Below are 72,089 nucleotides of genomic sequence, written 5' to 3' on the forward strand. Positions count from 1 at the left end.
TTGTGTCTTACCTTAGACCCAGAGCAATGGAGCCTGCTGTCCATGAAGTAAGACCTCTGAATCTGTGAGTATCAAAAAAGAAACTTTCCCTCCTCTAAAATTGTTCTTGTCAGGTCTTTTGGTCACAGCAGCAAAATAACTAAACTAAAACAGGATCTAAACAAGCATGAAAGATCATCATGTTTTACATGAATTAGAGTAGAAAGGTAAGGGTATATATGTTCTCTGTAGGAAAACTATCAATAGGAATTGAAAATAGGAATAACTAAAAGAAATAAGAAAACTGAAATGGGGTTCTAAACATTATAAATAATTTCATGCTAAGTGGAATAAAGTAGGAAACTAAAAATCAACCATGCATATAATATATTATTATATTTAATATAGGAAAATAAACAGAGATTATCAGAATGATCTTTAAAAATTGCTGTCAACAAAAAGTGTATTTTAAAATTAAAGGCATAGAAATGTCAAAAATAAATGAATTAAAATAGATACCAGGTAATTAGTAAGCTTCAGAAAGAATTCCATATGTTGAGTAAATAAATATCTTTATAAACACTGTTTATACACAATATATTTTCAAATCCCAAAATAATTTAAATAGTAATAAACATAGCAAAAACATGAGATCCCAATCTATTTGAAAATAAAACTCTTCTTTATAATCCATGAATCAAAGAGTAAATCAAAATGGTAAATTATTACTAAATGATAATAAAAGTAATCATGAAAATTTGCAGAATGTGGTTACAATACTATGTATAGAAAACATATCATGCCAATGTAAAAAAGAAGACACTTAGAATTAATAATGTTATTGTTCCCTTTTAAGATTAAGGAGAGCACAATAAACCTAGTAAATACAGAAATGCAACTAACAGGTAAATACTAATCAGTGGACTAAAGGAAGAAAATCAGTAAAGTCAAAGATGATTTACTAAAAATAGAAATTTTCTGAAAATATCAATCATGTGTTTCTCATTTCTTTTTTATTCAGTGAAGTCAAAGACGATTTAGTGGAAATATCAATTTTTTGGTAAGAAAGAATGAAAAAGAAATGAGAAAAAGAAGAATAAAATTAGAAAATATTATCAATAGCAATCATGAAAGAGAAGAATCTCTCTCAAGCTTTAAAAGGTCTTTAGAAGAGTATTGATTGGAATGTGATAAACAACATTAAGTCAATAAGTTCAATTATTTTGTGAAATATACAAATTCATTGAAATTCCAAAATTGGCTAAAGAAGTAACAGAAAATTTAAATAGTTCTATAACAAGTTAAAAATAAACTTACAACTAAAAATTTTCCCATATAAGAATTCCAGGCCCAGGTGCTTTTGCTGACAAATTCTGTCAAAATCTTAGGAGAGTAGTAGTGACAATTTCACACAAATACTTTCAGAAAACACAAGAGTCTTAAATTCTTTCAAACTGACTTTATTAGCTTAATATTTATCCTCATATCTAAAATCATGTATAATGACCAAGTGTACTGCTTTCCCTTCCCTGAAAGATAAAGTTTGGTTAATATCCAAAATCCAATATATGTACTTTATCATGAAACACTAAAAAAGGAAACAATGTTATCATATCAATAGATAGCAAAAAGTATTTGATTAAATACACACCTAGAGATGATAAACAGTACCAGGAAAATAGGACTACAGGGGCTCTTTTGTAGTTTGGTTGGTTTGTAAAGTGTTGGATATAAATTTACCATAGACCTAGGAATATCACTACTGAGGAACTTCCCAAAGGAAATGAAAGCCTGAGTCTACATATGTAGCTCTACATGTATGTTCTTAGCAGCATGATTAATTAAAATCAATAATAAAATAACCAACTAAATGACCATCAACAAGGTGAATAAAAGAAAATGTTATTTATCTATAGAATGAAATATTACTCAGCAATAAAAATAGGAGTAAAACTACAACATAGATGAACTTAACCGTGTATATATACACAAAAAGTGAAAGAATCTAGACATAAACTTTCACATAATATGTAATTTTATTTTATTAATCATCCAGAAGAGACAAATCTAAAGAGATAGAAAGTTCATTAATTATTAACGAGTTTAAGGATATACACCCTAATTAAATGGAAATGAGCAAAAGTAATCATTCTGGAGTAAAGGAAATATTCTAAAATTTAAATGTGTAGATGGTTTTATACTGCTGAACATTTATTAAAAAAAACTACATTGAATTATAGACTTAAAGGAGGTAAATTTACTGCATTTAAATTATAGTTATTTAAAAATGAAATAAATGAATGAATCAATCAAGGCTAATAGTGATCAAAATAAAAGTAAAAAATATATATTTCATTAAATTAAAAATACTGCTAAGCATAGCGAAACATATTTTGTCAGGCTGAGGCAAGGGAATCACTAGTTCAAAGCCAGCCTAAGCAACTTAGTGAGCTCCTAAGTGACTTCAGGATACCCTGTCTCAAAATAAAAAAGAAAGAAAGAAAAAGAGCTGGAGATGTGGTTCAGTGGTTAAGTGCCCTTAAGTTTAATCTCTAGTACAAAAAAAATCAAAAATACTATTCAAAATATGGTATTAAGAAAAGTATAAAGCACCCACAAACTGGAGAAAACATATAGAACATGATTATCTGATAAAGAGCATATATAGAGACTATGTGAGGAACACTTACTACACAATAAGAGAGAACACTCCAAATAAAAATTGGCTAAATGATTTGAACACACACTTCATAGAACAAATTACATAAATTTCCAATAAACACAGAAAGCTTGTTTTATTCCAGCATTTAAGGAAATATAAATAAAATAAAAATGAAAAGATGCAACACATTTATTAATGTCTAATGTTAAAAAGATCAACAATACCAGTGCTGGTGAGAATGTGGAGGAACTAGAACTCACACATTGTTGTTAGAAATGGAAATGCTTTGTAAAAATGCTATAAAATATTATCATGTGATCCAGGAATGTATCTTCCTAGATATTTAGTAAGAGGAATTAAAACCTATTTCTGCATAAATATTTGTACACTTAGTTCTATATCAGCAGAACTTACACACCAACATAAAAATGAACCCAAATATCCATCAACTGGTGATTTATTAAAAACAAAAAAGCAGTAGCATATTCACCCCATCAAATAGTACTGAGAAATATTCATAAATACAACAGAATAAATGAATTTCAAATAAAGAATTTATCATAAATGAAAGTAGTGAAATAGGAAACTCTATAGCATATGATTGCATTTATATAAAATTTTAGAAGATGGACAATTCAGGTGACATAATCATTCATTACCTTGGACTTGGTCAAGAGAATTCACTGCAAAGGATCAGATGGACAGTTTTCAAGCAAGGTATCTATTCAATATCTTCCTTGGCATGGTGATTTGACTATGCACAATTACTAAACGTGAACACCCTCAGATGGAAAATTGGTGACTTTCTTTGTACATAAATATAAAATATTATTTTTAAAAAATAAGTCACTGCTCATCTGATAGGAAAAGACATACACAGACTGAAGGTGAAAGGTTGGGAAAAATCATATCACTCATACGGACCCCGGAAGCAAGCAGGGGTGTCCATAATTGTATCAAATAAAATAGACTTCAAACCAAAGTTAATCAAAAGGGATAAACAAGGTCACTACATACTGCTCAAGGGAACCATACACCAACAAGACTTGACGATCATTAATATATATGCCCTAAACAATGGTGCAGCTACGTTCATCAAACAAACTCTTCTCAAGTTCAAGAGTCAAACAGACCACAACACAATAATCATGGGAGATTTTAACACACCTCTCTCACCACTGGACAGATCCTCCAAACAAAAGTTGAATAAAGAAACCACAGAGCTCAATAATACAATTAATAATTTAGACTTAATTGATATATACAGAATATATCACCCAACATCAAGCGGATACACTTTCTTCTCAGCAGCACATGGATCCTTTTCAAAAATAGACCATATATTATGTCACAGGGCAAATCTTAGCAATTACAAAGGAGTAGAGATACTACCATGCATTTTATCTGATCATAATGGAATGAAATTGGAAATCAATAACAAAATGAGAAAGGAAAAACCCTACATCACATGGAGATTAAACAATATGCTACTGAATGAACAAAGGGTTACAGAAGACATCAAAGAGGAAATTAAAAAATTCTTAGAGGTAAATGAAGACTCAGACACAACATATCAAAATCTCTGGGACACTATGAAAGCAGTACTAAGAGGAAAATTCATTTCATGGAGTTCATTCCTTAAAAGAAGGAAAAGCCAACAAATAAATGACCTCACATTACACCTCGAAGCCTTAGAAAAAGAAGATCAAATCAGCAGCAATACAGTAGAAGGCAAGAAATACTTAAAATTAGAACTGAAATCAATGAAATCGAAACAAAAGAAACAATCGAAAAAATTGACACAACTAAAAGTTGGTTCTTTGAAAAAATAAATAAGATTGATAGACCATTAGCCACGCTAACAAAGAGAAGAAGAGAGAGAACCCAAATTACTAGCTAACGGGATGAAAAAGGCAACATCACAACAGACAATTCAGAAATACAGAAGATAATTAGAAATTATTTTGAAACCCTATACTCTAATAAAATAGAAGATAGTGAAGGCATCGATAAATTCCTTAAGACATATGAACTACCCAGATTGAGTCAGGATGAGATAAACAACCTAAACAGACCAATATCAAGTGAGGAAATAGAAGAAGCCATCAAAAGACTACCAACCAAGAAAAGCCCAGGACCAGATGGATATACAGCATAGTTTTACAAGAACTTTAAAGAAGAACTAATGCCAATACTCTACAATCTATTTCAGGAGATAAAAAAAAAAGAGGGAGAACTTCCAAATTCAATCTATGAGGCCAATATCACCCTGATTCCCAAATCAGATAAAGATACATCAAAGAAAGATCAATATCCCTAATGAATTTAGATGCAAAAATCCTCAACAAAATTCTGGCAAATCAGATACAAAAACATATCAAAAAGATCGTGCACCATGATCAAGTAGGATTCATCCCTGGGATGCAAGGCTGGTTCAATATACCGAAATCAATAAACGTTATTCACCACATCAATAGACTTAAAGATAAGAGCCATATGATCATCTCCATAGACACAGAAAAAGCATTCGACAAAGTATAGCATCCCTTTATGTTCAAAACACTAGAAAACTAGGGATAACAGGAACTTACCTCAACATTATAAAAGCTATATGCTAAGCCTCAGGCTAGCATCATTCTAAATGGAGAAAAACTGAAGGCATTCCCTCTGAAATCTGGAACAAGACAGGGATGCCCTCTCTCATCACTTCTATTCAATATAGTTCTCGAAATACTAGCCAGAGCAATTAGACAGACAAAAGAAATTAAAGGCATTAAGATAGGAAAAGAAGAATTAAATTATCACTATTTGCGGAAGATATGATCCTATACCTAGAAGACCCAAAAGGGTCTACAAAGAAACTACTAGAGCTAATAAATTGATTCAGCAAAGTAGCAGGATATAAAATCAACACGCATAAATCAAAGGCATTCCTGTATATCACCGACAAATCTTCTGAAATGGAAATGAGGACAACCACCCCATTCACAATATCCTCAAAAAAAAATGAAATACTTGGGAATCAACCTAACAAAAGAGGTGAAAGATTTATACAATGAAAACTACAGAACCCTAAAGAGAGAAATAGAAGAAGATCTTAGAAGATGGAAAAATATACCCTGTTCATGGATAGGTAGAACTAACATCATCAAAATGGCGATATTACCAAAAGTTCTCTATAGGTTCAATGCAATGCCAATCAAAATCCCAACGGCATTTCTTGTAGAAATAGATAAAGCAATCATGAAATTCATATGGAAAAATAAAAGACCCAGAATAGCAAAAGCAATTCTAAGCAGGAAGTGTGAATCAGGAGGTATAGCGATACCAGATTTCAAACTGTACTATAGAGCAATAGTACCAAAAACAGCATGGTACTGGTACCAAAACAGGCGGGTGGACCAATGGTACAGAGTAGAGGACACAGAAACCAATCCACAAAATTACAACTATCTTATATTTGATAAAGGGGCTAAAAGCATGCAATGGAGGAAGGATATCATCTTCAACAAATGGTGCTTGGAAAACTGGAAATCCATATGCAACAAAATGAAACTAAATCCCTTTCTCTCACCATGCACAAAAGTTAACTAAAAATGGATCAAGGAGCTTGATATCAAATCAGAGACTCTGCATCTGATAGAAGAAAAGGTTGGCTCCGATCTACATATTGTGGGATCGGGCTCCAAATTCCTTAATAGGACACCCATAGCACAAGAGTTAAAATCAAGAATCAACAAATGGGACTTTCTCAAACTAAAAAGTTTTTTTCTCAGCAAAAGAAACAATAAGAGAGGTAAATAGGGAGCCTACATCCTGGGAACAAATCTTTACTCCTCACACTTCAGATAGAGCCCTAATTTCCAGAGTATACAAAGAACTCAAAAAATTAAGCAATAAGAAAACAAATAACCCAATCAACAAATGGGCCAAGGACCTGAACAGACACTTCTCAGAGGAGGATATACAATCAATCAACAAGTACATGAAAAAATGCTGACCATCTCTAGCAGTCAGAGAAATGCAAATCAAAACCACCCTAAGATACCATCTCACTCCAGTAAGATTGGCAGCCATTATGAAGTCAAACAACAATAAGTGCTGGCGAGGATGTGGGGAAAAGGGTACACTTGTACATTGCTGGTGGGACTGCAAATCGGTGTGGCCAATTTGGAAAGCAGTATGGAGATTCCTGGGAAAGCTGGGAATGGAACCACCATTTGAACCAACTATTGCCCTTCTTGGACTATTCCCTGAAGACCTTAAAAGAGCGTACTATAGGGATACTGCTACATTGATGTTCATAGCAGCACAATTCACAATAGCTAGACTGTGGAACCAACTTAGATGCCCTTCAATAGATGAATGGATTAAAAAATGTGACATTTATACACAATGGAGTATTATTCAGCACTAAAAAATGACAAAATCATGGAATTTTCAGGGAAATGGATGGCATTAGAGCAGATTATGCTAAGTGAAGCTAGCCAATCCCTAAAAAACAAATGCCAAATGTCTTCTTTGATATAAGGAAAGCAACTAAAAATAGAGCAGGGAGGAAGAGCATGAGAAAAAGATTAACATTAAACAGGGACGAGAGGTGGGAGGGAAAGGGGGAGAGAAGGGAAATTGCATGGAAATGGAAGGAGACCCTCATGGTTATACAAAATTACATATAAGAGGATGTGAGGGGAAAGGGAAAAAAATCAAGGGAGAGAAATGAATTACAGTAGATGGAGTAGAGAGAGAAGATGGGAGGGGAGGGGAGGGGGGATAGTAGAGGATAGGAAAGGCAGCAGAATACAATAGTCACTAGTATGGCAATATGTAAAAACGTGGATGTGTAACCGATGTGATTCTGCAAACTGTATACGGAGTAAAAATGGGTGTTCATAACCCACTTGAATCGAATGTATGAAATATGATATGTCAAGAGCTTTGTAATGTTTTGAACAACCAATAAAATAAAAATAAATAAATAAATTGGTTCATCTTAAAAAAATAAAAAATAAGTCACTGTTTATAATTGTCTGAAACATGACATCATCTGATACATCACTACCTACTGAACTTAGCTTGTTTAACTTCTTCACTGTGCACCTGCCACTTGCCTTCTCAGCCCGTGGAATACCCAAGACCTTCACATCCATGGGCCTTCTATCTCCTTTGGCTGTATCCTTAGTTTGTCTCTCTGGTCTTCATGAGCTCATTCTGCACTTTAGGAAGCTGACATTTATTAACAACACATGACTCCTGGGCTTTGGTTTGTAATTTTGCTTTGCCAGTGAAAGGCACTAAAAGGAAATATGAGGAATGGCAGAGTAAGTAATCCTTGGCTTCTCCCTTTTCTTTTCTTTACCAGTAGTCACAAGTTCTAGTGGATGATCCTAGTATCCTGAAAGTGTATGTTTAACCATCATATCTTTCTGGTTGAAAACAAAAATGGTTATTGTGAGCAGTTTCTGAATGCCACAGGGCAAATACTTATATTATGGCTGATATCAAGCTATGTCAGTTTGAATACCAACAAAATGTCATGATCGGTGACAGCCTGTGTAGTTGGAAAGACATGGGACAAGTTTGTTCTCATGAGGTATTATAAACCTACTCCAGTCAGCGTATTCACTTGGTGGCACTCTTTCACAACTACACCTACTTGGGTACAGTAACCTCTCATTTCTTGCTCCTTCCTGTTCTTGGAGTAGAAATCATTCTCTGCTGGTGTTTGTCCTACCCTGCTCCACAGTCCATTGTTGGTTTCAGCTCATTCTGATCACACCCTTGTTTAAAGTCTCCTTACTAACTCTTTTCATTTACTTTAACCAGATGAATGATGTATTCCCTGTAGGACTATGCTTGTTCCAGAAATTAATACTAGAAATTACATCAAAAAACAAACTCTCAAAATAGATTCTGGATGAATTTTTCCACATATCCAAAACATAAATAGAACATTTTACTTTTCCTGGGAAACAAGAAATTTGTCATTTTTGACATGCAGGAGCATTGCAGCATATCATGCGATAGTTTGAAGGCATAAAATATCAGGTAGATGAAAAGCTGGGTCTTGAGAAATCTGGTGGTTATGACAATTTAATAGAAATCTGTGAATCACTAATTCAGTAGTTATTATAAAAATATCCTGGCTCCCAAAACACAGGTCCATGAAAAAAAAATTCAGTGAAGATTGTAAATGTCCAAACTCAAAATACAATTAGAAATTTACATTGTTCCCAACTTAGCAATATATTTGAGAAACTTTATCATAACAGCTCTGTTGACAGTAATTTAACTGAAGATACCATGAAGGAACTTAGGTCTCTGTTATTGATGGGGATGATGTGGCTTTGAAATTGCAACAGTCTAGTGGCAACATCTAACCAACAGGTAAGTTGGATGCCATTATATGAGGCATCTGAAGATGGGAGGAAAAACAGGAGTAACATCACACAGGTATTTAGCACACAATAGTTTTTTTTAGGAATACAATACCAAAGCAGCTAATCAGGATGTTCTAGCCATGTTTAGTTGATTTACCCAACCTGAAAGATCAAAAGTTGGCAAGCAAAGGAAGATTATAATATCTTCCTTTCCATATATAAGCCTGTTTACAGCCAGCAGTTCAAAGATAAGAAGGATGAGGTTACTTAGAAGAAGAATCTCGCCATGCAAATGCAAGTATATTTGACATTCTATTAAGTCCCTATACAGATTAAAAGTACACTGGAGAAAGTTGAATACCCATACCTTTCAAAGTTTGTTCAATTTAGTCTGAGATGACAGTGACATGTGAGTGAGATATAACTTTCTGATATGGAAAGTATGTTTTCTTCTATCTTTATCTTACAAAGTATTAAAACCAAAACATTTTTAGGACTGGGGTTGTGGATCAGTAGGAGAATGCAAGTAGCATGCTTAAGGTCATGAATTCAAAAGCTATCACCCCAAGAAAAAAACAAAACATTTTTATATGGGAAGGCAACCAATGTTCATTCAGATATTTGGAACATGATAAAGTCTTTCTATTATCATGTTATATTCTTCTGAAATCCTTATGATTTTATGGGGCATCACACTGTTCACTATGTTGATCTCATCATGCTAATTGTACATGATGTTCAAAAAATATTCTGTATATGCTAATAACTACAAATATCCCAAAAGAATATTATAGTCCTGCACGATCAATAAAGAGTTATTTTCTAAAATAAAAGGCAAGATAGCGTCATAGAACTTAATGAACTAGTTTTATCCTTGAAAATCCTTTCAAGAAGACTCCTTTTAAGAAGATTAGTCAGAATTGGGCTGGGGCTGTAGCTCAGTGGTAGAGTGTCCGCCTCGCACATGGGAGGCAGTGGGTTTGATCCTCAGTACCACATAAAAATAAATAAAGATATTGTGTCCCTGTAAAACTAAAAAAATATATTTTTTAAAGAAGGATATTAGTCAGAATTTGTTATTAGCCACCCCAGTGCTTAAATATGGCTGCCTAAAGGGAATAGCCCAAGAGCAAGGTTTCCCTTACTTTGTCAGATCTAGTTGTCAACACTGCTGCAAGTCCTACCAATATCAGAGACAAATACAAACCACTCAACTAAGCAGAAACAACAAACAAATGGAATCTGTCAATCACTTTGTGTGACTTTGATTACATTGAACTGGTCTAAACTGTTGGGGGACAATATCCATCTTACTGGAATTGGCACCTATCTCAGATTTGGATTCACTTTTCCTGCCTCAGAGCCCTTGCCAGAACCAGCATCCAAGGGCTTATATAATGCCAAATTCACACAATGACATGACCTATAGTCCTTGTTTAAAGTACCCATCTTCTCATGGTGAATACATGAGTATTCTTTTTATTGTTATAATTTTAAGTATGCATACACATATTATATATTTATTTGTAATTATAATACATATTTGTGGGTGTTTGATAGCACAATTCAGTAATTGAAGTGAATAAAATAATTAAAATGAATGAAAGCCTATGTGTATCAGTATACATACATAATTTTATTTATTAATTTCACAAATATGTATCTCTTAAAACAGTCTGTGTTAGGCCCTTGAAGTATAAATGAATAAGTAGCCTGGGATCTTGAGAAATTTTCAACCTAATAAATAACTATTTGTTCTAAAATGAAAATATCACATAAGAGTGAGAGGCACTGGTGTTTATTAGGTATCTAGGGTTGTAGAATAACGAACAACTAATAGTATCAGGGAGAGTTAAATCAAGGAAAACTCCAGAGGAAATGTAGTTTTGTTGGTATTGATCCTTCAAGTGGAAATGGTATTCAACGAAAAAAATGAATAACATAAGCAAGGAAGAGGTGTTTAAAGTCATGGTAGGTTCAAAGATTGATACAGCTTGTTGTTGCTAGAACCCAAATAGGATTTGTAGGAGATAAAGCATGAAAGGTAATTTAGAGTTGGACTTTAATAGGCCATGAAAGCAAAGTCACCAAGTTTGAATTTTATCCCATAGACGATGTGGTGCCACTAAAAGCTTTTAAGCAGGACAGTTACAGAATCCAATCTATATTTTAGAAACATCAGTCTGCCAGCAGTGTTGATAATGCATTAAAAGGATAAGAGATTAAGTTTCGGTGGTCACTTGAGAGGGTACTGACAAAGACTTGTTGAAAGAATCCTTTCAAGAGATTTAGAAGCTGGGTTTTATAAAATATGGTACAGAAAATACCTGCAATACAAATAATGTGTGTATAAAACTAACAGTTAGCTTAGATATTTTAATTTCCCAAATAAAAAACAACTTTCTTGAACTTAAAGAGTGTATTTTAATAATATTTTTTGTTCTGCCAATAATAGGGGTATTGGCAATTAAAGGAACATTTATAACACTTTTGCTTTTAAAAATTTACAAAGCCCTGTAAGAGTCTTTATTTTAGTCAAGAAATACTATCAAGATCTAATTTTTTTTTTCTCAAGAGCCAATAAGGTGAAAAAAGAAATAAATTTTTTTTTTCAGACAGAGGAAACTTATCCACAAATAGTTGGAAAACTCTGAATACTTTAGTATGTCTAAAAAATGAAGCATATTTTGTGTTGAGAAAAATAAAAGGTATATTTATTGGCAGGAGGTTATTGTGTGACATGACAAAAAGTTTTCATTTTATCTTTAGAAATAAAAAAACCATTAAACAGTAAATGACACCATCCATCTGATTATTAGTTTTTTTTTTTTTTTTTTTTTTTAAGTTTACCTGGAGGTAATGTGGCAGAATTATAGATGGGAAAATGAGAGAGAGAAAGAGAGAGGAAGATCAGTTGCTATGTTATAAGAGTAAACTTGATGAAGATATAATGAGAAGTTAAAATAAAGAAGAAAAGAAGTCTGTGTAAAAGAGGAGAAAGGAGGAAAGATGTGTCTATTGAGAAGAGAGCCAATGTATCTTCAAGAAGGTTGAACATTCACAGAAAAACATCTAAACTTTAAGAGAAAACCCAGAATACAGGCAATGGGATAACAGTAATCCTACCATGCCTAAAAAAACAACAGAATTAAATAGCCCAATACATTTCTTTTGTTTGTGTGAATATGGGCATGCATTTGTGTGTGTGAAGGAAGGCTACCTGCTGAAGATATTAAATTAAATTATATATGTGATTAAAATATATATATTTATAATATATATAATATATTATATATATATATATATATATATATATATGTGTGTGTGTGTGTGTGTATATACACACACACATAATATATGTATATACTATGTGTGTGTGTATGTAAGGAAAGTCCAGGTAACTTTAGTAACTATTGGCAATGTTTTCACTGTTATATAATCATGATATACTCTCCAATGTCTTCTCCTCAACACTTATTAAATTTTATGTGTCAACCCACCTTCTTTTTCTTCTCTTCTTTCTCCTTTACTTCTTTGTGCACAGGGACCTTACACATTCTTCCTTGTGTTTTCTAAAATTGATATATGAATTAAATCTAAACTTCCAAACTATTTGTATAACCCTTAATAATTTTTCTTGTAATACATTGCAATTTTCTTAGTATCTTGGTGTTTTGGTAGAAAAGTGATAAATAAGGGATTGCATGTTTGGTTTATGGAGGTGGACTATGCTAACAATTTGATTCTGGAACCTGGGAAGAGTTTTCTATGATTCACTGGAACTGAGGTGTTGGGATATTTGTTTCTAAACTGAAGCTATCCCAGATTTGGGGATGTTGTTCTGGCTGTGAAGAGACTCTTCTTCCAGTCCCTCTTCACACATTATATACTTATGCAGACATCAACTGTGGTCGATGATCATCAGGTGTGCTGTGTCTTGAATCCTAGTCAGCTCTATAAAGCTGAAACCCAGGGACATACTCCAGAACTATTAAGACCTGAATGAAATCACAATCATATGCTGCTGCTGTTTCACAATAATACCTGAATTGATGGTTCAGCTTGGAGGGTTGTATGAAATTCAGTTATCTGAAGCAACACATTTGTCAGCTTTGCACAGAAATACATAAAAGGAATTTTGTTATGGGATTAAGTGTGTTTTGAATTCCTCAACTATCTTAATGAACACACATTCTGTATATGTTTCTGGACGTAATGACTATGATTGAAATGATGACTTAAATATTTAACATGATTGATGTATGCTTTACTAAGTGGAACTATAGAGACATTATTTAAAATATTATTCACATTTTATTATTCAAAGATTGTTTGGAAGATTTTTCACTGTATGTGCCTAATAAACATTGTTGAAAAAAGGAAGGAAAGGCTGAAGGCAGGGGCAGGGAGGAAAGGAGGGAGATGAAATACAGGGAAAGAGGGAGCGAAGGAAAAGTCTCGCAGATAATCTTCCTCCTTTTTTCTCCCTCTTTTTCTTCTTCCCTTCATTTATTCCTTCCTTCTTTTATACTTGCTGGATACTAAAGTAAGAAAGGACTTGGAATAATAATTTTCAATGAGGAGTTTAATTAGAATTAGAATCTTGAGGGATTACTTTTATACCTATATATCTGTCCCCCTTTTTTTCATAAAAGTTTGAGAAATATTGATTCTTATTGTTTTAAATCTCAAAATTGCAAATAGTAGTATCATAATAATTATTATTAAAAAGGACACCTAAGAGGTAGTAAGGATGAAATACATTGTTGAATGGCAACATAGTGTCCATGGAGATAATATCCCATGGCTCATGGGTTTTTCAAATACTTCAGGATAGTAACAACACACAAATAAAAACTACTTGTATTTAAGTAACATGCATATTATGATTACTTCCCAAATCAGAGATTTTCTATGCTACAAGGCATCCCTTCTTGCTGGTAAAAAGTAGATTCCATCAGACAGTGATATTTGATATTTTAGTCTACATTGGTTTCTTTCTTAGTTGAGACACTGGTTTTCTCACTTTATTGAAAGTGAAGGGAATCCAGAAAGCTAGTAGAGGTCAAAGATTGAATCTGTTCAAGTTATCCTTTTGGGCATAGTTAGAATTTCTGTTTCCAATTGCTCCAATGTATCTCACAGGGTTGAAGGAGACAGTGGCACCTGGCCAAAATTATACTGCACTGGGATACAAGGTAGTATGTGGGAGACATGGAGAACCCTCTGGTTAAGTGGTTGTTATGATGATATCCGATTTTAGTTTGAAACCTGATTAATATGCCACACATTAAGACTGGCTCCTGATGAACTATTAAAACCTGAAGCCACTAGTTAGGGACAACAGAAGACAAGTAAGCCATGAAGAACAATGAGAAATGAAAATCTACACTCACCACCACAATGGATGAGGCAGTCCCCACTCTCAAAAGCATCAGAAAAGCCAGTACAAGGAAGGTAAAGGTGACGAGAGAGAGAACACAGCTCTCAGCCATAATCATTCTGGTTATATCAGGTCAATCTAGGCTAGAGTTTTAAATTTGGAGTATAAATTGGGCTGGATTAGGTTTGAAGCACTGAGTCAAGAATAAAATCTGTCCCTATCTCTAAAGTAAACTGGTATGTTACCATTTGGAATAGGTAATTTATGGGGATATGTTTTGAAATTATGTAAGATTATGTTTGAGATAATGTAAAGACAATGTTCTTAATCTTTTCTATCTTTCATTTTTGGCAGCTATTAACAATTTGCTAACCTCACCATTTCTCCTGTATTTATAAGCTGATATTCAACTCTAAAAGTTTGGGTAGAGATCATGAGACCTAACTCCACTCCATTCATGTAGAACTCCTGAACAGGCACAATAATTTTAAGCACATTTAAGAGATCTCTTCTTCATCTTCTTCAAATTATACTGTTGCTAGGACTGCTCTTTCCTGGGCTTTTGGCTAAAATATGGTGCTTTAACTCCCCTGTTCTGAAAGAATTGAATCACATTTTCCCCCTCAAATGGTCAGTTTGGGATCAATTGAAAAGAGAAAAATAACAGGGGTTTCCGGCACAAAATTTAAACCACAGGGTCAACCATTTATATGTTCCTCTGGCCAAATAGAAGGATTTTCCACTCACAGATTTAGATGCCTTTTTGGTCTGTGTTGACCTCAGAATAAATTTCTGTATGACTTGTCTGAGCCCCAGAGAGTAAAAGGAATGGAGAAATGAATTTAAATATGGGAGGGTTATATCCACAATCTTCCTTTTTGTCCCTCTGTTAAAAAAAAAAGGTGGATAATATTTCTCTCAAAATGTTTTTGTCTGTGCTCACTTCTGGGATAGCAGCCATCACAGAGCATAAACTTGCATGTGTGAAACGAAAACAAAAACTATGCAAGCACTGTACCAGCCATAATTAGGCTTTTATTTCTCTCCCTGCCTGCCTGCCATTATGTACTTTTCACAATCCAGAGTTTCTTAATTCTTTCCCAGATTTTTAGCTGTCATCAGTGGAAGCTTGAAGGCTGAAATAAAATGATGACTCAAGTATATCCAGAACTGAAAACTTTCACATTTTTTAAAAATAACAGTCTCACTAAATTACAGCTAAACTTAAACTTGAGATCCTCCTGCCTCAGCTCCCAGAACAGCTGGGATTACAAGGTACTTTTCTCATTTAGAAATTACTTTATTGGGAAAAGAATATTAATCTGATAATTGTATTGTGTGTGTGTGTGTGTGTGTGTGTGTGTGTGTGTTTTAGTGTTTTTATATTAAAAGACCTCATTCTGGGTCCTTTGGCTCACATGAGTGCTGATGAGAAATCTCTATGAAATGGGTCATTTTCTCTCAATATCTTTAAGACTTTCTCTTTAGTCCCCCCACCCAACATTTTGAATGCATTTTTTCCACATTGTTAACATATTTCATGTTATAATTGATGAACAAACATTGATACAATATCACTTACTAAGCTCCATAATTTATTCATACAGGTATGTTAAATGATAGTCCCTGTTGGAAAACAGCATGGCAGGTCATAACAAATTAAAAATAGAACTGTTACATGATCCAGCAATTCTACTTCTGGTTATATATTCAAAAGAATTTAAAGCAGTTCTCAAAGATGTGTTTGTACAACTATATTCATACAGTATTATTTACAATAGCTAAAATGGGACAGCTACCAAAGTGTCCATTAAGTAGATGCATGGACGCACAAAAGGTGGTGTCTGCACACAATAAAATATTACTCAACTTTCAGAAGGAATGTCTGTCATATAGATCATGGATAAAGCCTGAAGACATTCTGCTAGTGATATGAACCAGAAACAGAGACAAACATGGGATATTTCTACTTACATGAGATACTTGAAATAGTCCAGAGAAAGAAAAAAAAAGTAAAATGGCAGTTTCCTGGGACTGGGGAGGAAGAAAAATGGAGACTTATGGTTTAATAAGAAAAGTTTCAGTTTCACAAGATGAAAAATATTATGGATAGAAATGTGTGGTAGTTGTACAATATTATAAATGAATTAAATACCACTGAACCATATTCTTCGAAAAGGTTACGGTAGTAAATTTTATGATATATGTACCTTATAACAGTTTTAAAATGGAAAAATTAAGATGGGCTATTAGGTTTGTTGTTTCTAAGGTTAATCTCAGTTCACCCAAGGCTTGAAATTTATTTTATAGTACTTTATTTCTATGATGGTGTGGGTAGGTCTGGTGGTAGGCTTGTACCCTTGTCTGCCCTACAGTCCTCCTGGGCTTTCTCTTGCTCTGTCCAAAACCGTTACCACCTTCCCAGCATTTTTCACCCAAGACACAGCCTGGTGGTGGCATTCTGATTGGTTCTTGTGGCTTCTCAGTCCTAGGCAAACACTGTCACTCTATGTCTGTTCATGTTCTATCCCACCTGTAGCTGTGCACCAAAAATAAATCCCTACCTCTCTTCAAGGGGTTTTCTTTTTTTATTATGACATCTGCAATGGGTTTTTCCCAATGTGACTGTTTCCCTTCCTCCAAAGATCAAGGCTCTTTTGTTGTTGTTGTTGTTTCCATTCCACAGAGAAAGGGAATCAGGGTTTCTTGTCTCTCCTGCACAGGATTTTGTCTCCTTGCCCCAACCTGGATCATGAAGAACACTGTCTTACCAATCTTCATCATACCCTGAGCATGTGCATGTGTTCATTTGTGTGTGTGTGTGTGTGTGTGATTGTGTGTGTGTGGCACCACACACATGCACACACACCTGCACACGTGCATGTGCACAGTTGCCTGTGAAGATGGCGGAGAAGAGTTTACAAGAAGGTGTAAACTTTCCCCCGGGGGGCTGTACACTCACCAGTCCATGCTCAGCCTCCACTAAATCCTTAACATTTGTAGCTGGTTCAGACTGTCTCAGACTCATACTCCTGCAGAAGTGCAGCTCTTACTAGGTTTCTTGCTAAGCAGTCGTACCAGGACCTTAGTTCTCTGAGGAATCCAAGAGAAGTCATGAACTCACAGTTGGTCCAAATTTTTGATGTTATTATAAAGCTATGAATAATTCTCTCTCCAGTTCTCTAGGTTCTGAGTGGAATCCAAAAGTTTATTTCTTTACTTTTGATTGCTTAATCCAATTTATTAAGTTTGAATTATCTTAAGTAGGATCTTACTGATTATTCACTATATTAACATTTTTATACAAAACTATCCCCAAAGCTCTTAGGGAAACAAAATTGTTGTCATTGTGCAGCTAAGCAAAGGCATTTTTAAAAGCAAAGCAAAACAGAAAAAGAATGAAAAGGCAAGGGAGGAGAGTTTTATGTTCAGATGAGATTTACAAACAGCTGGAAACTTGATGAGACCAAGAGAAAAGGAATTATCTTTAATCAAAGGGCTTCCCTTTCTATTGTATTCTAAGTCCCATGATGAATGTTATGGCAGTTTCTCTATTACCAAAATCTAGTTTCCAGGTTCACATATCACAGCTTTTCCTTGTTCTCACTAGGCACTACTTAAATAACTCTTGTATTCGTTCTCTCTTAGCCTTCCACATAGATCATTTTCCTCTGTCTTTCAAAAATACTTTAGCTACTAAAATTACTTTCTGTGTGAGTTAAAAGCCCAATTTATAACGTCCTTTACTTTCAATACTGATTAAACTGAGCGTATTATCATCTCTTTTCAATTATTGGAACTGTATTTTTTTTTTGCCCCAAAGCACTTTCCTTAAGAAAATCTAGTTTCTTTTGCTTCATAACAGCAAATGACTTTAATTCACACTTTTTTAATATCCTTCTTTCTGTATTCATTTTTAATCTATACTATGTTTGCATTGCAATCAGCTTTTTTCAGATATATTTTCCCCAAATATCAAGATATTCAATAAATGCTTAATACATATTGGCTGATTTTAGTAACCTAGGATTGGTCTTCAACTTTTACCAATGTCCTGGAATAACTTACCCTTGTTTGACAGTTCTCTTAATCTAAAGTTGACTGATTAGTCTCAATTCATAATCAGGGTATCTTGATAAAAGAGAACCAGTGTTGATTTGTAGGTCTTGTGCTTATCACTCAATTTGCAGATGTTTAATTTTAATTTTTATTTATTTAATTTTTTTACATATGTGGCTGTAAACTCTGCCTTTTGGTCAGGAAAACTGATCTTCGTGAAGGTATTGATAATATTTTCTTACTTGCATTTGAGAAAATACATAGGCCTTGTGTTTTTAATTTCAAGGACCACCTTAGCATTAGTGAAGGAAAATATATTCTAAAATGAACAGCTGTTTTATGATGGGTCAAGTATTTTATTTTACCTGAACAAAATAAGGATTTGCTCATTTCTTAAAATAGGAAAAGGGAGGTGTCATAATCGTGAGAGAGAAAATGATGGAAAAGGAAAAAAATAACTTTGAAATAGGAATTCAAATTCTTGAAGCCAAACTAATAGTACAAGGCCAGTTGGTTTTGCATTCTGATATTTGTGGATCAAAAACCTAGGAATTAGATCAGAGATCACTGCAACTGCCAAAAGAAAGCCTAGACTCAACACTCCAACACACTGGTACAGGCATCATCTTCCTTAATAAGACTCCCGATGCTCAAGGAATAAAACCAAGAATCAATAGGTGGAATGGCATCAAATTAAAAAGCTTCTGAATAGCAAAGAAAACAATTAGGAGTGCAAAGAGAGGGCCTACAGAATGGGACAAAATCTTGGCCAGCTAATCTCCCAACAGAGGATTAATGTGCAGAATATAATTTTTTTAATCTTACCATTTAAAAATAATAACCCAATCAATAAATGGATAAATGATCTAAACAGACTTCTCAAAAATAGAAATACAAATGATTGACAAATATATGAAAAATGTTCAACATCCTTAGCAATCAGGTACATGCACATGAAAGCTACCTTGAGATTTCATCTCACTCCAGTGACAACAGTAAACATGAAGAATACAGATAACAGTAGCTGATTGCAGGGACGTGAAAATAATGGTACTTACACATTGATGGTGAGACTGCAGATTAGTAAAACCCACTTCGGAATCACTTTGGAAAATAGTGTAGAAATTCCTCAAAAGACAAGGAATGGAAACACTAGATGACTCAACTCTACAACTCCTTGATATTTATCCAAAGAACAACAACAACAACAAAAAAAAAAAACCACCAAAAATCTAAAATCAGCATATGTTGTAGTTTAGATATTCGATGTCGCACAAAGGTACAGATTAGTCCATCCAGGAATGTTCAGAAGTGAAATGATTAGATTATAGGAGCTGGAACCTAATCAGGGGATTAATTCATTTGGTGGATTAATAATTAAAGAACCACTTTACTGGGTAAAAAACTATAGGCAAACAGGGTGTAGCTACAGAAAACAAGTCAGTGAGGGCATCCCTTGGAGATGGTATATCTTCTGCCTGTCTCCTTGCTTGCCCTTTCTGTTTCCTGGCTGCCATGAGCTGACAGATTTCCTTCACCACACCTTTCTGCCATGATGTTCTGCTTCATTTCTGACCTAGAGGGATAGAGTCAGTCTACCATGGACTGGAACCTCTAAAATCATGAGTCAAAATAAACATTTCCTTCTCTGAGTTGTTCTTGTTAGGGATTTTGGTCCATAGTGATATAAAAAGAAGCTTATTAACACAGCATACTATAGTGAAACATACCAATGTTTATAACAGCATAATTCATGATCACCAAGTTATGAAATTAGTCTAGGTGTCTGTCAATAGATGAAAGGATAAAGAAAATGTGGTATGTGTGTAAAATGGAGTTTACTAAGCCCTAAAAAATAATGAAACTATGTCATTTGCTGGTATATGGATGGACCTGAAAATATCATGCTAAATAAAAAAGCCGGACTCAGAAAGTCAAGATTTGAATGTTTGAGAGAAAGAGATATATGGGGCGGGGCTCTTATTATAATAAGAAGGAGACTAATAACCAAAAGAGTAAAAGAAGGGCATAAAGGGGAGGGGTGAAGGGAGGTCATATGCAAGTTCTGGAGAATGAAATCTACCAAATTATGCTGTGCCCATGTACAAATATACCACAATAAATCCAGTGTGAATGTGCACATGTGTGTGCATGCACACACATGTATACACACACACGTTATAATTCAAAAAGGAAATAATAATAATCCAAGGGAGAGCAAGTGGGTCAAGGGAAGAAGAAGGAAAGCATGTGGAAGGTTCTGAGGAAGAAGATTGATCAAATTATGTTATGTACATGTATAAATATGGTATAATGAATTTCACTATTAAGTATAATTAAAAATGTACCAATTGAAAATACATAAAAGACTCCCCAATAAAGTTCTTACTTGGTTTTGAGATTCAATTATCACACAATTCTACAAAACAGAATGTCTCAATCAGTCAAAGTGGGGAATTTGCTTCTATAGACAGAAAGGCTAAAAAAGCAAAAATAAAGAACTCAAAGCAGATTGATCCTTTAAAATTGCTTTTCTTATAAGACAGGAAAAAGGAAATAAAGCAATAGCAAAATAACTGAACATCTAGTTACTTCAGGTTACATTTTTGCAAACATTAAAGCAGAGGGAACTTTAGTTTGATGGCAATTGAAACTGGTCATTTTAGGAAACTTGACTGTTAACCTTTTATTCTCTTGATTTATCAGAAGGTAAGAGAACAATTTACGATCAGTTTGCTCATATGCAACTTTCCTTTGAGTGACTGCATTTTTTTGAGTGACTTCATTTTTATTTTCAGTTTAATCTGTGGGGGTCTAGTAAAGGAGTTTAGTCTAGAATAATAACCTCTTGCACTTTTTATTTGACAGACAGTAAACAAAAAAAAAAAATAGACTAATCCTTGCCTAGGAGCTATAGTAATTATCTGTCTATAGAGGTCTTACTGCACCCTCTTTAGGAGAAAAATAAGCATAATTTAGACAAAATAATGATAAAATTAATCGCTTGTTGAAAGAAGAATAATCCCTATGGTAACTAATGAAACTGCCAATCTCAATTTAATTTCTCATGGCTGAACATCAGGGCCATTGCCGTTTTTTAATATTTATTTTTAGTTGTTGTTGGAAACAATATCTTTATTTATTTATTTTTATGTGGTGCTGAGGATAGAACCCAGGCCTTCAAATGTGTTAGTTGAGCACTCTACCACTGAGCTACAACCCCAGCCCCATGGGTCATTGCCTTTTAAGGCATGAATTGTTCTCACTAGATTCACTCTGTCATTTTGCATTCTAGACATAACACTCATATGTCAATATCCATGTCTAAAAATCTTATAGAAATCAAGAATGGGATGGTAGTTTCCAGAGGCTGAAGAAGAAGGTGAGGTCAAAGGTTACAAACGTACAGATTAATTGGAAGAATAAGTTCAAAAAATCTATTGTGCAGCAAGCAAAGTTACTATAGTTAATTACAATGTATTGCATTTTGAAAAATGCTGAAAAAGGATAATTTTCTCCTCACAAAAATTATAACTATACTAGGTAACATGTATGTTAATTAGCAAGATTTAATCATTTCCCAACTTGCATGTATATGTACACACACACAATGCAAAATTACCTGTTATATATTATAAATAGGTAAGATTTTTTTTGTCAATTTAAAATAAGTAAATAATTTGAACAATCCAAAACAAATTTGAATCATCAAATCATGTGTCAAATTTGCAGTGCAGAATAAAAGAAGAAATGAGTATGACTGTGTTTCTAATGGGAAAGATGGAAGGATGATTTCGGTTTTGATCTCATTTTGTGGGTTCAAAGGAATCCTTCTGTAGGCCTTGATGGAAAAGAAAATAAGACAGGTGGTTCTGGGTATGAGAGTGGTACAACTCACACTTCACAGTCTTATTCAAATTAGTATGATAGTGTTGTTTTATCATTACATTTCAGTGCTACAGAGTTCACCCTATACTATATAGTATCAAGCTCAAATATTATTATTTTTTCATTAGAAAGTAGTTTTTCTATAGTATTGTGAACTTGTGTGTGTGTGTGTGTGTTTCTATTGTCTAATAACATAAAGGAATTCAAATTTTCTCTCTGTGGCTGAATTATACATGGATTCCTAAAATGACTGCCAACAGAATATTTTTCATGTCAGGAAGGACACAAAAATATAAACTCTTCAAAAGTTTGTACCTACCTTATTGAATGTCTTTAAGCTTTCTGTTGATCTGGCCTTATGTCTGTTTATGGAAATTCAGATAGTCAGGTTGATATCCTGAGATTCTCACAAGATGTGTCAAGTAGATTGTGCTAGGGCACCAAGGACATGCGGAACTCTCAAGTTCTTATCTAATAAAAAGTTTAAATAACAGATTTTCTGTCAAGCGTCTCTTCTCTTACAGAGAAAAAAAAATATTTTGAATCCAGGGGTCAATTATATTTTGTTTTGGAGTTAAAGTAGATTAAAGTAGAATATGAAAGATTTTGAAGATTGATTTCAATTCTATCCAAAATACATTAGGTTATAGATTTATCAACTTCCAGGAAAAACTAAAGAGAAATGAGTTTATATAATTTTCTATTACAAGTAAGGTTTTCCAGGTTTATTTATCAGGCTTCTTAATTTCTGAGAGCACACACTCTATTAATCTCAAAGAGAATGGCTGCTTGATGATCTGATGGAATGATAGAACTATGACTGGAGGGAGGTTGTGAATTACCAGGTAATTTTTACCACGCTGTCCTAGTACAATTCCACACAAGATTGGGAGTATATATGTAAGATATTGATGAAAACAACTAATTTTATTTTTAATAAATTAAGTGTGTTAAGTTGACAATTGAAAATGTATACATTTTTCACAGACATGATTATCTGATGTCTGCATACATTGTAAAATGATTTATGAGGAGGTCACCAGTGCTCCACTAGGGGGTTCTTCTTCCTGATCAAGAGGATGTAAGCCACCTAAGAAATTAAAGTCTGTAATAACTAGTGAGGAATAAAAGTCAAAGTATGAAAGATAGTTTCAAAAGATGGAGCCCCTGATAAGTCCAGTCCACAAGGGAGCTGGAGCTAGATAATTAGAAAATGTCTCCCGTGGTTTATTTAAGGGGGTAGAGGATCAAAGGCAGGGATAAGGTTTCAGGGGTAGAGCCTTGCTTTCTGATGTCTTGCAGTCAGCAAATTGATTGGCATCTTGGCAGGTCACCCCATCTCTGGAGCTGAGTAGGACTTGGGACAGAGCTTGAATAAGGCTCACAATGTGTCTGGGCAGTCAGTCAGAGGAAAGTTCCACTGGAAGTTCCCAGACACCAGATTCTCCTATTCACTAGGCTGTGATGCCAATGTAGTCCACACACAGCCCAAGGATGACTCTTGGAAATGATATAATTGAATTAGTAATTAAATGCATTACCTCACATACTTCTGCTTTTGTGTGTGATGAGAACACTTTAAGATCTGCTCTCTCAGCAGTTATCAAGTATAGCATATGTTGTTATCAACTATAGTCACCATGTTGTACAATAGATGTCTTGAACACATTTCTTCTATATATCTGGAATTTTGTATTCTTCAACCAGCATTTCCTAATCCCACTCTCTGCAGCCCCATTTATCTGCCATTCCACCCTCTGATTCCATTAGTTCAATGTTTTTAGGTTCCACTTATGTGAACATGTGATATTTGTCTTTCTGTGTCTGGCCTATTTCACTTAACATAACGTCCTCCAAGTTCATCCATGCTGTCACAAACGATTCCCTTCTGTTTTAAAGCTAAGCAGTCTTCAGCTATGGGTAATATCTTTATCAGTTGATCCTTCAGTGGACACATGTGTTGACTCCCAGTCTCAGCCGCTATGAATGATGCTGCAGTGAACATGGAGGTGCATATCTGTCCTTGCTGTGCTGATTTCAGTATTGTTGGGTACAGGGTTGGAATCCAGCTCTATTTTTAATAATCCAATAACAACTAAGTCCCTTAGATTTAAACTGCTAGATTTAAACTGCTTCAAATGTTCAACATATTTTTCAGAATACTTGAGTATGTTATGAAAAATTGCTAACTTTACATAAATTACTTCTACAAAGGCACATACCAAGGTTGTTCTGTTTATGTATCTAATTATCCTTCTCAAGGTTTTGCATACTATCGAATAATATCATGGGATCAGAAAACGATTCAAAGATACTTGAATGTTTGGATAGTGGACCCATGTGATCCAATCTATCCTCTTCCATCCCCTTCCCCCAAAATTGCCTAATGTGTATGAAGTCCTGAGTTCAATGCCCAGAACCAGAAATAATTCTTCAACATTACCATGTAAAATAGCAGACACAGATATTGTGCACCATGATATAACATAAAATTTTTAGTTTCTAAAATATTCTTTGTGACATATTTCTTATATGAAATTACCAAATTTGGGGGAGATCCTTTTACTTTTAATATTGGGTAAATTAAAAATAATGATTCATTTTAGTTTTTAATTTTATAGAATTATTTCAGACATACTTTATTTGGAATTTTTATAGTAACAAGTCTCTTGAGAAATGTTTGTTTATGTCTCAATCATTTTTTTTATCTTTCATCTCTAGCTCTTTTAATTTTTTTATTTTGAGATAGGCAATAAGTTGCTTAGGGATTCACTAAGCTTCTGAGGCTGGCCTTGAACTTGCAATCCTCCTGCCTCAGCCTCCCAGATTCTGGGATTACAGGTGTGCACCACCATGCTCAGCTCCCATTTTCAGATTAGTTTTTGTCTTGATATTATTTTGAGTTCCTTATGTATTGTGGAGACTAACCCCCTTATAAGATGGGTGACAGATATGTAAAAAAAATGTTTTGTATCACTAATCAGAAAGGAAATGCAAATCAAAACCACAATGAGATATCACCTCACTCTAGTAAGAATACCCATCATAGAAAGATAGGTAGAAACAAAGCAAGTGCCAGAAGGAAAATGGAGAAAAGGAACCCTTGCACACGCATGGTGAGAATATAAATTAGTGCAGCCATTATGGAAAACAATATTGCATTTCTTTAAAAATTGAATATAGAACAACCCTATCATCCAAAATTCCCACTACTGGATATATGCCCGAAGTAAATCCAATCCTTATGTAGAAGATATTTCTGCACTCATGTGTTCATTGCAGCACCATTCACACTAGCCATGAAATAGAAAGGACCTATCTGTCCATCAGTTACTGAATGGATAAAGAAATATGGTATATATCAGAATGGAATACTATTCAGCCATAAAAAGAAGGGAATCCTATCATTTATAGCAACCTGGACAGAACTGGAGACCATTCTGTTAAGTGAAATAATCCAGACACAGAAACATAGGCACCACATAATCTCATGGATAGATAGAACCTTAAGTTGATTTCACAAGTTGAGAGTAGAATCATGGGCAGAGGCTGGGAAGAATAGGAGGGAGGGTAGGCCAGGGAAAGTTGGAGCAATTGTTACTAAGCTCCAGCTAGTTATGAGTAAGAAGCTCTGGAGTCATATGCATAGTAGGGTGCCTAGAGAGAATAACATACTCTATATTTCAAAAAGCTAGAAAAAAAGATTTGGGATTTTTTCATTTGTTCTAATTAGTTATGCATGAGAGTAGAGAGCATTTTGACCCATCATATATAAATGGAGTATAACTTCTCATTCTTCAGGTTGTACATAATTTAGAATCACACCAGTCATGTAACCATATATGTACATATGGTAATAATGTCTGATTCATTCTACTATCCTTCCCACTCCCATACCCGCTCCCTATGTTCACTCCCCTCTGCCTAATCCAAAGTACTTCTATTTTCACCTAGCCCCACTCCTTATTGTGAATTACATCTGCATATCAGAGAAAAGAGTCAGCCTTTGGTTTGGGGGGCTTGCTTTATTTCGCTTAGCATGGTATCATCCAGCTGCATCCATTTCCCTGAAAATGCCATAATTTTATTCTTCTTTAAGGCTAAATAATATTCCATTGTGCATATATTCCACATCTTTTTTATCCATTCATCTGTTGAAGGACATCTAGGTTGATTGCATAATTTGTCTATTGTGAATTAAACTGCTATAAACATTGATGTGACTGTGTCACTGTAGTATGCTGATTTTATGTCCTTTGGGTATAGAACCAGTGGGATAATGGTCAAGTGGCAGTTGCATTCCAAGTTTCCTGAAAAATCACCATAACTGCTTTCCATATTGGTTGCACCTATCTGCAGTCCCACCAACAATGTGTGAGTATACTTTTTCCCTCACACCCTAGCCAACATTTATTGTTATTTGAATAAAGACATTTAAATTGATTTAAACATTAAATAATATATATATATATATATATATATACACATATAAAAACATCACATGACACTTCATTAGTACGTACAATTTTTATGCTTTCGTACACCAGTTAAAAATAAATTTAATAAGGAATTTTTGTTAATGTAAGTAATTTATCCTTCATGGAGGAAACAAGACATTTATAGCTTTCTCCCCTCCCAGGGAAGACTTTGAGTTTAGGATAAACTTTCTGCCCCAGAGCAATTTCATCACTGTTACCTACAGACTAATAATTCCTTGGAATTGAAAAAAATACTGCATTTTTGGACATCGAATCTCTTTCTGTCTCATGCTTTCCATTGCAAGAATTGTGTTGGGACTGGTTACTGTGACAATGTTCAAAAAGGGGGGAAAGAAAAAAAGAAAGAAAACAAATCCTGCAGCTATACAGAGTAATCTCAAAGAAGAAAGGGTCGTGTTACAGAAAATCGGCTCTATTTCAAAAGGATCTCTTTTACAGAAGCACAATAATGTATCATTAGAAAATAGAGGGTTAGATTGTCTGTATACTGTTACATAAGAAGAATCCAAATACCCCCAGGTTCTCAAATAGGTTTAAAAATGGGTTTGCAAGCCCTAATTCATCTTTGGTAAGGGACCATAAATTCCACTATCAAAATTCTGAGTTTCCTGGGCAATCTGACAAATTCATTCTGAAATATTTTTAAAAGTTATTTTACTATTAAGTGTTATACATTATGAAAATTCATTTTACTAACATATGCTCCTTGAATAAATATTAACATTTCACAGCTAATTATTTAGTGAATGTTTTAGTCAGCTTTTTCCTCTGTTGTGACTGAAAGACTGGAACAGAACAATTGTAGAGGAAGAAAAGCTTATTTGGGGGGCTCATGGTTTCAGAGATCCCAGTCCATAGATGGCTGGTTCCGTTCCTCCCGGCTAAAGGCTGGACTGAATATCATGGTGGAAGAGTGTGGTGGAGGGAAGCAGCTCACATGATGATCAGAAAGCACAGAGAGACCACACTATATACATGCAAAATATTTACTCCAAAGGCATGCCCCTAGAGACATCATCTCCTTCGGTGACACCTTCAGTCACTACTTAGCTAATCCTGTAGGGATTAATTCACTGATTGGGTTGAGGCCCACACACTTCACCTATAACCTTTCTTACGGTTGTTGTCTCACACATAGCTTTTGGGGGACATCTCACATCCAAACCCCAACCGTGCACTTTATGTTTCAGGCAATTTGTTAGCAATTAAGCCTTAGGATTTAAAGAAAGTTTTCAATCCTTGCCTTCAAAGGGATTTAATTCTTGTAGCTGGGACTTGTGTGCATAGCTACCTGGAGTACAAGATGGAAGGCAGCAAATGTTACGGCATCAGGATGCCCTCCACACCTAGGAGGCTGAAAGCACAGTGTCACAAGAGAAAAGGCGTGGAGTGGGGGTAGATTTTAAGTTAAAATCCATCGAGCGTCCATATGACGGTGAGTAGAAGAGGGTTTAGAAAAAGTTGCAAAATGAAGGCGATTGATTCATTATGGCCTGAAGTGTTTTGTCCTTACATAGGACAGTGTGGTCTCAGAGCCAGGAGGGGCTGCGACATACAGTAAATGGCTATGGGGGGAGTTCTGGTGAGGGAGAAGAACCTACTTGTACAGGTGGCCCACCCAAGGCTCTGTGCTAAAACAACGAGCCAAGGGGAATCTCACCCAAGGGAAAGCGTGAGTTCTAGGAGGGGGTGTCTGAGGGTGAGGGAACAGTTGAATTTTCTAGACCTAGGGCACAGAGTCTGGGGAATAACCACTGAATAACTAGAATGAGAAGGTCAGTGAGGCTGGTGCAAAAGCCGTAAAGGACCAGGAGGTGAGTGGTAAGAAATGCAGGCTGAGAATGCAGATGAGTTGTGTTGAAAATAAAGAGGTTTTTTTTTTTTTTTTTTTTTTTTTTTTTTTAACAGAGTCCCCTGAATACAGTAAGGCCCAGCCAGTATGGAAAAGTGCTTTGATTCCTACAGCTAATAATCTTATTTGAAATAATTGAGGTTAGAAAGCTGGCAATTTTTTTACCATATGTTATATCTTATGGATTTTTTTCCCCTTTTCTTTCACCTACGTCCCCATAACCACAGATATTGGGCACAGGGGTCATTTGATAAATGATAGAAGAGTTTAATTTTCTAAATGAAGCAGACGATTTGACAAGTGCTGTATCACATGGACAGAGGCTCCATATCTGGCCACGTGCTTGCTTGGATGATAATTGCCAATTAATAACTATGAGTAGAAACGACAACTGGAAATTACATTGAGAAACAGATGGGACTATTGTATTTCCTTTCCACTTTTTCCATCTTTGGATATTGTCAGGGTAGCCTCGCCCCACACTTTTGTCTTCTTGAAAAAAAAAAAGAAGAAATTCAATATCTGAAAAGGCAATATCTCTCTTTCAATTTCAACACATTGTTACAACATAGATAACATTGATAAAATTGCTTTTGTGACAAAACTTCTTCTATTTCAGCTCTAACATCTTATCGTGGGGAGGCGATAAATTTCTCTTTGGTGCCAAGAAAAAAAAATATCCTGAAATAATAAAGTGATCAAAAAATAAATATGTTTTGCCACAAACTTCTGAGAAAATGTTCTCCTTGTTGCTTTAAATGTCAGTGGACTTGCTGGATATTTAGATACCTGAAACTTGCCCAGAGAAAGGTAGAACTAGAAATGGAGATGATTAGCAAATTGTAACGTTAATACGTATTTTATAGTAACACAAAGAAGAAATTAGAAGTGCAAAAATAAATGAAAACTGAGAGCCTTAAAATCTCCTTGTTGGAGATAAGTAGAAATACATTCCTGCTTCTTAGAGCATTAACTTTAAAAAACTTGTAATTTTCTTCCTGTCTCTTTGATATGTAAATATTCTTTAAGAAAACAAATTAGCCTCTTGTCAGCTTTAACACTCCAGAATGTGTTTCTTAAGTACTTAAGAACCATCTCTTTGAAATGCAATCATCAAAAAAGATAGAGCACTTACCTGCAGTTTCTATGGGGAGGTCAAAGCCTAAGGCAAGCAGGCTGATCCCTCGCCTCAATATTCCAAATGGCTCTTTCACCATAAAGATTTGCAAAAGTTATTTTTTTCCTTGGAATAAACACAATTACCAAACACAGATGACCACCCCCAATTTGCTGGGGGATTTAAAATAAACTATGTATGACAAATAGTGCTGTCAAGTCCTCTTACTTGAGGACGTATTACTGCTTCTCTTGAGAAAATGTGTATAAGGTGTTGTATCTGCTTGTCTATATAAGGAGGGAGAATTTCTATAATTGCACACTCTTAACAGATTGCCTTTATTGTGTTTCCCACTCTGGTTTAATACTTATTCAATACTGAAGTGTTTTCTTCATATCTCTCCTCTGCCATAAGTTTTCTGTTGGGAGTTTAGAAGTTTTTAAATTAGCCTAGGTAATAATTGCATGTATTTGTGGATACTGAGTGATAGTTCAATACATGTATGCAATATGTAATAATCAAATCAAGGTTATTTTCATGTCTATCTCCTTATTATTTCTTTATGCTTTGGGCCTCTTCCACTTCTTCATAGAATATATAATAGGTTATTGTGAACTGTAGCCACAATACACCGTTTTTACTCTTCTATAAAACCTATTCCTATAAAACCTAGAACCTATTCTTTCTAGCTGCGTTCAAGTATTCATTATCCAATCTTCCTCTATCCTTCCATTCCCTACCATTCCAAGCCTACCATAATTACTATTCTATATAGAGATGGACTTTTGTAGCTTTCCTGTAAGACAGAGGGCATGCAATATTTGTCTCCATTTGTCTTGTCTCATTTAGCATGATGTCCTCCGATCCCCATCCATTTTGTTTCAAATGTCAGTATTTTGTTCTTCATGACTAAGTAATATTCCACTGTGTATATATGCCACATTTTCTTTATCCATTTATCTGCTAATACATACGAAGGTTGATTCTTTATCTTGGCTTTTGTAAATAGTGCTACAACAAACATGGAAATGCAGTTATTTTTTTAAATTATTTTTTAGTTGTAGGTGGACACAGTATTTTTATTTTATGTGGTGCTGATGATCAAACCCAGTGCCTCATGCATGCTAGGTGATTGCTCTACCACTGAACCACAACCCAAGCCCATACAGTTATTTTTTGATATGCTGACTTCATCCTTTGGGAATATACCTAGAAACAGGATAACTGGATTATGTGGTAGATTCATTGTTATTATTTTAAAATATATCATTATAACACATTAATTGTACATATTAATGAAATTTGATGTGATATTTCCATACATGCATTTTGCTTGTACTTATCAAATAAATTCACCTTACTCCAATACCATCACACACATTTTCCAATCTCCAGAAATCACTATCTACTTTGACATACACTTCTTTAGCTTCATGTATGATAGGAAACATTCAGCAATTGTATTTCTGTGTCTGACATATCTCAGTTAGATACCTTCAGTTCTACTCATTTTGCTGCAAATGTCAGGATTTCATTCGTTATGGCACAATAAGACTCCAGTGTGTGTGTGGGGGGGAGTGTGATTTTCTTTATCCATTCATCTTTGTATGTGTACCTCGGCTAATTCCACATATACACTGTTGTGAATAGTGCTAAAATGAACATGATCATAACGAAATATTTTTGGTATTCTAATTTAACTTCCTTTGTATATACACCCCAAAGTGGAATATTGAATCATATGTGAATCAATTTTTAATGTTTTGAGGAACACCAATACTGTTCTCCTTAATGATCATACTAATTTACATTCCCACCAGCAAGGTATAAGGGCTCCCATTCTTTACATTTTTTCCCAGCTTTTGTTGTCTTTTGCTTTTTTGTTAATTACCTACTGTCCCTGGGGTGAGATGCTCTCAATGTAGTTTGATATGAAGTTCCTTGATAATTAATGGTACTTGTTTTTCTTTTTTTATGTACCTCAAACCAATATCCTGAAGCATTTTGTCTATGTTTGTTTCTACTACTTCCAGAGTTTCAGATCTTGCATTCAGGTCTTTGATTTGATTCATTTTGAGTTGTTTTTTTTTTTTTTTTATAAAATTAGAAATTGAGTTTTTTTTTTTTTTATTCTCCTGTAAATGGATATCTGGTTTTCTGAGAACCATTTATTAAAGAGACTGTCATTCATCCAATATATGGTGCTTCTGTGGAGAATCAATTGACTCTACACACAGCTTTATTTCTAGAATCTCCATCTTTCCCATTTTTTGTCTATGCCTAGTTTGTATGCCAGTACCATGTTTCTTGGTTACGATAGCCCTATGTATGTCTTGAGATCAGATATTGTGATGTTTCATTTTGTAATTTCTTCTGCCCAAAATTATTTTTGCTATTTGAGGTCACTTTTGCTTCCACATAGATGTTTAGAATTGTTTTGTTCAAATTCTATTAAGAATGACACTGGACAGTTTGATGCAGAGTACTCTGAATCTTTACATTGATCTTGATGGTATAGACATTTTAACAATATTAATTCCTCCAATTCATAAGCATAGGAAGTGTTTCCACTTTTTAATGCCTTATTCAACATTCGCATTGCAAAATATCTACATTTTCTTAGTTAAATGTATTCCTAGGGATTTTAGTTTTGAAGACATTATGAATAGGATTGCTTTCATGATTTCTTTCTCAGCAAGTTAATTACTAGAGTATAAAACTGCTGTTGAGTTTTGTATTTTTTTATATCCTACAACTTTACAAAATACATTTATCTCCTTCGTATCTGATTTTATTTACTTGGGTTAATACTTGGGTCTTCTACTTTTTTCATGGTTATTCTAGCTAGTTGGGTCATTTAAAAAATATTTTCCAATTCTTTGCTTCACTGACTGTTGTACTTTTTTAAAGCTTATATACATTTATTTCCACTCTGATCTTGTTATTTATTATATTCTACTAGTTTGGGGTTTGATTTGTTCTTGTTTTTCTTGTACCCTGTTATGTGTAGTTAAGTTGCTTGCTTGAAATACACACAAGAATAGCTTTTAATTTTCCCCTTTGCACTACATTTTCTGTGTTTTAGAAATTTTGACATTTTGTGTTTCATTTTCACTTGTTTCAAGAAATTTTTAGAATTTCTTTTTTATTTCTTTGGTTACTGAGTTTATTTTTCTTTTGTTCAGTAGCATGTTGTTTAATTTCCATGTACCTGTACATTTTCTGAAGTTCTTTTTCTTGTTGATTTTTCCATTTCATTTCACTATGACAAAAATAGATACATGATATGATTTATGTTTGTGGATTTGTGGACATTTGTTTTGTGACCTGATATATAGACATAAGAAAATATTCCATTGGCTGATGATGAGAATGTGATTTCTGCATCTATTAGATAAAATGTTCTGCAAGGGATTCAAGTCCATTTGATCTATACTGCAGTTTAAATTTGATGTTTCTCTGTTTTGTTTTTTAATAATTCTGAAGGGTGAATTCATTGATAAAAATGTGGTGGTGATGTTTCCAATCACTGTTGTATAGAAACATCTCTCTCTCTCCCCCTCCCCAGCCCCTCCCCCTATCCTTGATCAAATAAGGTTTGGTTTACAATATTGGGTTCTGACATTGTGTGAATATATACATGTACAATTGTTATATTCTCCATTGGAGTTGATCCCTCCATCATTATAAGTGACCATTTTTCTTCTTCTTACAATTTTGACTGAAAGTCTATTTTGTCTGTTATAAATATAGCTATTATCTTGCTTACTTTTGTTTTCATTTGCATAAAATTTCTTTTCCTATCACTTCCCTTTCAGTTTGTACATGTCTTTGCTAATGAAGTGAGTTTCTTGTAGGCAGCATACCATTGTTTTTTAAAATTTTTACTCATATATACATTTTTTATCTTTTAATCCACTTATATTCAAGGGTTTTACTGATATGTAAAGACATGCCATTTTGTTAATTTTACTCCAGTTGTTTTGAGTATTCTTTGTTCTTTTCTTTCTCTCTAGTTTATCTTAGAGTTTGAATGGTTTACTGTATGAATGTAGTTTGATTCTTATTATCATTTTTTTTGTATCTGCTCCTCTAGAAAGTTTTATACTTTGATACATTTTCATTATTTTTTAAATATCATATTCCCCCAACTCATGTAATATATTTATTAAATATATCTCCTTTTACTAGAGTCTAAGGTCCAAGTGGTAGGACTTTTGTCTGTTTTTGACTGTATGCCAGAATCTAGAATATTGCCTGGAACATAATGGTACTAAATAATTATTGTGAATAAACATATGAATGAATAAATGGATTAAAATTTCTGATTTTTGTCACCAAATAGTTCTTCCATAACATGTCATTCCTTTTCCAGGTGGGCCCCAGTCCATAATAACATGTTGTAAACTAATATCCAAGGCATATAAAATCGAATATAAAAATTGAGTATTCCTAATAGTGGAACCTCAATTACAGAGACATGCTTCAACCTTACTCAGAATAGAAAGGATATAGGAATAAAAAGGAAATTCACTATTCCCAAACCTATCCTATATCTTTTTTATGTTAAAAGGAAGAAAGTCATTAAACTCTGATATCAGAACTTCTATATTTATTGCAATAAATATAGAGATTACTCACAATATCATTCAATAAGTCATATAACCCTGTTTCTCTAACTTATTTCCATGTTACCAGGGGCTTCAAATAGGAGACTTGTAGAATCACAAAACAAATGTTTTTTCTATGAAAGATGAAATTCCAAGTCTTCTGGACAAAGGTTTACATTATCCTGTTCAGCAGAACTGGGAACTTCGAATATACCAAGATCCCAGTTTGTCTGAAAGGAAAAGGGATTTATAACAATTCTAAGCGAAGTTAGCCAATCCCCAAAAAATCAAATGCCAAATGTTTTCTTTGATATAAGGAGGCTGATTCATAATGGAATAGGGAGCAGGAGCATGGGAGGAATAGATGAACTCTAGGTAGGGCAGAGGGGTTGGAGGGGAAGGGAGGGGGACATGGGGTTATTAATGATGTTGGAATGTGATGATCATTATTATCCAAAGTACAGGTATGAAGACACGAATTGGTGTGAATATACTGTGTATACAACCAGAGATATGAAAAATTGTACTCTATATGTAGAATAAGAATTGTAATGCATTCTGCTGTCATATATAAATTTAAAAAAAGAGAGTGGGACTTTTAAGATATGATTAGGTCATAAGGGCGCCTCCACCAACCTCATGAGTGGATTGAGGCTGTTGTCATGGGAGTGGGCTCCTGATATAAGGCTGAATTAAGCCTCATTTTTTCCTTGTTTTGCCTTAGTGATTTTTCACTCTGTGATGATGCTCTCTGTCTTCATGTGACACAGCAAAAAAGGCTCTTGTCACATGCCACTATCTCTTGGACTTCCCACCCTCCAGATCTGTAAGTAACAAATCCCTTTTCTTTAGAAGTTGAAAAAGGGGACTGGGGTCCTGGCTCAGTGGTGGAGCACTTGCTTGGCACATGTGAGGCATGGGTTTGATCCCCAGCACCACATTTTTAAAAAATGAAATAAATAAAATTTTTTAAAAAATTGTTATTCAGTGTTTGCTGCACCTACTGATATTTATGAAATAGGGAGGAAACTTGCAGAATTTAAATTAGACATAAAAGATACATTTTAGAGGAATTATAGAAAACAATCCAGCCTTAGTAAGAGAGTATATCTGAATCTTAATAGATTATCTTGAAGAATGATTTTTGCATATTTTATGCCAAGGAAACAATGCTTTGATACTCTAAAAATAAGCTCCGGATAGATTTGTCTATAAGCTCCATGGCTTTAAGAAGTATTTATTATCACTTCTCCAGTGCAGATTAAAATGTAGCAGAGAAAAATAGGAAAATATGATCATTTTAATACTTTGATGGTAGCTTTAGTTTCAGGATATTCTTCTGTAAATGAAACTACTTAAAGCCTTCAGTGAGCCTTCAGGCTATTCAGCAACTCTCTTCTCCTCCTGCTGTTTCCAGAACCATTTATAACCCTATTGGACTTCCTCTCATCTCCCTTCCAGGAACCCACATTGAAATCTGATTATACCTCAGAGGTGTGGAATGCCTCAGGCCTAAATTCCACTTTGGCAAATATAAGAAAGCCCTTCTGAAGCCATGCAATAACATTTGCATAGTTATATCTTCACAATCAAAGATTTTCCTAATTTCAGAAACAAAAAGGAGGTATTATGCTGGAGAAAAGATTCCAAATATAATAAAAACTCACTCTTGTTATTTTTGTCCCTCTGAACTATTTCATTATCATGTTACACATAATTCTTTGTTATAATTGAACAGACATCTTTTCAAAAAGTTAAACTAACAGAATTCTTAACTAAGTATAAGAAGGAAAAGTCATTCTTTTAGAATTGTTTTATATACTGAAAATATACTTGCATTTCTCAGATCATTTTTGGGGATGGCATTTCTTGGAGATAGAATGTAATTAAATTCACTATGGAATTTTTTGTATAATATCTATAACTAAGGGAGATGTTTTTAATAGTCCATAGACTAACAGGAAAGCTTTAAAGAAATGAATCTACTTGCTGGGGGAAAAATCTGTTGTTAATTCTGACAGGCAGCAAGAGACTAATTTTGCTTCTAATATAAGGAACTTTGTTATCTCCTATAAAAACGCAAGTGCCATTAGCACACCAAAAAATTGCTATCTTTTATTTTATGCTACTTATATTGTTATGAATTGAATTATGCCTTCCCACATTTATATACGGAATTCCTAGCCCCTGTTAAGAATATAGTTGGAGATAGGGCCTACAAAGAGATAATAAAGGTTAAAAGTGGTCATAAAAGTGTGGTCTTAATCCAGTATGGCTGAAGATCAAGTAAGAAACTGAAGAGACACCAGGTGCATGTGCTCACACAGCAAAGGCCATGGGTGGAGAATGCAACCACATGCTGGCCAGGGAGAGAGTCTCACCAGAAACGATGCCCTCCAGGGCATATAGCTTGGAAAACTGTGAGAAAATACCTACTGGTCATTCAAGATGCTCCATGTGTGGTATTCATACTAGCCTAGGCAGACTAATACACATGTTTAAAAAAATTTACTTTTTGACTTTTAAATTTTTTGTTGATAACCTAATATTTGTACATATTTACATGTAAAATGTTTGTTTCTTTTCAACTTCTTCTTGTAAATACTTAATTTCACAGAAGGATAATAAGACTGAACTAAAGTAATCCTGTGCTTTATTGTTCTTGAAGTGATAAAAATGGATGATATATTATCAGTTGGGCTAGGCTCATACTATAATAATAAACTGAGTGGGGTGAATGATGAGAGAATATTGTTACTAAGTCTCTTACTACTGTCTGTCAGGTATTTAATTCAATAATTGGCAACTTTAGTATTTGATTAACAGCAGAATCACTTCATTTTAATTTTAATATAAAATTATGTGTAATGATTAATGTGTCATTGTGGGCTTTGATCCAATAACAGATCCCTGTCAGACAAACTTCTGGAAGTAGACCTAACACTGTTTTGGTAATAGTTTAAATTTAGAATTAGCCAGTATTGGTACAATACATCCCAAGCAATGGACTATTTTGTTCTGGGAATCTCCTTGGGGCTGCAGTTCTCAGTCTATTGATTCTTAGGTAAACAATGTAGTGTCTGTGTGAGTCTCTCTCCTCATTTGATTTTTTTCATGCCACTTATTTTCCATTTCTTCAACTTTCCAGTAACTTGATATTAGTCCTTCCTAGCCAGCCAACTCACTTTCTTAAAATTTTAGCTTCTGCTGTGTAAAATCACCTTCTGTATTTACACTGAATTAATTATTCTATTCTTTTAGGTAGCTGCATCTTTTCTGTCTTGTATTTAAGCTACTTTTCTCTCAGTGTTGATATTTCTTTTAAATAATCCCATCTCTGCCCTATATTTACTTGTCCTACGGTCTCAGTAGAACCAGGGACTTTGACATCTTTCTAGTTTCTCTTCTTCTGTGTTTAAATCTATTGATATGAAACACTTTATCTATCCTTTCTTCTTTATTTTTCACCTTACTTAATTTTATATTTTATATACTTTCCCAATGTCTTTTAAATTCACATTCTGGAATTTAATCAAATTGAATATTAACTTTGTGACTCTCATGGTACAAATAGTTCTTAACATTGATTGATACAGGAAAAGAATATGGCATAAAATGGCAGGTTTTTTATTTTTAATGAATGAAACTTAATAAAAATAGCAAAACACATGGTATTAAAACACCTTGTGATAATCCCAGTATTACTAATTCCATCTTAAGTTTGGGATCCATCTGTCACAAAGTCATGAAAAGTTCATTTCTGTTTAACTATAAATTACTGTGATTTCTAAACTTGTTTGGAATCCCTGCCTGTGCCTTGAAATCACCCATGCCTGGCTTTCCCTGACCAGATAGCAACTCTCTCTAAAACCTCAGTGGCGCCTCATAAATTCTGATGTTGGGATCTAAATTTATTCCCTACTTGAAATGTTAAGCCATGTAGATCATTAACCTACTATCTGCCTTTGTATTATGCTTGTCAAAATCCTGTTATCTGTAAGTTCTCAAGACACCCCCCTTTTGGAACATTTTGTGCTATAAAACTGTGTTCCTAGACAGCTGCAGTACTGATCTCTAGCCCAGGGTTTTTGACAGAGACAGTCCTAGCCAGTTCCGGTGTACACCAACACAAGCTTGCTTTAATTTGATTTAAAATTGGAGTTGGTGGTCTTTTCTTTGCATTGGGGTTTAACATTTGCCAAGCAAATTAACAGATTCTCTCAATCAATTATCTCTCAAAAATATTGTTCTTTATTAGTTTGATATTCAAAGCATTTTTGGTAATCATTTTGGAATTAAAATTGAGTTAAATTGTGGCTGAAAATTAATATGTGTATGGATGTGAAAGGCAATTTCATTTAGAAATCAAAAGAAAGAGAAAGTTTTTATTTCTTAGAGAATATTCATGCTTATGAGGTTTGGTAAAGAAATGAACACTGAAGAAAATAAGAAGGGTATATCCTGAGATCCCTTTCATGCTTATAAAACATAAGAAGAATGAGATAAATATTGGATGAAATTGTTAAGTAAAAAGGAACCTATATTTTGGGAAATTCTCAGCCTATCCAGACAGTATTCTTTGGGAGGAAGAACAAAGTGTTGGCTGAAAGAGCTACATTAAAAAGATTAGTTGCATATTTCATGAATTCAATCAACTGCATTAGCAGAAGTAGCGAATTAGGGAGTGGGGTGGGTGTTATCTAGGTAAGGTATATGGAAAAACCCTGCAGTTCCCTGGATTTCCGTAGATGGCCAAAGAAGATGTTTTAGAATGTCCTATCAATGAAAACACTTTCAGCTTGGAATGAAAGATGTAGAGATAAGACAAAATAAAGAAAGGTGAATACTTTTCTGGGTTTCTATTGGCAGGATTACTTGGCTATAATACTCACTAACTTTTAAGAAGGAAGAAGAATGACTCTTGAGTTATGGCTGTGGATTCAGGTCCAGAGGCTAAAGGAAGAGGCTGGATGTGGTCAGACTAAAGGTCTGCAAGGCTTCCATAGGCCCAGAGAGCAGATGAAGCCAAAGAGTATTATTTTTACAATTTGAAACCCATTGAAACTGGCCTTGCTGAACTCTGAACTTGCTTCATATCAGTGACCTTTATTTCCTTCCCTTGAGCCTTCAGAAAGAGCATGACTATGCAAATACTTCACTTTCAGAAGTATTCTCCATAGCTTCGACAAAATACATTTCTGTTGTTTGAAGCCACCCAGCTAGTGGTTATTTGCTACAGCATGGCCAGGAATCTAAGACAGCTTAATTAAATATTCAAAGACAGTTAATTAAATATTTATTTAATCACATTATTTGTAACTTAAACTTCCTCTAATGCTAAGGAGATAGATCTTGTATGTCAAAGTGTATGTGGACCTGAAACACTGACTTGTTTAGGATACTAGGTCCTAAACAAAATGAGTTACATCTAAAAGTCATCACCTATTCCAAGGAAAAGGTAATAAATTTAATTTTTAAATTCAAGTAAAGAATCTTAATTTTAATCATTGTTAAAAGGAATAGCACCTGCTATGAGGAACACATGAATTGAAAATGTCTTGCTAGTCCCTAGAGTATTTTTTTCTCTCCTCTTTCCCTCCTCTTCCTTCTCCATATTTCTTTTCCTTCTTTTTCTTTTTCTTCAATTTCTCCCAGTTTAATACCTCTAATAGATCATTAAGTTATAAAAATTTCATTGAAAGTAATTGAAGTAGCATTTAAAGTCTCTTTAATGTACATAAAATGAAACAAACATCAACAAAACGAATTATTGTTCTGGACTAAGGTGAGCCTTGGTTTCAGTTGATGAGTGCTTCTAATCCCAGATTATTCTCAAAATTGCATATATTTTGAAGAAAATTTATCATGTGTGTATATGGGAGAGGAAATTTCCAGTCTCATTAGGGTTTTAACAGCCATGGTAAAAAAATAATTATAGCTGTTTTAAGTTGATTAACATAATTTTCTTAGGAAACCTAATAGCTTTAATGATATGTTTACATAATATTTGAATATTTATAATAATCTCAGTCAACCAGAACAATTGTCTTAATCTATAAGTTATAAATATATTCACAGTTTAAATGAAAAAACCTTCATCAATTAATTACTTACTATGCACTTTTTATCCTTATGAAAAATTCATGGGATAAAAGCTGCACTGCAAGCAATTAGAGCACATTATGTGTAATCACTTGCCAAATTCTATGTTTTAAATCAATCATTTTCTGTGTTCATACGCTTGAAGTAATTTTAGAAGTAAATAATCACTGAGCCCAACAAATGAGATAAAACGTAAAACAAATATAGCAAAGTATATCATGAAAGCAAGAGAATGAAGCAGAATCTTCTCTGTAAGCCAGCCCACATCTTCAGATTAGGTCAGGGTTTAGGATCAACAACATTAACACCCATATCACAGGTAAGGGTCTTGGAATATTTTAACATTTTTTTTTAACAATTTGTTTTCTTTCAAAACAAACTTGATCTCTTGTTTCATTAGATATTTGTCCATAATTAATTGCAGTGCAATTTATTAATTCATTCTTTTCATTCTGTAAAATCTTATTTTGAACATGTCTCTTCGACATATAATTTCCTAATAATTAATTGGACATGAGGAGTTTATACACTAATAGATGATAAACTATAGAAAGACAGTATCTTATTTTGTATATTCTATTTTATTCCAATTTACTTAGTATGATATGTATATAATCAGATTTCAATAAGCATCAATTTTAAATGTAGATGCAAGGAAAACCTTGATCATAACTCTGTCAGCAAACATAGAAAGGTATTTCAAGCTCAACCAAGGGTATAAAGCAGCACAATAAGAACTTGTTCAACACAGATATAGATCCACCCTTTGGAGAGAATGAAACCCTTTGGATTGGAATGTTTAATTCCACCTAAGCAGGTTTGGGCTATAGAGAAAGGTTCTCCTGTATGTGTCACATCCAAAGGCCCACACTCTTATTGATGGGGTATATGTAGGAAAATTTGCCTTCCCATAAAGGTCTTCAGTCCCAATGGATAAGTATTTCTTCATCTGCAAATGAAAAACAGTAAAATCCTTTGAGAATTTGTAACCCTAGACCTTGTCTTACCAATTTTATGGTTTATCCTCTTAAAACAAAACAAAAATACTCAGGCCAAAAACTCAACGGGATTTAAGGTTGGTATTGCCCCCTGGTGCCTGAAAGAAGCAAATACAAATTTGTTCAGGATTTATCATGTTAAATACATTTTTTCCTGATTTTCCAAGAGATTTAACTTAGCCAAATATGAGCCATCATTAGTCAATCATAAAAGTGCACAAATAAGTCATGTGTTCTCTAATGACATAAGTAATATTTTAAATGTTTCTCAGCAGTAATCTTGCACATATTTTGTTAGAATTTTGTTTTCTTCTTCTGAAAGTACAACAGGAACAACAAACAGAACATATAATACAAAAATAAATTATATAGCATGTTACAAGACAGTGAATGTCATGCACTAGAAAACATAGAATAGACTAAGGGAATTTGGGAATGTCAATAAGGTTGGAGATCAGTATGGCAAATTTGGTAGATAGAAAAGTCAAATGTCTGAACAAGAGTGAACGGATGTTTTGTTTTAGGGAAACAGCCTGTAAACTTTGGAATTGAAGTTTCTTTTATAATACTTATCAAATATTTCAAAAAGCTTTGTTTACATAGTTTTGTTACACAGCCATCTGTAATACTTCACATTATAGTAATTAAAACAGAAAAATAAATTAAGGCATGAGCATTTGCCAGTACACATCGCCTTAGCCATCAAAGTAACAATGCCATGAAATATATATATATATATATATATATATATATATATATATATATATATATATCCTCTAGAAAACTCCAGTCTATCTTACTTCAAAGAGTGAGGGGGTAAAGGGCATAAATATCTCAGTTCTACTAACAAATAGCTTTGATCATATCAACACCACACAAAGGTCCCTAGACTCCCTAGAGGTCTTAAATTCATTCTTAAAAACTCTGAGTCTGGGTAGTAAGAGTTAAGATGAATTTTAACTTTTTCTACCCTGTAATAAGTAAGCTCAGGCCAGGAAATATTGTTTAAAGGAAATTTATGGTTTGAGGAGCCACGTTTAGCATTAACATTGAAGAAAGTAATTTAAGACTTTGTTTAAGGAGAAAATGAACTATTACATGATTACATTTCTGCCTATTCATAAAATGGGTGGAGTCAATGACATGATTACCTTTAGGTGAAAAACTCTGAAAACTAAATATGTGATTCAAAGTGAATAAGTTATGGATAATATTCTGCTTTAACTGCACGCAATGATGAACATATACTATTGGCATACTTACTTATAGTATATTTCACTTTCCCACAAAAGAGGGTACCATGGATCACATGTTGCTTCAGAATCTATTTCTACTATAATAAAAAATCTATGCATCAGTTCATTTCTAAATTCAGTGTTTTCATCTTATTTTCACACCACTATTATTTTAAAATGTTTTTATTTCATTTAAACATATTTCTGTTTGTTTTAGAGTTTGCAAAGCTAATAAATACCTCTACTCAGATATGGGAGAAGTTCTGCCAACACACAGTCCTGGAAATCATGGACAGTGAGTTCTAATCCCGATTTTGCCAGTGACGCATTTTATGGCATCAAAAGTGTCATTTTGCTCTTCTTTTCTCCATTCTGTCATCTGTGAAGTAGAGATAGTATTGTTCAGTTGATCACATTGTTCCAGCCTATATCCTCTGAATGAGTTCTGAAAAAACTCTGCATATGAATTTGAATATATGCCAACAAATTTAGAACAAGTTATCTACCTCAAAAGTACACAAGAAAGAACCAAAGAAAATAATTTTTAAAATGTACCATGTGTTTTAAAATTACAGCCAATATCATTCTGGGCAATCCATATCCATATTTTAAAAACTTGGGAGAGAATTATTTTTCTCCTGTTAAGAAAAGAGGTCAAATGTCAAAGTTGAGCTTCTTTTTCTTTGAAAGGGTTATAATCTATCACAATCATTTAACTACATATATTGTGCTAATTAACTGAGAAAAATAGGTTAAAATAATTACAAAGAAAAGAAAGAAGTATAAAATTTTCTACTTTTTTTCCCTGTTATTAAGTAATCCCTTCTTTCAGCCTCACAAAATTTCAATATTACTAGTTCAGAAAACATGTTTTTAATTCCCTATAAATAATAGTGTTAATTGTACTTGGAAGTACTAACCAAGACAGAGAAAAAAATGACTTCAATATGCAAGTCTGAAACTACTTCCAGTTTTATTTTGGCCACTGCTGATATTAACATTATTGGTGAATTCAGACCTATTTCTGCTATTCTGAAGATCATGGTAACTTCAAGGAGCACTTGCAACAAATGATAATGATCACAGAATCTGGAATAACAAAAATTTGGGTTTGAGTTCTTTTTTCCATTTAAAAATTATGTAATTCTCTATTTAAAACTACTATTGAAATAATATAAAATTGCACTGAATATTGAATAATGTGCTTGGTTTTATATGAATAAAGATTTGAATTAGAAAATGAGTAGACATTCATTAGGTTAGAAAAGCAGTCTTTGAACAGGATGAATTCTGATTACTATTATAAATTTAAAAGCTGCATTATCTCATGGACAAATAAATTCAATTAAATTATATTTTATAGGAGTCCGAAGGAAAACAGACAAAATTTAATAGTGGTGATTAATTTGAGTGCTTTAAATATTGTTTCTTTAGATTATTTTACATTTTCCAGGTGTCTTGTAGTGACTATTTAGCTTCTACAATGTTTTCTGCTTATTATATTGGCAATTTTTGTTACTTTATTGAGTTTTAGTTTGATATCTATCTTTTTAGATTCATAAGAAATAAATAAAATAAAAATGATGAAAATCATTTCCACTTTCAGATCCATTGAGGCAGCTGTATTTTCCAAGCCCTCTTCCAAATAATTTATGCCATTTGATACTTTCTTCTTTAATTTTTAATTATAGTAACAGAATTAAACAACTTTAGAAAAAATAAAGATATTTTAGTAATAGTGACCTGAGGCTAGCTAGCTAGCTTACTTGGTTAGAATAGAGTATTGAAGATAAAGCCTATGAGATCAATCCATACAAAAGTTATTTGTTTATTCACTTAAAGTATCATATACAAAGGATACCATCAGGTTTCTGTGCTAAGCAATGGCAAGGAAAATTACTCTAAGTTGCATGTGCGCACTCTAGTGCGCTCTCTCTCTCTCTCTCCTATCAGTGATTGAACCAAGGGATGTTTAATCACTGAGCCATATCCCCAGCCTTTTCTATTTCTTTTGAGATAGGGTCTCCATAAGTTGCTTAGGGCTTTGCTAATTTGCTGAGGCTGGCTTTGAATTTGTGATCTTCCTATCTCAGCCTCCTGAGCCACTGGCATTACAGGAGTGGCCACTGCAACAGAATAGTTTCTCTTTTAAAAGAACTTTCTGGCTAGTAGAGGATGCCAACATTTCAGCTGTTGATGGCATCATTTTATTGTCTTCTGATTGTCTGTTTCAGATGAGAAGACACATAATCAAATCTTACCTTTGTTCCTCTGTATGTTATGATACTTTTATAATTGTCAGATGTTAAAATTTTTTCTCTTTCTTATGCTTTACAACAATATGATTATAATGTACCTTGAGGTGTATATTTATTTATTTATTGTATATTTTTTCTTCAGGGTTTATTGAGCTTCTTGAATAAAATCACATTTAATGATTTTGTGATGCTTCCAAAAGAATGGGGATACAAATCTCAGAGTCCTTACTTTCAAAATTCATTTGCTTTGCCTTACATTTATTCCTAGGTTAGGCTTTGTATTCTATTTTGAATTTTTTTTTAATGGAAAGGGTAATTAAGTACTGTAAGAGAAAGCTGCAATGCATTAGATCATCACAGGGACACAAACAACTGCTTGAAAGAATAATAAATCTAGCACAGTTACTGCTCTTCACCCAGAGAATCAGCTTTTCACAGCATGACTGGATGTGTGCTTAATAAAACTGGAACATAACTGAAGAACCACTGGCTTTCTTGAAAGCAATAAGTATACTTAAAATGCACTAGAAGGCTTTACTTTATGCCTTATATTCATTTCTGAACATTCACCAGTCAATAGGTAAAGAGGACATTTAGGACTCACCACCTGGAGGGAAAGAATATGGACACATTTGGGAGGAAGAATGGGAGGAGGGCCAGCCCAAAGAGAAGGAAGTGAGTGGGAGGCATCAGGCCCTGGGCTTGCCTCTTTCCCCAGTCTCTGAGCTTTGGGAACATTTTTATTTTAGCATTATGAAATCTGTTATTTTACATACAAAATATGAACAATGACAACTTAGAGTACTGGTACAGAAATTAAATAGGAACTGATTCCTAATGTGTAACACTGTATGAGACATAAACAATTCAGAAATTTGTAGTTATTGTAATTACTCCTATGGTCAGAAAATCACAGGCCACCTCCATAATATGACAAAATAGTTTTCTCAGTAACTTTTACTTTTCAAAAATGTACACATGCATTTTTAGCCTTTATGTTATGGCTGTTTATAATAAAAACAACAGAAAACATGTACCTATGGACTAGCTGTCAAGTAGCTCTTATTAAGAACCTTAATCTTTGGAAAACTGTGCTATTTACACACTTCTATTTAGACTGTAATGAATAAAATTATAGAATAAGAACATTTTGTATTGTTCTCAATTACATGAATTTATTCTTTCTATTGGTGTTTGTATGATTTAAATACTTTCCTATGTCCAGCCAGTTAATTACTTTTATTGAGGATCATGGAACTAAATAAAAGGAAGAATTGATAAAAATTGACTAAGATGTCTAAGGCAAAGCTTTGCATAATGAAAAAGTTTCATGACAGATGAAGGTTTTGTGGTCATGTAAAGAGGCTTCTTCTTCTTTTTAATGAAAGAAACTCAGATTTCAATATATTTAAAGTAAAATGAGATTATTAAATCAACAAAATTAAAACTTGAACACATAACCCGAGGCTATGCTTTTTATTTACTGACCTTGTTGTTTCTAGAGTTTTTATGAAGACTAATTTTAGCTTTGATTTGATGTTTAAGATCTCATTTAAATGTGACATTGGATCTCATTTAAATGTGACATTGGAATTTTGATAAGGATTTCACTGAATCTAAATATTGCTTTGGGTAATATGGCTATTTTAATTCTAATAATTCTTCTAATCCACAAACATGGTACCTTTCCATTAATTTTTGTCTTCTTAAATTTCTTAATCAGTATTTTATAGTTTTTAGCATATAGATTTTAAACTTCCTTGGTTAAATTTATTCCTAAATATTTTATTCATCGGATGCTCTCCTAAATATTTTTTCAATTTCTTTTTCAGATAGATTGTTACTGATGTAAAGAAATGCAATTAATTTTTATATGTTGGTTTTGAACCCTATGATCTTATTGATTTCATTTAGTAGTTATAACAGGAATTTTAAAGGGATCTGTAAGGTTTTTTATATAGAGGATCATGTTGTCTGCAAGTAAGAATAATTATATTTTTTCCTTTCTAATTGGAATTTTGAATTTTATATATGTATATATATATTTGTATATATATATATACATCTATATTTTATATATACATATACACATATATATATACATATATACATATTATATATATATACACACACATATTTTATATATTTTATATATATACATATATATATATATATATATATATATATATATATATATATACATATATTTGTCTGATTGCTAGAAAAGCAATTCTAAATTCATATGGAGTCACAAATGATGACAGTCAAAACAATTCTGAGAAAGGAATATTATCCAAAGTCAAAATAAGCCACAAAGCAAGAGTGATCGAAAGAAGCCTATACTGGTATACAAATAGACACTCAGACAAATGAAAGAAAAGAGCAAAAGAGAAATCCTGAAAACAACTGACAAGGGAATCAATAGTTCACAATGGAGAAATGATAATATTTCCAAAAACCTGGAATGGGAAAACTGGATAAACACATACAAAAGAGAAAGACTAAACATTAGTCTTACAGAGTTCACAAACATTAATTCATGCATCAAAGATACAAATGTAAAACCTGAAACTATACAATTGCAAAAACAAAATTCAGGGAAACCTACTTGATATCAGCCTTGGAAAGGACTTTTGGGATATTTTACCATAAGCAAAGGCAACAAAGGAAAACATTGACAAGTAAGGCTTCATCAAACTGAAATGTTTCTGCACAGCAAAGGATACAATCGATAGCCTATGGAATGGAAAACAGATTTCTGAACAGTGTATCTGATAAGGGATTAATATCTAAATTATTTGCAAAACACACAACTCAACAACCCCAAACTAAGTAACTTCATTAAACATGGGCACAGAGCCTAAATAGACATTTTCCCAAAGAAGATAAAAAGTCACCAACAGATATCTGAAAAACTACTGAACATCAGAAACCATCAAATACATTGCAATTCAAAAAATCGCAATTTGATCTCATCTCATACCTATTAAGATGGCTGTTATCAAAAATTTAAGAGACAGCAACATTGGCACAGGAGTGGAAGAAAGGAACACCTGAACACAGCTGATGAATTAAGGATGGTACAGCCATTATGGAAAACAGTGGGAGTGTCCTAAAAACTAAAAATAGAATTCTTCATATGATCTAGTGATCCCTTTAAATTTTTAATTTAAAAATATTGAAGAATTTGTTACAAATCAAATCAAATGGAAAAAAATGCAACAATTCTAAGTTTGTTTTTTTTTTGGATCCAGCATAATTTTAATATCAAAAGCAGGCAAAGGCATTATGAGCAAAACAAATAATACAAAATAACTCCAAAAGCAAGCCAGTGTCCTTCAAAATATGAAGACAAATGTGAATCAAATTCATTGGTGTATAGAAAAAAAATTGTATGGTATGACAAAGCATGGTGTTCCAGGAATGTCTGACTCATGTAATATTAGAAAGAAACAGGTTCAAGGCAATAAAGAAACAAAAAAACATGTAATCTAAGGAATCTTCATACTGCTTTTCATATTGACTCCACCAATTTGCAGTCCCACCAGCAATGTATGAGTGTACCTTTTTTCCAACATTCTTGCCAACACTTATTGTTGATCATCTACATAATAGCTGCCATTCTGACTGGAGTGCGATTTGATTGACATTTCTCTAATTACTAGAGATGATGAACACTTTTTCATACATTTGTTGATTGATTGTGTATCCTATTCTGAGAAGTGTCTGTTCAGGTACTTGGCCCATTTATTGATTGGATTATTTGTATTTTTGGTGCTTAGCTTTTTGAGTTTTTTATATACCCAAGAGAGGGAAAAAACATATAATTTTATCAATATATGAGGAAAATATTTTGTCATAATTCATGTATGCAAAATAAATAAATAAATTTAAAAAATCTGCAAACAAACTTAACAGAATTTTTCTTTCAGTTTGATCTAGGAAATTCTACATCTACTATTCTAATAATAAAATTTTGAAGCTTTCCCACTTAACTTAGAGGAAAAGCTCTACTACTACTTCTATTCAGTATTGCAATAGAAATCCTAGCCAGTAGGTTAGGAATTTTTTTAAAATAGTCTATATAAATAATAGAGAAATAAATAACTGTTATTATATGCAGACATTTCAGAACAAACATATAAAATATTGAAAATCATAAGGAAATGTGACCCGGTTGCTAGATAAATAATAAATACAAAATCAGAGTCTATGCTTCATATACTAGAAAAAATAATTTCAAAGAAATTGAACACATTTGCATATGTCTAAGATGCAAATTTAGCAAAATATATGTAAAATCACTGTTTTATAAAGCAAAATAATTGACAAAGTAAATTTCACATATTTAAAGTCTCAAAGTTGAGTTTTGAAGTCAGGATACACTATGAAATTGTTTTAAATATGAAAAGCTATTTCTCTAGTAATGGTGCACAAAATATTATGATATCTTAAAAATAAGAAATAATTAGAAAAACAGCATGGCAAGGGGTATAAATTAAAGAAGAATGCAGGATGTTGATAATCGCTAATACTCTTTGTAGATATATAATAATCAGTAATATCATTTGCTCTATTTCTGTGTCTTTGAATATCAGTAAAGGAAAAAAATGGCTTTGTGTTGTTTTTGTCTTTTATTATTATTATTATTATTATTATTAAAGGAGAGAAGGCAGAAGAAGGAAGTTGGCCTTGATAGATCAAGCCAAATGGTGAAAAAGGCTTTTGAAATGTGGGCATTGTAAGGCAGATTTTAAAAAATAAATATCTAGATGGAAATTGAAACACTTTTCAAAATTTATATTCCTTCAATTAGCTGCTACAACCTGTTAAATGACTCCAGTGTGCCCTGAAAGTTCATGTGTTAGAAATTTAATCCCAGTGCTGACAGGTGGCACCTTCAACAGGTAAAGAGACCATAAGAACCTGTGCCCCTGTGAAAGGATTAATGCACTCATCACAGGGGCAGGTTTGTCAGAAAAGAGTTCAGGCTACTTGTGCTCACCCTCTCTTGGTCTTTTGGCCCCTGTATGGTTTGCCAGATATCACTGTCATATTCCTGGAATTCCCACCTCCCAGAACTGTGAGCCAATGCATTCCTATTATTTATAAATAACTCAGTCTCAGGTATTCTACTATAGCAGCTCCAGAGACCACTCTCATCTTACTCACAAATTTTGAGAAAAAAAATATCTTTTAAAATGCACCATAAAACCGCACCTCAAGTCACATTTCTTTCTCTGGTTCTCCACTATGAAACTTGAGGTCTTTTTGTGATCTATAGGCCCTCAAAACATCTGACCAGTCAGTGATAGTTTTCTGATGGCTCTGGGCTTTCCTCTGCATTATATGTATCTGTTTTCATGCTGGTTGTGCTCTGAATCTCATGAATGAGACACTGCCCAGACGTAGCTAAAGATATATTTCTTCTATTTTTTAGTTTTATCCTCTCCGTATTCTTGTGTTACCTCACACATACTTCTATGTGCAAGAACTAATGACAAAACTATGCAACTGTTTTCTAGTTGATGCAAAAAATCCATTTTTTCTTTAAAAAATATATTTCTTTCAATATATATTTCTAATTCCTAGTCACTTGTTAATTAAAGTGTAGTGACTACCAAGCAAGTAACTAAAAAATTAAAACTAACTGTAAATCAAATTGCTAACATAACTGAACAACAAAAACATTATTTTTTTTCAAGAAAATTTTGAACATACTACTCCAATTTGCAGGACTTTTAGAAACAGGTGTAATTATGAAAAACAGATATAAGTACGAATTGTCAGAAATTTAATCATAACAAATTAATATAAACAGTTTTAATACTATTCTAATATAGCTAAATTCTAGATTTTTTTGAGAACACATGCAATGGTTCTGTGAAATTTTCAGGTAATAATTATGTTAATTAAATCTTTTATTTAACAAATACTTATTAAGTGCAATCTAGATACTAACAGTATAATAAACTCTCAAGTAACAAACAGAAATCATAGCAAGGTAATATATCAATTATCCATTACAGCAATAAAGTCTCAATGTAAACTATATGTCATATCTCCTCACATTGTTACCATTGGCTCATATGAGTTTAAGGGATATCAGCCTTCAGAGAGCCATAGATGCATGGCTCTACTTGAAGGACTGTGTCTGGGCAGGATTTTCTCTGAAGCTGGTGTTCAGATCTTCTCTATATAGATCTCATGTGCACTTATTTTGTGACCCTGCTGAGGAGCAGCAGCTATCAGAGGGTCTTCTTAATGGAAATTTCACATTCACAACACACTGACCTGACTGCACACACACTTGTGCTATCTAAAAAATGTTTCATTGGCCACCCAAAGTTAAGAGGTAGGGAGATATTCCCATTAAGTAGAAGAATAAAGTCACATGGGAAAGGATGTAGATGAAGTGATGATTGGAGACTGCCATTGAGGTAGGCTGTGTGAACATATAGGAATATGTAACCACAAAACTCTAATATTTACTATTGCATGGCAACATGACTCCAAAATCTGGAGAACCAAACGTGTACTGAAGTACATATAGGATTAAGGTTTCATGGCCAGTGAATTGGGGTATGGGTTTATTTTTCATTTTAATGGTTGAAATGGAATTGAATATATTTTATCTTAGAAACCTCAGATAAATTGTACTGTGGTATACTTTTCCTCACTTATGTTTAAAGCTGATTGATGTCTGACATTGGTGAATCGGATTCAGCCACCTTTCCTTTCTGCTGTCCATGAGGAAGCACAACACCTTTCTCAAGCTATAATATAACTTAACTGTAAACCACATATAGCCTTCTCATGTTTTACACACTTGTGCTAATTAGCTCTTCTTTAGGTATAATTTATCCTTCTCATCCTATTTCCATCACTGCTGACTAAAAGCCAATATACATAATCAATATTTACTAACATTATGGGCTGGGGTTTTGGCTCAATGGTAGAGTGCTTGCTTAGCACATATGAGGCATTGGGTTTGATCCTTAGCACCACATTAAATAAATAAATAAATAGATAAACTAATTAAAGGTATGTGTCATCTACAACTTTATATTCATACATACATATATATAAAATATTTACTAACATTATAAAATAATGAAAAAAAAAAAAAACAATTGCCATATGGCATTTAAAGGAATGCCAAATATCTCAGTAGTCTTTCCCTGAGGCTTTTGAAACAGATCATATATCCAATAGTTCTTGGACTGCTTTCTTTTTTAATATAATCCTGCCTGAAGGCTGGGGAATGAATTAGATGAGGCCCGTGGCTGAAGTGGTTCATGATGATACAGTGATGGATGAGAACTGACAGCTTACATTTTTTTTTTTCAGTTGTCATTAAAAAAATAACTGGAAGTCAGTGTCTAGTATGGCTGCCAACCCAGGAAAAACAGCAGGCAAAACATTAACACAAACAGATGACAAATTCCCCATGGAAACGCACTTCCTTGGCAGCCACTATAGGTGATGTTGAGGAAGAGGCAAAGTGGGAAAAGGAGCCTGCAGGAGGTGAGGCACCGGAGTGGAATTGCCCACTTGCTGTGCTCTGGCATATTTCTCTTCAAGTATAATACATATTGATCATAAATTTTATCATGTCATAAATCAATTTTAAAGTAGCAGCAACCTACTGTGATTTGGAGAAGACTTGTCATGAAATAAAATATTGTGTTTTTTATGTGCTTATTTTACTTAGGAAGTAGCATGTTTGAATAATTCCTGTGCCTCCCCTTCCCCCAAGTCTACATCAAGTCCATCTTTACCACATTCTGTTAAGTGTCCTTTACTGGCAATAAGAAACAGATATATTATGGTCAATTGAAACCAAGTTTTGTTATTAAGAATTAAAGAGATAGTTAAGATTATTACAATACAAGTCTAAGTACTTATAAACATATTAATTTACAAAATAAGATTTTTTAAATTAATAGCTTTTGGTCTTGGTTAAGAGTTAGAGGTATAATAGTCATTCAGGAACACAGTAAATAAGCCTGCAATCATATTCATGACAACTGAATTTTCATCAATGTAGCAAAGACATTCATTCGGGTGCCATGGCACATGCCTGTAATTCCAGAGACTTGGAAGGCTGAAGTAGGAAAATTACAAGTTCAAGGCCAGCCTCAGCAACTTATCAAGGCCCTAAACAAACAAACAAACAAACAAAAATTTAAAAAGAACTGGGAATGTTGCTCAGTGGTTAAGCACTCTTGGGTTCAATTCCCAGTACCAAAAAAAAAGAGTAAGTGGATTTGACTTTGGGCAATTTGTTTTGTTTCAGTTGCTTCTTGTACAAAAATTGCTAATATTACCTATCTCAAATAATTATGATCAGAAGTAAATGAGATAATATATGAAAACCAATGGCATGAAATTTGTGCTCAACTTTCAAAAATATTATTATTAGCATTTTTATTTTATATAATGCCGTATACCTTAACAAATAGCATGCAATTTTTAGATTTGTAATTTTGTTAGGTCTTCAAAACTGAGAATGTATTAATTAATAATTGCAAAGTAGCTGTTCTATAAAGCACATCAAGTCAGAAAATGACTTGTGATTATGCTTTTTAAGAAATGCTGTTTCATTTGCCAATTGCCTGATTAAAGTTAGTCAAAGCTGTGGGATAAACACACATGAATTGTTGTGTTATTCATATATTTGCAATTGATTTTTGGTTTTGATCTTTATCTTGTAAGTAAGATGCAGTACTCTTTTACATATCTCAACTCTCCACAACTAAGAAGTAAATGAAGGAAATCATAGAGCTGCAGGCACTAGTGACTCAGATCCCCCAAGTCTTCCATTATCTGATTCAATGTCTCAAAGTGGAGTGCCAAAATGGGACATTATAATTTTCCATAATCACTGAAAAGTGTTGATTTTGAGATGTCAGTGATAGGAGAAACAAAGAAGTGGCGGAGATGTTAAATGTGCAGACAATATGTATGTGACTACAGTTGGGCAAATAAAGGAGAGAGGGTGATGGTTATTTGTCAGGGTGTAAACGCACATATAGATATAGTCATGGCTTGCATAACGATATTTCTGCCAATTGTGGAGAATATATCCACAGAAAGTTTCTGGCACAAAATGTTAAAATGGAGCTGAAAAAAATCCCTAGTGCCTAATGACATCATAGATAGCATAATGCTTTCATGCAATGCATTACTCCCATGTTTGTGGTGGCACTGGTGTAAACACACCTACTGCACTACCAGTGCATAAAAGTTATAGCTCATACAATTATGTAAATGCATAATATTTGATAATGGCAATAAATGACTATGTTACTGTTTCAAGTATTTACTATACTATTATAATTTTAGAGTGTAGTACTACTTATAAAAATATTTGCTATAAAACAATATATAACCAGTTGTACCTACAGCAGCTTCATATTTCCTCTTTATTACATTTATTGATTGCATAAAGAGGTCAACTAACTGACCCATACCCTCTATTTTTATGTAGTACATTTTATGATGTTTGCATAAAGATAAAATCACCAACAATACATCCTTCAGACCATATTCCCATCATTAAGCAATGCATAAATTGAGATCTCTCTCAAGATAGATTCCTAAATTAAATATTATAAAATGAGTTCTTGAACTTTGCTCAAATTATCAAAAACTGTTCATATTTTAACAGTTTTTTTGACACAGTGTTAAACACTGTATCTTCATGGCAGAATTTTTAATATTTAGGTCAGAAACTTCCTTTCTCTACCCATCTCTCCCTCCCTTGCCCCAAATGTGATAGCTATAATTTTTCTGATAGAATATTATAATGAAAGAAATGACCTTGTTAATGATATAAATTTAATTTTGTTATCCATGGGAAAAAATATATATCAAGTTCTGGTGTTCAGGGCATGGATTTTAAGGACACTATGCCATCATAGTGTTCCATATTTTACAAGCTACAAGAAAAATATGTAAAATTAGCAACCAAACATTTAAATGCTGTAATCCAGCTCAGACTCAGTAGAAATTAAAAATTATACATAATTAAAAATTATATTAGTTATAAAGTCAGAGATTTATAGCAAATGCAAACAAGAGTAGAGAGATGCTCTTTGCTCATGGAAAAACATTCTGAAGAGAATCTGGAAATGACATTTGGGATAAAGTCCAGATGTTTTTTAATGAAAGAAGGAAGGAAGGAAAAATGGAAGGAAATAAGACAGAGGAGGAGGGAGAGAGGAAAGAAAGAGGGGAGTGAGGTAGAAACTGAAGGAGGAAGGGATCCAAATAAATGTTAAATTTTTTGCCATGAATAAATAGTGGTAAGAAACTGAGAACATCTCAATATATGAACGATTTCTGAGAGTTTGAGCAAATTTCAGGAAGTCACATCATAATAGTTTAGAAATATGGGCAATTTTGGAAAATTTACTGTTATATTTACCTGAATCATTAACCACTTTATTTTGTCTTGCATAAAAATATATTGACAAATATGGTAATATAGAGACCTATTGCTTTTCTTTTTTTTTAAAGCAGATTTTTTTTAAAAAAGAGGGAGAGAGAGAGAGAGAGAGAGAGAGAGAGAGAGAGAGAGAGAGAGAGAATCTTTTTTAATACTTATTTTTTAGTTTTCGGCGGACACAACATCTTTGTTTGTATGTGGTGCTGAGGATCGAACCCGGGCCACACGCATGCCAGGCGAGCGTGCTACCACTTGAGCCACATCCCCAGCCCCTGCTTTTCTTTTCTTGAAATGAACAATGTGAAGATCTGAGTGAATTATTTAATTACTTATACCCCTATGTCATCCCATAATCTCAAATAAATATGTCAAGGTGGAAAGCTGAATGGTACACAAGGAAGATACATATATTCCTTCTGGCCACAACTGTCATATGAAACATAGATAGCCAAAATAGGAGTTTTATTAAGAGATATTTAACATAATAGTTTATATTATCAGGTGAAAAAATATGTTCAATTCAAATATGGGAACAAAATCTCATTTTCTGAACATGTGGTGAAATCAACACAGTTGCTTTATTATAGTTATAAGATAGCCAAATGCAATGGTTATTATTTTCTGATATAGTATTATAACAGAAGGAATGACCTAGTTAATGAAATACATTATTTTATTTTCCATAAAAAATGCTGAATTCCAGTATCAGTCATGTTTGGCAAACACATTTCTGAAAATTCTAACTATGAGAAAGTTAAACATTGTACCTCCAAATTAGTCAGGTCTTGACATTTTTGAGGAGTGTGTTTGCTTATTTGCTTGTATTTATTCAAGAAACTGCTGACTTACAGCTGTTGAGCATATTCATGAATAAAATAAACATTTTAATATATCACTATGCCCATACCCTATAAAAGGAAAAATAAAAGCTGATGTTTCAGTAATTGTTGGATATACCTAAGTCTGTGAATAACATGAAAAGGTCAGAATACTTAGTTTTTGCCTATATCTGATTTGTCATTTAAAATAAATTTTGGTTTCAGAAAAGACACATTATGAAATAAGTCACTCACTAGAAGACCCTGAAATGTCACTATATAAAAACTCGGTATGAATAATATTTCTTTCCAGAGCACATACATCATAATATATCAAACAACTGATGATAAAATAAATCAAATAAAACAAATGATAGCAAAACTTACTGAAGTGCTGACTCAAATCAAGATTTAACTCTGTATCAATTGTTTTATGTATCCGATTGTATAAGTCATCAAAGATACTCCTTTCTTCTGAACAAATAAGGAAATTTTAAATCATGGAGTTTTCCAGAGATTTGCAGAATTTGAAAAAAAAAAAAAGTAGCAATGCTTGCATCAGTTAATATGGGTATCATGCTCTAGGCATGTTTTTAAGGGTTTCATATATGTTAGCTCAAGTAACTCCCATAACAAACCCTTGAGGTAGGTATAACACTATTCCCACTTTGCATATGAAAATAATAAAGTCAAGAGAGGATAGTAACTTGCTCAAAGTAATGTAAAATAGTTGAACTCAAGCTGTCTATCCCTAGAAGCCTATCTACTTTTCTAGATAACTTGTCCAATATAGTATGCATCTTCAGTGTAATATTCTATTGTATACTTATTGTTACTGTCAACATTAATTTAATAAACAACTATTTGTGAGCCAAATTTAAGAATACGTAATTAAAAATCGCCTCATGTCAGTATCCACTTAATATTAACTTAGTAGAAAGACTATAAAGAGTTTTGTGCTCAGACATTCAGCATATTGTTTTATTATTATACATTTTTCTATTCTATTTATGCTTTGCCTACCTTGAATTCTGTCAGGTCAGTTATGGCATTTAAGCAATTTTAAGGGGTAGTGAACCATAAACTAAATTTTCATAAATATTGTAGATGGAGGACAGGTAAAAATAAAGATGTCTACTAGTGAGTGAAAAATAAAGATGTCTACAAAAACAAATCTCTAACTGGATATATGTACTAAAGTGATTTAACATTCTTGGACTACCCATGATGAAAAATCACTCTTTATGAAAAAGAGTCATATCAATCTGGGCTTATTCACACTCCGGATTGGGAAGAGTTATTTCAAGATGTCACACATATGCTTTACAAACCAATTTACATTTGGAAAAAATATGGTGTACTTTTATTTGTAGGTAATAGAAAGAAGGAATCATCAATTTAAAGGTGGACATTTCTTCCCTAAATATACAGTATACATTGTGATCTACTTGAATGATACTTTGTCTAATTAATACATTTTTGTGTGACCAGTAGGGTAGATGTCATTTTTTAAAAACTTTCATCCAAAACAATGGGTTTATTGACATAGCTCTGTCACACCAACCTGTTGACTTGAGGAAGTGAATTAAACTGTTTACTAATGTCATTAATGAAAATGAGGATGTGATAAATGAACATACTTGTGACATGGATCATTGTGCTAATGATCAATATCCCTAACTTCCTAGAAGTTACAGCTCTTACAAAAGAAAATTAGCTAATGTCGATTATAATTTATCAAGGTGCCACTGCTAGCTAGTGTTCTGTAAATGCATTAATAATAGCTTACAACATGTTTAAATGTAAAAGGCCCAAATAGTCAATTTTGCAAATGGAATGCTAAATTACAATTTAAGGTAGTATGCAAATATCTAAACATATGCAATAGCAGTTTAAGATGTTATTATTTGAGTGATTCTACGTAAAAGAAGAAAAGTGTTGGTGCAGTTCAGAACTATGCAAAATGTCTCATAAGGAGTGCTGGTGGAAGAAAATTCTTTTATCAAGCAATGCACTTGTTTATAGAGGAGAGATGGCTAGTGGTATGGGCCTGAGCTAATTCATTGGCATATGTTTGCTGTGTTAGTCAAGACTTCAGAAAATTAATATTGGAAAGAAAAAAAAAACAGGTGAAAGAGACTTCACATCACTCAAATGTTCCCTGTTGCCTTTACTCAGTAAGCCTAGACTGATGGTCAGAGAGGTCATGACATATGTTGGTCCCTTCCTGGCAATGAAAACCATAGAACTTTGAACCTCTAGAGACCAGGACTCAGTTCCAAACTGCCTGATCCTTTTCATGGAACATTTGGCATTCAATGAGAAGAACCAGCCAGACCAAGGGCCTGGCCCACAGAGAGTTATAAAAATGGCTGACAGAAGACAACTGTCCAAAGGAACAAGAGATGAACAGTCAACAAGGTACAACTAAGTCATATTACTGAAATCAGTGACGTAGTATCAGAAGGCTAAGGGGAATCACTCCAAATGTCACATATCATTTTGCAGTTTCCTTTCCTGAGACTGTTTTTATCTTTGAACCACTGAATGAGGAATAATCTTCCTTTCCTAGAAAAAGGATCCTGCAACACCACAGTCATTATAAATGAAAATGATTCCCTCAGCCCTTCTTCAAAGGTGTCTATGGTTACTAACTTGGCACACTGTACATCAAAGAAAGAGAAATAATTTTGAGGACAATGAGGCACGAGGTCTAGGTTAACATTGATACTCAGAGAATCAGGATGTCATCATCATGGCTCTCTATTTGAATGCATGTGCGTGAGGTTCTGGGAACAGCGGAAGTCTTAGCACAGGGTAAGACTACAGTGTTCCCTAAGGGCTGCAAAACCAAATGCTGGCATTTACCCAGCCCCAGAATGCAGAATTGGGATTACTGTTGGTGCCTGGAGAAATCTCTGGCACTCCCACCCTTGTGTGTGTGTGTGTGTGTGTGTGTGTGTGTGTGTGTGTGTGATATGAGCTGACATGAATCAAAAATAATATTGTACAGGATTGGGGGTGCAAAAACAGCACAATTCTTAAAGACGTAAAGGATGCAGCAAGGGTAGTCCCCATAATACATCCAATTATATCCCTATCTAATACATCATTATGGTTTCTGCATAAATCAGCTGGATCTTGGGGGATAAAAGTGGATTACTATGTTTTCTCTCAAATAGCATCTTCGATTGCAGCTTTCATGCCAGGTGTGCTATCTTTGTTAAAATGGATCAACATGGTTTCTGAAAAATGGTATACAATCACAGACTGAGGAATGACTCATTTTCTGCTCTGACTAGAAAAATGGATTGGAAACAGTTCCTATTCAGGGCAACAATATAGATGTAAAGCTTTGAATAAAACACTACATTTCCTGCCCTCTATCACAATATATTCCAAATAAATATATATTAAAATTCAGAAAAAGCTTTGGCTGTCACCTCTTTTATAGCATACATGAGCTAAGAATAGCTTTTACATTTTTAAAATTATGATATACACTTTAAAAACCAATATCAGTTTTTGAGTGAAAACAGTTGCTCAAATTTGCTTATTTTGAAGCAGAGATAAAAAAAAAATATTGTTTTCTCCTTTGCAAAATTTTGCCAGCCTCTGAACTAGACTATCTTGCCTTACAGAACTGAGCACTGGTCAACTATGACAATGATAGTGTGCTAATTGAATTAAATGAATGAAATACCTAATGCTTTATACATGTGTAATTTTTTAAAGTTATAAAGAAGATACTAATTCCAAAATTCAATTGGAAGTGTTATAAGATGTAATATTTTCTTTTTTTGTTTGTTTAAAGGTTTTACTCATAAGACTTGATCCTGACTCTTATTATATAAGACTATATCTGGTTACTCAAAAAAGCTATACAAACATGCTACTTTGGATGCTCCTAAAGTTAATGTGGTTGATCAAATACTGGAAAACAGATGAAATGTCCTGTTTAGAAGTTTTTATAGTTTTTTTTTTCTTCTTATATCCTAATTTTAAGATATTGGCCCAATTTTGTCTTATTCATTTTTCCTACAAAGTTCACATTTTAGTTTCTATTTTTCTTATAAAAACTTTATTTTCTAACTGTGTTGCTTTTGATCAATTTTAGGGGCATTGTGATTTATGTAACTAAATTTCTTCCTTATCATTTTGGCCTAAGCATTTACAAACTTATTTTCTCCAGTAACTTACAGTGTAATTTTTTCCATGTAATTTTTTCTCATCTCATTATTAATTTTGCAAAGGTTTGACAATAGTTTGACAGTTTTGATTATTTTCTCATCTTACTAGTATAGACACACATGTGTGCATGTGCACATACCCACACATGTGTGCACACACACACATTTTCTTATCTCAGGTTATATCATGAAAAAGAGCAAGTTCTTTTTTAGTTAGGGTGCCTCAGGATACTTCAAGATACATTCCTTTGACAGATTGCTTTGATTCACAATTATATCTTGCTTTTGTGAGTCTTGATGATTTTTAATTGCTCTAAATTACCTTCATTTTATCAAAAGATGCTAGTAATTATTTGATTTGCATAAACTCTGCCATTGGAAATAATTTATAGAAAAATAATAAATTTGCAGCTTGAAAGCAAATGAATAATCAAAGACACAATGACTAACTTTGTGATTCAAGAGACAAGATGACTTTAAATAAGGAGTTAGTATAATGAAAATATTATTTAATTTCAAAAACAATTTATGAACTAAGCTTTCAGAGTAACTTAGCATAGCAATGAATCAAATAGAGGGAAATGGGACTTCACATGCATTCCCACTCAGAGAAAAAGAGATACCTGAAATTGGAACACATAAAGAATTGGTATAAAAATGATAACAATAATATTGTTGCATAACATACATTGGAGTATGAAATTATGGCTGATTTTACCAGAAAACAAACAAACATGAGAATAAACATTTTCTGTAAATTCTTCCTTTGTGGTGTTTTGTGTGCTTTCACTCTGTCTATGCTACCAATAAGCAAATTGGGACAAAGAAAGGTTATCACTGCAACAAGTGTCTTGTCTGTATAATTTGAGAAAATAAATCATTCAGACAGTGTATACTGTCATAAAGATAGCAAGATTTCCTTTCAACATTTGAGTTTTTGATGCTTTATCCTGGCCCCTTTTTAGGAAACATCATCTGTAAACCAGATCACGAATTTGGGAAAGAGGAACATTTATGAGACTTGCTTTAGTGGAAAACATGATAAAACATTTCTTAGCTTATTCATCATTTTCTTTTCCTTTTTTTAAGTACTAGTATAAATGTTTTGCATGTATGAAAGCCAAGGAGGAACTTTAAGCTCAAATGATCTAAAAAAAATTGAAAAATCCTCTCCTGGAAAATAATAAGGATGATATTTTATTTGACAAAACAGTCAAAAACAACCATGCTATGTTTCTGCAGTTGCTCTCCCCACCATTTCACCTGCCCCCCCACAAAAAAAAAAACCTAACAAAGGGGAAAGAATTCATTCAAAAAATTATTAGCAAGTTTGGTAAATTAGTGAAGTCTGTAGCATTCTTCTCTGATATTTCTCCCAACTCGGGCAGCTGGAAGGTGGACCTGTCTTGGGAATCAGCATTCTTGCTGCTGGAGGAGGTGAATTGAGATGATAAACAGAAACATTCTGGTGATGTTGACAGTAAAATTTGCTAACTTGTAGTAAATGGAAGATGAGGAAACTCATAGTTCTTTTAACCTATAGTTACAATTGTGTTTTGAGTAAGGGACAGATCAGCCCGAATTAAATGAACCAAATCTAGAAGTGAGAGCTCCACAAATAAGTGCTGTAAGCCTACCTGATGTCTGACTAGAAAATTCCACAACAGTGCAGGTAAATTGAGAGAACCCAGTAAATAATTAAAAATAAAGCAGATTAGAAAACCAACTGATGTTTATATGAACTCTCCAACAGACACCCAGGGCTTAAGATTTTTTTAAAAATTTCTTCTTGATTTTTTTTTGATATCTTTATTTTACTTATTTATTTTTATGTGGTGCTGAGGATTGAACCCAGGGCCTAACATGTTCTAGGCGAGTCCTCTACCATTGAGCCACAATCCCAGCCCTGGGCTTAAGATTTTTGAGCACAAAATCTCTTAAAATAATCATTGTATGACAATTAATATGTAAAATAGAATAAGTAGTGTGAAAGAAATGATTAATGCTAAAGGGAAGAGTTAAAATAAACTGACTTTCAGTTATCCAGATATTGGACTGAGCAAGATGACAATATCAAAGCATTTGTTATAAAAAGGATCAAGTCTTGAATGACATCAAATTTGAAAAGTTCAGGTAAAATATGTTTATAATAACTAACAAATGTCAAATTTATAAAATGTAAATCTAGAATTGAAAAGTACAGTACTGGAATTAAGATGAAAATATACAAAAAGGGTTCAAAAGTAGATCTGAGACAGCAGAAAAATACTAATGAACAAAGAAATAGATCAGTAGAAATTCTTTAATCTGAAGGCCAAAGAGTAAATTTAAGAAAACAGAGTGTGTACAAACACTAGCTATCTGTTTTAGGTTAGAGGAACTGAGGTCTGCTTCATGCTACATTCTCCCAGAGCTGCCCACAGGGCCTGAATCTCTTGAAACATGCTACTTCTGGTTTCCTCCTCTTCCCTCTCATGTCCCCAAACATGTATCTCCCAAGAAAAATCCTCCAATTAGACTAACTGCCCTCATTTTTTAAAATATTTTAGAGAACTCCAGATTGATATAGTAGTTTATAAAGCAATTTATATTTATATACAAATTATTTGCCTACTGATTCATTGTCTACCTTGTTCCACCAGAATATAAACCACACAAGGGAAGATATCTTGTTTGTAAAAATTCATTGCTTTCTCCCCAGCTATTAGAGCATTCTCAGGACCACAATACATGCTTAACAAAATCTTTATTGAATGAATAAATAAATGCAATATCCACTTGTACTTTTATTGTGTTTTCTCATATCATTCTATACCTCTAGTCTTTCCTTTTTGCTTTTAAACTGAGAAAAATATAAAATTTCTACTGAGTTGATAGATGGCTTATACTTTAAAGTATGTACAGATCACTGATTTAATTTTAAATTTATTTATTCCATTTAAAAAAAGTATTTATTTCATTGTTTAAAGCTGTTTAGCTTTTAAAAGTTATTTTAAACCCCCAAAGATTTTTCAGTACCAGTGTTAGATGACTCTTTTATCTTAAAAAACAATCCCCAACAAAAGGTTTTTAACCTCAACCTAAAAATCACAGCTTGATAGAGCTATAAAGGGATTTTTTTCCCTCCAAAGGCAACTTAACACTTGTGAAAAAGATTGTTTTATCTTATTAAAGACTGATCATCTCTATGTGATAAAAGATCTGCAATTAAAATTCATGGTCTCTTCTGTAAAAGGCAAAACTATAGATACAGAAAACAGACAATGTTTGCCAGGCTCTGAGTGGTAGAAAAGTTGACTACAAAAGAGCAACACCGGGAAAATTTTTGTATCTTGATTTTAGGATCTGATAATAAGACTTTATGCACTTGCCAAAATTTATACAACTGCCAATCAATATAAGTGAATTTTACTCAATTTATATTTAAAACATAATGGTCTGACATCCTCAATGTTGACTGAGTCTCCTCATGAGTTTGGAAAAAATTAAGCCATGTGGAAATTGTTAACTAAGGGCACCTTGACAGAATTCGTCAGTATTAGAAAGTAGCCAGGACACTTGCTATGAAACAAAAAGCATTTTGAATATTTTTCTGTATTTAGTTTCATTATTAATATACTGAATACATTCTCCCTCTACATATTTTGACCCCTGCTTCACACCATACCTACAGTACTATCAAGGATTACAAGGGCAAGAGGGGCGGGGCAGAAGAAAGGGAACAGGCAACTGTTCCAGTTTTAATAAATGGACGGTATTCATTTCATTTCTCTTTTGATAATGATTACTTTTATTAATTATGTTTCTGGAGGTTATAAACATTCCACTATCAGTCTTAAGTAACTTTTGTGTCTTCTCTGTCTCGGTTGTCTCATATTCTCTTCTTCTGTCTCTATCTCTGCCGCTTAAACTGTCTTTTTCAGATTTATAAAGACCTAACAATGACAAAATTAATACAGGATCACTTCAAATTAAATTCAGAAGAAGTCACAAAACAAATGAAAATACTGCTAAATCAAGATCTCCTAGTGCCTTGTGGTTCTTAAGTGGGATTATAACAGATCCTAAAGGGACACGATGGTATTTACCTATGGAAGCCAATAAGAATTACAGTTTTGGTGATGTTGTAACACATGGAATGATTTCTATCTAATTTCTACAAAGAATCCTAAAAACACAGATTTTTTTATAAATGAATTAAATTGATAGTCTTCTGATAATTTTTTTAAGTTTTGTAATTATGAAATTTCCATAGCCTAGATTCCTCTAACCAAAGATATAAAACACCTGAGGCAAGTTCCCTGAAATATGCTATAAACAAAGTATATTCAACTTTAGATTTTTTCCTGAGAAAAGAGTCTTAGTTTTTTTAATTATTTATCACTAATGACTCAGTTATCTATTGCTGTATAAAACCACCCGAATATGTGGTGCTTCACAACAACATTAAGTTTCATAGTTTCACAGGTTGCCTGGGCAGATTTCTGCTGCTTTCACTCTGTGGACTTATGTGTCCATTCATATGAAGGGAGCCTGGGATAAAAGTGCCCTCCCTATTAGTCCTCTGGGACACCCTGAGTTCTCCATGAGTGCTGAGAGCCACGGCTGAGTCTGTATGGCCCCTGGCATTTTGCCAACAGTATTGATTGACAGGCGAGGCATTACTATCCGCCTCTGCCGCAACTTTTGAGTTCTCGCACTATTTTGGAGTTCTGGGGGGGGGGGGGATTTCCGGGGATTCCCCGAGAGTTCCCATTGGTTGGGGAAGTGCAGGAGGAGGGATTTCCGGGAGAGATATTTCCGGCTGGGGGTTCCTGGACAAGCCTCGTGGCTAGGGAGGATTCCCCGGGAGCTGTGTGAAGTGTTTTCCTGCAGTTTAAAAATAAAGTTTGTTCCTGCTTCAGTGGCTCGTGATTTGTGCCCAGCCAGACTGCGGCACATGAGGATTGATATTTCTAGTGGGGCTCAGACGGACTTCCTTAAAGGGCAGCCTCAGGTGAGGGGTCCAAAATGGAGATGGAAGTTTGAGCTTTACTGGAGGCTAATGCTTGGAAAATTGCACGAGGTTACTTCTGCCACAATCTGAAGGACATCATAATTCAAGAAGTGGACAAATCGGTGTTCTCTATTGATAGAAATTATTGGAAAATATTGCTGCCATACTTCACAATTCACTAACTACTCAGCCTCCTGCTTTTTTTCTAATATTTACACACAGTTGCAAAGCTTCACCTGATCTAGTTTTATGAAGGCTTGCCTTTCACATTCTCCATATCAATGCCCTTGGTTATCTACTTAAATATTTTCCCAGAATTTTTGTAATCAAAATTACTTGGCTAGATCTCTCAAATTAGTGTATTTTATTTAATACATCAACTCAAATTTCAGGCATTACTACTCTAAAGTTTATAATTATAATAAGTACTTTCCATATTTCAGCTACTAATTGACTTAAATGTTACTTTGTGTCAGACACTTGGTTTGGAAAACATCTTAATGACCTTTATTTATCTCTACTTCATAGTTGAAGAAACTAAGGATTCACAGTGTTAGGGAACATCTCCAGATGATCTCCAAGATCAAGCCTTACAAAATTGTGCATAATGTGCTATCACATCATAAGTAAGAATATTGATTTCATAAATTTACCTATTATTCACTTCTGGTTTCAGAGTCAGGATCACTCTAAGCACAAACCCTATCTTATTATCTGCACTTTAATGAGGAACTCTGTTATTAAACAGAAAAAGAAGCCTCATTCAAGTAAGTGGCTGCTAGTATTAGAAAGGCTACCTTCATGTGAGCACAGATGTATTCGCTGGAGTGGCAAAGAGGGCTCCCTAAAAACCAGGCAGAGCAAATGATATAGACAAGAGTCACAAGACTCCTACTTAGAAGCCACAGAATCAATAGGAGAGTAGAATGGAACTGAAAACAAAGAGAAAGGCCAAAAGCCTGGAAAGATTTGAAGAAAGGACTCCTCCCCACCACAAAACATACAAATTCTAAAGAAGAGCTATGTACTAAGATAGTTTGTGAACCCCTTAAAAAGGCAGAAACTTGAGCCAGAGATTGAACTACAGCACAAAGCAAAGTGGACTGGTGACTTCTATAGAAATTGTGAAGTTAGCCAATCCCCATAAACCAAATGCCAAATGTTTTCTCTGATACAAGTAGTCTGATTCATAGTGGGACAGGAAGGGGGAGCATGGGAGGAATAGATTAATTCTAGATAGGGCAGAGGGGTGAGAGGGGAAGGGAGGGGGCATGGGGTTAGAATTGATAGTGGAATGTGATGGACATCATTATCCAAAGTACATGTATGAAGACACGAATTGGTGTGAATATACTTTGTATACAACCAGAGATATGAAAAATTGTGCTCTATTGTGTAATAAAAATTGTAATGCATCCTGCTGCCATATATAAATTAAATAAATAAATAAATTGAAATCTCTTTGGAAAGGAAGCACTTTCCTCCATTATCAGTCTTACATAGAAAACTTCCTTACATAGAATGAGATAGGAACTTCATGTGTTCTGCAAATAGAACCTTAATTGCCTTGTTGCTTTTATTAGTGCATGTTGTTGTAAGAATCATCCCTTGCCTCAAGAATTGACTTATGGTATAATTCTGGAAAAGGAAGCCACAGTTCCTCATCTCAGTGTTTGTTGAAACAGATTTTGGCAGTAAATAACAATCTTTATGGACCATGAGTCTAACCCAGTCATGATGCTCCTATACCCTGAGTACAATCTGCTGGCCAACTAGTTTATGAGCTCTCAGTAGAAAAATAAATGGTCCAGAAAATATATTCTTACCACTGAAAATCAAATAAAAGACATATGCTGAAAATAGATGGCTGCTTAAGACCAAAAATGAGGAATATACTCAGCATATATTGGATAATAGGATTTGATCCCAGAAATTTCGTGCAGCTGGCCCAACATGAGTGTCATACCTTACTAACAAGGCAGGTGGAATTGCTCTGAGACTTTTGTTTTCCATGATTTATACATGGAGGAAAGAAGTGTAGGAGTCAGATTTAATAAGATCCGTTTGGGGGGATGAGTTTTATTTTTGCTTTTATTTCTTTAGATGAACACTTAAGTTTTGATTAGATGCTAGTCTTCCAAAAATAGCTGAAAGGGCAATGATTGAGTTTATGTAGTTCATTGTCTACTTTGTTATTATTATTATTATATCATATTAAATTTTATTTAATTATGTGTATCAAACAAACTCATCTATGCATTATCACATTCTCATGGCTTCTAAGTAATGGATGCCTGCTTGTCTTCTGCAAGTTTATGGGGTTCAAAGCCATCTGGGTGCTCAAGATTACAAGAGATCTCTATCCCAGACCTCATGGTCCAAATTTCTTCTGTATCGGGATCATGTATTTAGCATGTAAGATTATCTATGGCCATTAACGCATCTTTAGAAAGATGTTTATAATTTCCGTAGTATTAGCATTTATAACCTGAGTTTATGCTCTCTACAAATATATGGCTCCAAATAAAACATACATAATTCACACAACTCAAGCCTCAACTTCTACAACTAGGCTAGGACACACTCATTGCCAAGCCAAACTGATATCACTGGGCAAACTTCTTCAGAAAATCTGGCTCTACTCCTAAAGCAAGTCACCACAAGCATCTCTTTCATTCTCTATCTATCATTCTTCCTATTCCTAAGAAAAGTCTTATAGCTAGTTAGTCTTGTAATCAAGATTCGAGTACACTAATTTTGTATGTGTTAAATATTTCTCTTTTTCTCTCAATTTTCTCTCTTTCCCTCCCTTCCTCTCTATTTCTCTCTGAAATCAAGAAGCAAAACTGAAGTCCTAAGGTGACTTCAGGAATAAATCTTGAAAAATTTTTAGTAAAACTTTGCTTATTTTCTAATGATCCCTTTGTTAGCAGTGTTTCTGGGGGACAGGAGATATTAGGATATTTGACACCACCAAGTATGGACTGGATCTTGTTTCTCAGAAAGCCAGTCAAGCTCCCACTTCACTGGGCAAATGTTAATCAATTTCCATAAGCTCTAGGTATGAGAATAAGGTGTCAGGTTGCAAGGCATTCTCCAGTGTGCTTATAAATTCACCTGAGCTGGGATTCTTCCTCCACAGAAGAAAAAGCCTCATTGGCTAGCCAAAACCAAGCTGTGATATGTGCACAATACAAAATGACACAGTTCTGTCACTCTGCCCTGCTCCTCCTTGAGTGAATCAGGGCAGGGCATCTTACATTTAAGTTATAATAAAATATCTTTAATCTATGAGAGTTCTCAAGCACTATGTTTGTAAAATAAATAGAGGAGATTTCCATGTGTAAAACTAGTGAGTGGTAAGTTCTCTTGCAAACTAGAGAGTGAATATATCAAACAAAACCCTCAAATATTGTGCTTTTTTTCTAGTTTTGTAATTTTGTTCTTATTTTTGCCTTAATTTTGCTATTTATTAGGATGGACAAAAACATTAACCAACAACTGGATAATACACACAAGTCAAGAATTAGAAACCCAGCTCTAGTTGATTTTAATACTTGTCCTTTCAAGAAAAAGTACTATAAAGTTTGAGAGATAGAAACTGCATATTGATAAAACAAAGGGGTAGAACTGGTGGAGGGGTGCATGCCCCATGTTTAGGTATGAAGGTGGTTAAAAAAAAAAGCCCCAATATAGGTCAATAAGCAGGCCAAGGAGATGAATGAGGGAGATGGGCTGTCAAGTGGAAACAGAATGAGAAGAAGAAACTTGAGGAGCTAAAAGCAGAAGCCATAGGGAAGGCACCTGGCCAGAGGCAGAATTAAAAATCAAAAAAAGGCCAGCTGCATCTTGTGCCTCAGGCAAAGGTGAGCTTTTTTCCATTTTTACTGAAACATCTGAATTCCTTGCCATAAAGTCTTTTGTCATCTACAGCAAGAATGAAGGGTTATCTTGGGGACTGTTTATGTTTCAGAAAAAAAAAAATGTGAAATACACATGTGAATTACTCATCTAGATAGATTTTATATTATAGATATTATATATATATATATATATATTTATATTTTATATTATAAACATTATATATACATAAATATATGTGTGTGTAAAATCTTTCTAGATAAGAAATTCATTCACAAAAATGTTAACAAATATTGTTCTTTCGGAGACTATATTATTCATGTTTCTAAATTCATTTTCAGGCATAGTCTGAAAAAACATTTGTAGTCATAAATATATTGTTTCACCCGACTTCTGTGTTTTTCCTTAGGAGATAGTTGCAAGACAATAATGGATCTTTTTGTTTATAGTCCCCTGTGAAACAACCCTTTATTTTTCATTCAAGTTCATAGTTAAGAGGAATTTTTAAATATTTTCCTCAATTTCCATTCCACTTTTTCATTTCTCTCAGTGTGTCCACATTCTCACTACACATCTTACTTTTTCACTTTAGAAAGCATATTATCTCAACTTCCTAATCTGTGGAAATGGAAGAATACTACTGACATTTACCTCTCAGAAATAAATTAAATTTTAATAAAAGATAACTGCTTAACCTGCTTACAGAAGTGCCAGAAACAGTGAATCTAAAATTGTTAGTTATTATTATTGTTTTTAATTATTTTTTAGTAGTAGTTGGACACAATACCTTTATTTTATTTATTTTTATGTGATGCTGAGGAACGAACCCAGGGCCTCACATGTGCCAAGTGAGCGTTCTACCTCTGAGCCACAACCCCAGCCCATCATCATTATTTTATTTGTCTATTCATGAGAGCATCTAGAATACTTCCTCTACTTTGTTGTTTTTTTTTCCCCCAGTCTTCAAGGATTCTGCTACCTTTTCCATGTTTTCCAATCTTACATTCATCAATGCCCTGAGTCAGAAATTCTGAAAGAGGCCATTAGTTATCCTTCTGTCAGCCATGTGTATTGCTTCTCCAATTCTCTATTACATCCAAGTAGATCTAAAAGACAGTACCATCCCTAATGGAACCTAAACTGAGCAAATACAACTACACAGCCATCCTTATAAAGAACATAAAGCAACACAAACTATTTTCTTCATTTATAGGAAGCCAACACAAGTGCCTAGTAATTTTAGATATATTAAACTTTTCAAATTTTGAGGTCATTTATTAACCCCTTGAAGGTAGTGTGTGTTGAGGATAGGATGGGGTGGACAGAACTCGGTCAAAGCTGACCCTGAGCTCCAGAACTCTCACTGATGAGTTCTGCCTGTCCTGGAGCAGACTGCACACCCTACCTACCATGCCTCGGCCATGTTTCCTTGTATGCTTAAATCTGGGCGTTAGGAGCAGCTAGTGAGTTTCTCACTGTGTTCTGTTACTAGGAACCATTCAATCCCTGGGGATAAATTCTCTCATATTCTTTCTATTTTTTTGTTAAATCTCTAAAGATCTTTTTTTTTTTCCCTTTAAAAAACATGCCTGCAGCAGAGCTGTATTTCACAGCTGGCATATTGATTTTACTGTGAAGTTCCTAAGGATACCTGCACTATAAATGGTTATTATGTTCTATTATAAAATAGTGCCACTGGTTATAGACGTCTCTCTCTTCCCACCTCTCTTATTCTTCCTTGCTGAACTCTCTCATTTTTCAGCTCATTTTCAACTCTGTTAGCTCAGTCAGTGGGAAAAGAGTTTCATGTTACACATGCAGGTATGCAATGGCTTGAATGGAACAATTCAAGAAATCCAAGCACCCTAGATGCTTCTGTCTGGGCTGTGAATAAAACTATAGCAGAGACTGAGGATGCTGCTCATTGCCAACATAAGACTCTTTGCATTCAATAATTTTGTGAACTAAGATAGTTACACAAATCACAGGTCATATCTCATATCTTCTAAAAACCATATGCCTTTAATGAGTTATTATGTAATTCTATTTTTATTATTAGAATTCAATAGATGTTCACTATTTTATTGCTTTCATGAATACTTTTTTTTAAGGATGGGGGAACTGAAATGCAAAGAGGTTAAAAAAAAAGTGTTCAGAAACCACAGAGAATAAAACAGATTATATACTTGTATATATATAAAACATGTGATTTTAAGCTAGGCTCAAAATTGAATGGAAAAGCACAGTTTTAATATCTAAGTACAGGATCCTTGTCTTGAACTTTCTAAGGATTAGTCATTTCATGGATTTGGGAATAGGTAGTTAGCCTAGGTATTTTCCAGAGTAACATTTAGTCACAAATTAGGTAATTCAAAATTTGCATGTAGACAGTACTATACTATATGGATTCTACAGACTAAAGATATTCAAATTCAGTTTCCATTGACATTAATTGAGAAGTTGATATATAACTATGTAATCAATAAGGATTTTTTTTCTGTTGTTGCAGAATCAAATCTTTCTCATTACAATGAAACCCATGGCTCAAAGCTAAGTATGAAGGAAAGTATTAATCATTCAGTATGTACTCCTCCTAAACTTTTCAAAAAACAGAAGAATCAGTGGTAGGAAAATCCATAATTACCTGTTCCACTGTTCTCTGTCAATTTGTACCAGCACAAGACTGGCAAGTAATGGGAAGAAATCTATGGTGACTTTGGACATGAGAAGGATTGTGATACTTGTGGTG

Source organism: Marmota flaviventris, chromosome 1, assembly GCF_047511675.1.
Source record: "Marmota flaviventris isolate mMarFla1 chromosome 1, mMarFla1.hap1, whole genome shotgun sequence".
NCBI lineage: Eukaryota > Metazoa > Chordata > Mammalia > Rodentia > Sciuridae > Marmota > Marmota flaviventris.